This window comes from Cupressus sempervirens, chromosome 7 (assembly GCF_028749045.1).
Source record: "Cupressus sempervirens isolate cs-2001-9-10 chromosome 7, ASM2874904v1, whole genome shotgun sequence".
Classification (NCBI taxonomy): Eukaryota; Viridiplantae; Streptophyta; class Pinopsida; order Cupressales; family Cupressaceae; genus Cupressus; species Cupressus sempervirens.
The window spans coordinates 865,392,638-865,464,726 of record NC_143124.1 but is presented as its reverse complement, the minus strand read 5'-3'; the positions used below and the strand labels follow the sequence as shown (position 1 = coordinate 865,464,726).

The 72,089-nt window shown below is 33.9% G+C and overlaps 1 protein-coding gene across 1 annotated transcript; it reads right to left on the bottom strand.

Annotated features, from left to right (window-relative positions):
- Positions 1–37,069: 37,069 nt before the first annotated feature.
- LOC149550209 (delta-selinene-like synthase, chloroplastic) lies at positions 37,070–41,585 on the bottom strand. The gene is made up of 9 exons (XM_089795042.1): positions 41,406–41,585; positions 41,144–41,325; positions 40,108–40,223; positions 39,687–39,928; positions 39,487–39,578; positions 39,282–39,371; positions 38,508–38,865; positions 37,632–37,883; positions 37,070–37,531 (listed from the first exon to the last, which is right to left on the bottom strand). The coding sequence occupies exons 1-9, from the start codon at positions 41,508–41,510 to the stop codon at positions 37,235–37,237; spliced, it is 1,734 nt and encodes a 577-aa protein (XP_089651168.1). The 5' UTR covers positions 41,511–41,585; the 3' UTR covers positions 37,070–37,234.
- Between the last annotated feature and the right edge of the window lie 30,504 nt (positions 41,586–72,089).

The window sequence follows — 72,089 nt, the reverse complement described above, 5'->3', positions numbered from 1 at the left end:
GGGCTAGTTCCTGGACTACAGGTGGCAGAGCCAAATCAGAGCAGTCAATACGGCAGAGCCGACCACCTCGAGGGGGTGACACAGGAGGAGCAAGACCCTCATAGCATGGCTCCTGGATTTTTTATAGAGATCTGATATTTTGACAGATATGTGCAGATGATGCATTTGTACTATATGATTTTATATGTATTTGGACTGTACAGACATTGATTCTTTTGTGATATATATACATGTCATGAGTTGATGATTCTATGTGTATGAGTTTTTATGATGCATATGTATGGATTTTATGTGATGCTTATGAGACTGACGTTTATGATGTAGGATATGATGTAAATTTTCTATTTACTATATGATGCTTAACATGTGTGATGCAGATTGGCTAGCGATTATAAGACTTATGCATTATGATATGTATGTACCCCTAAATGTAATGCTCATGCTAAAATGAACTAGACTATCTAATGAGCACTAAGAAACTTAATTTGACGAATAAACTAATGCAATTTATACTGAAATATAACTTAAAAGGATGAAAAATGAACACTCCATCTAAAGATGCAACCTAATGAATATCTATCAAAATCATTGCCCATAAAGATCCAGGAGCATAGCATAGGAGTAGGACATAAATAGAACCTTGTCTCAAGCATGACTCAAATGAAACCCTATACTACATGGACCCTAACTAAGTGAAAACAAGGGATTCTGTTGTGTTTATGTGGAGAGCACACCATTATTTTTATTTTGCAAAAGAGTACATGCATTATATGCTATAGAAGAATAAATGTTAAAAGCTCCTTTGCATAATTGCCCCCATTGCGGTAGGCATTAATTCCCAAGATAGACACACAGTAAAACCCATAAAAGACATAAACAAAATACGACAAACCAAACAAAAGAGACTTCATGACCAAGTAGTCATTTATCTCACAGTTCCTGCCAAGAGCCTTAAGTCTAGAAAAGTGAAAGTCCCCAGATCACCTACAGGAAGGACTCAACCTACGGGAAAATGTTGAAACAAGTGTTTTGTGATAATATGATTATGTGATTCTGGCAGGGGTTTGTGAAATGAATGAACTTCTCGAATCATTAAGCCTCCAAAAGGTGATTTTATGTGTATCCAAGTGTGGTCACTATCGTAAAAGTGTGCAACAGAATGCGATTAAACAACCCTTTGACAGGAAGCATGCAAGAATAGAAATGAAAAATGAGGCCTCGCAGACAAGAGGTCTTTTGTTGGATTGAGCAACAAGCGAAAGACTAAGTACTACTCTGCACAAATGGAAAAGGGAATAATGGTAGGCCATGAAAGGAATGGTTTGAATAGACAATGGATTGGCTTTTTTTTTTTTTTTTTTTTTTTTTTTTTGGATTTTTTCAGGACTTTTAAAGACTGTACAAGATCTACAAATGCTCAAGCATAAAAGCGCTTGAGATGCTGAATATTTACAGGTTCACGGAGCGGATCTCCCTTAGGTGTAGCCATCTGATATGCCCCGGAACCATATTTGGCTGTAACAACGAATGGATCTAGCCAATTTGCCTCAAATTTTCCTTTCTTTTCATGGTTCTGGAGATTCCTCATATTATTTTGTAGCACTAGACCACCCACCTCAAATTCTCTCAGCTGGACCCTCCTATTATATTGTAGTTAGAGGTGATGTTGATACACGCGGAGGTGGTTGAGGGTGCGGAGGCGTCTCTCATCAAGGAGTACCAACTCTTGTAAGTGAGCAACTCGATATTCTTCATTAGATATGAGGTTTCATAGAGAGACTCTAAGGGATGGTAACTCAATCTCAATGGATAAAATGGCTTCAGAACCATAGACGAGGGAGAATGGAGTGGCTCCTGTGGGGGTGCGAATGGAGGTTCGATAGGCCCAAACTGCGGGAGCAATATGGAGATGCCAATTACGGCCAGCTGCATCAACAGTTTTCTTTAGGATTTTCAGGAGGGTTTTATTTGTAGCTTCAGCTTGGCCATTGCCTTGAGGGTAGTATCTAGTAGAGAAATGATGGGTTATTCCAGATTTTTGGCATAATGTGGCTACCTCTTGGTTTTTAAATGGGGTTCCATTATCAGTGATAATATCTTGAGGTATACCAAAGCGGCAAATAATATAGTTTAGGAGAAATTTAGAAATTTGCTTGCCGGTGATGTAAGTTAAGGGAATGGCTTCAACCCATTTCGTGAAATACTTAGTTGCGGCAATAATATACTTGTGGCCATTAGAGGAATTAGGATACACTTGACCAACAATATCAAATCCCCAGTGGGAAAAGGGCCATGGTGTGATGGTAGGTTGCAAGTCTTGGGCTGGAGCGTGTATCAAATCGCCATGCTGCTGACAAGGGATACATCTTTTCACAAAATGATATGCATCTGCTTCCATAGTGGGCCAATAATAACCTGTCCTAAGAAGCTTTTTTGCTAACGTAAAGCCACTAGAGTGGGCACCACAAATCCCTTGGTGAACCTCTTCTAATGTCATTTTGGCTTCATCTGAATTGAGACATCGGAGGAGGGTTCCATCAAAGTGTTTTCGAAAAAGGGTATCACCTATAATGGTATAGTGAGCGGCTCGACGAATAAAGGTCTTACTTTGGTTTGGAGTGAGGGTTATGGGAATAGTTTTATGACTTAGATAGGCAAAAATTTCAGCATACGATGGAGACTCAGGACCAGCAATCTCGCACACCACTTCAGAATCATTCTGCTCATAAGCAGGAGTAACAAGATTCTCAACGAGAAACTCACATTTTGGACTATATTCTGGCATGGCGATCATAGAAGCAATAGTGGCCATGGCATCTGCTACTTTATTGTTAGCCCTTGGAACTTGTTGAAAGACAATTTCTGTAAAGTGTTGCTTACGATTCTCAACTATTCGGCGGTAGGGAAACAATTTCTCATCTTTGGTATGATATTCATCAATCACTTGTTTGATAACCAGTTGTGAGTCTCCAAAGACAAGAAGATTCTTAATATTCCATTTAATGGCTTGACGCATTCCTGTCACTAATGCTTCATACTCAGCTATGTTATTTGTATAAGGGAATGAAATTTTGTAGGACTTAGGAATTAAATCCCCTTGTGGCATTACAAACAAAACTCCTACCCCCGATCCCTTTTGTGTGAAGGATCCATCAAAAAATAGTTTCCATGATATACGAGGGCCTATAGTCATAATGGTATCATCTAGAAAGTCTCCCATAATAGGGTGACTGCCTGGAAGAGGTGCTTCAGCTAACTGATCTACAATTACTTGTCCCTTAATAGCTTTACAATCCTTATACACAATGTCAAATTCACTTAAGATTAAGACCCACTTTTCTGCTCGACCAGTGAGAGCGGCTCTTGACAATAGGTATTTGAGTGGATCAATTTTGGCAATGAGAAATGTAGTATGATTAAGCATATAATAGCATAGTTTCTGTGTACAAAAGACTACGGCCAAACATGCTTTTTCAATAGGAGTGTAATTCAACTCATAACCAACTAGTGTTCGACTGAGGTAATATATGGCTTGTTCATTTCCATTATCATCTAATTGTGCCAAGAGTGCTCCTAAGGAAACTGAAGTAGCTGAAATGTACAAGATCAATGGTCGTCCTGCTACTAGAGGGACCAAGACTGGAGGATTAGTCAAATATGCCTTGATTTGTTCAAATGCTTTTTGGCACAAGCAATCCCATTGAAACTAATTTCCTTTGCGAAGTAAATGGTGAAGGGGATGAACTTTATCAGCTAGCTGTGACACAAATCTTCTGATTGATTGTAATCTTCCTTGAAAACTGCAAAGCTCTCTTAATGTGGAAGGAGGAGGCATATCCATGATGGCCTTTACTTTTGCAGGGTCTACTTCAATTCCTCTTCTAGATACAATGTAACCTAATAATTTACCAGATTTGACCCCAAATACACACTTTTTTGGATTAAGGCGCACTTTGTACTTTTCCAATCTTTCAAAAATAATCGTAAGGACATCAATGTGGGCTTCTTTAGTCTTGGATTTTCCTAAGATTTCATCAACATAGTCTTCCATTATGATGTGTAGAAGATCATGGAATATGGTAGTCTTCGCGCGTTGATATGTGGCGCCAGCATTTTTCAAATGAAAGGGCATGACTTGATAACAAAAGGTTCCCCAAGGCATGATAAATGCCATCTTATGTTGATCTTCTTCTGCAATATTGATTTGGTTATAACCGGAAAATCCATCCATCAAAGACAACATCTCATGTCCAGCTGTCAAATCCACTATGATGTCTATGTTGGGTAGTGGAAAATCATCCTTAGGACATGCGAGATTCAAGTCTCAAAAATCAGAACAAACACGAATGCCCCCAGACACTTTTCCTACAGGAACAATATTAGAGATCCACTCAGGATAGTCAATGGGTCGAATGAACTTTTCTTCTAGCATCTTTTGTAATTCTGCCTTGACTAGAAGTGCTACCTTAGGATGCATTTTACGAAACTTTTGTTTTACTGGCTTGATTTTGGGATCAAATGATGCACTACTAAATTTGTATCCAATCCAGGCATATCCTTATAGGTCCAAGCAAAGTTGATCTTTCCTTTTTTCAAGAATATTGTCATAGCTTTTTGTTCTTCAGGACTCAAGGTGGCAGCAATGAAGGTAATCTGTGGATTATTTTCTGTTCCCAAGTTTATTGCAATAGTGTCTTCATTCAAAATGGATGACATTTCTGGTGGCTAAGATCTGAATGGCAAATTCAACTCTCCCTCTTCTGGCACCTCTATGAGGTTTTCACCAGAAGATGCGTCCTTTATTTTATCTTTTTCATCATCCAAAAGCGCCCTAGAAGGGTTTTCACAAGAGGATGTTTCTTTGATTTTTTTATTTTTATTTTCCTTTTCATTTTTGCAACTAAGAGAGTTGATTTGGCTACCAAAGTAGGCTTTTTCATCATATTGGATCTCATGCTCATAATCTTGAAGATTCTTAAGGCCAAAGAGTGCCATCACTGCCTCATCAGACTTACAAATGTCCAAACTTTTTGGCGTATCTTGAATGTCCCAATCTATCATGTCAGGGTTAGTGAGAGGTAGGTCAACAGATGAAAGGTCATTTATGGTAATGGTATGGACATGATTGTTGAGGTCATCTTCAACGTATTGGAAAGGCATTTCAACGAATTCCTCCTCTTCAGTCTCAGATTCAGGTTCGGCCAAATAGTTGTCAGCAAAGGTAACCTTAGGTTTGAGGGAACCCAAACCGCATCTTTTAGGATAGCTATTAGCTTCTAGGGGTTGTCTAATTCTATTTTTATTTGGTCCAAGACCAGTACCATGATATCCCATGTTTTCAACAATGGGAAGTGCTTTGACATATTTGTCTTTAGGAAGCTCCACAGGTTCGTCTTTGCCATCATAATACAACCAATCCAAAATATTATATTCCATGTGTTCATCACTAAGGGAACCCCAATGTTCAAATGTCGTTTTGTTAACTTGCATGGTTTCCTTATTAGTAGAGGATGGCAATTGGGAAGGCTTTCCAAGGGAATGAGGGGAAAGTGGTAATTGTCCAATACACAAGGCATTTTCGAACTTATACTCTCCCATTCCCAAGTCAGTAAAGGTAGTCTTTTTCCCTGTAGTGCTAACTTTAACATCTTCAACTTTCTCTTTTCCTTTACGAGAATTTGAAATCTCATGGGCTGTTTCCGGTACTGGAAGGGAAGCAATTTCTTTAATGACAAGAGGCTTAGGTATGACTATAGAAAACTCACTTACGGGACAAAGATTTTCCAGAGTACCTTCCAGTCCTCTACAAAATTCAAAAGGTGTAGGATCTCTTGGAATTGTAACTTCTCTTCCTTGGTGCGAGAATTTCAAACATTGGTGATATGTGGAAGGCACTACTTTGAGAGTGTGTATCCATGGTCTACCAAGCAAGATGTTATATGGCAAATCTAAATCTAGGACATGACATTCAGTATTGATAATGGCTGGTCCAACTTTGAGAGGCAACATAATAATTCCTTTTGATTCCCTTTCTCTTTCATCATATGCCTTTATAGTAATTCTTTTGCTAGAATCAAGGAGATCCTCTGGAAGTCCCAGGAAACGAATCATCTTTAATGTACAAAGGTTTAGACTGGATCCATTGTCTATGAGGACTCTTTTTATTTTATGTCATTGTATAAGGACTTCAATATGGAGCGACATATTATGGTTGGGATTGGGAGCTTGGAAATCTTTATCTGTAAAGACCAAATATTGTTGAGCAGCAAGTTTTCCAATTATGGCAGTGAATTGAGCAGCATTAATATTATCAGGGACACGAGACTATAAAAGGGCCTTTTCCAAGATTTCCTTATGTACAGGCGAGGTGGTAAGAAGCTCAAGGATGGATATTTGTGCAGGAGTCTTACCAAGTTGGGATAATACATCATAGCATGAAGTGGGCCTTTGTAGAGTGGATGGCATAGCAGGGGCATGTGGAGCTGGTGAATTACTGTTATTAGGAGTAGCTGCTTGCAAAGTGAGTCTTCCACGTCGAATGGTTGCATCACAATCAGCTGCTTGCAAGACAAGGTTATTCACATGAGTGTCTACCCTTTCGATGTGACCACACAAGGAGTCAAAACCACATATATCGTTGGTCACTATTTTACCACACAAGGAGTCAAACCCTTATATGTGGTTAGTAGAATAATCATAAGGTACAACGTTTGATGTGGAGGCTTGATTCGTATTATTGTTACCATCGTTGTGATCAGGAAATGGCTTTTGAAATATTTTCAACTTAGCATTCTTAGAGGAAGGACCTCCTTCCACTTCAATTTCTCCATTATCAACGAGGTTTTGGATAAACACTTTAAGTTTGAAACACTTATTGGTATCATGTCCTTTGATGCGATGGTACTTGCAATATTCATTTTCTTGATACCACCTAGGTTTTGGTTGATTTTCATCTAAAGGATGTGTATTAGGAAACACCATCAGGTTATGATCTACCACCTTTTGAAAGATGGCTTCCAATTGTTCACGAAAGTTGGTGAATGTTCTATTTCAATCATAATCGCGATTGTAATTATTACGCGAAAAGAATCGAGTTTGCTGATTACCCAGGTTGTCTTGATTTGAGTTATTATTTTTACGGTTGCGGTAATTATTGTTGTTACCTCCTCGAAGGCTTTTGAAATCCATAACACCATCATACGTAACACCCCTATTCTTAGACCATGATCTAGGCTTATTATCATTATTCAATTCATTATGGGAAGATGAAGAACTATAATGTTTGATGGTGCCTTTTTCTAAAAGTCCACTTTCAATGTTTTTACCCTTTTTTATTAGAGTAGGAAAGTCCTCAGGACTCGCCATTTTCAAGTGAAAGGACATTTCAGGTATCAAATTTTTGATGAACATATCTACAAGATGAGAGTCCTCAATTTTGTATGGCATACGACTAGCAAGATGTCTCCAACTTTGCAAGAAATTGGCAAAAGTTTCTCCATTTCGTTGCTTAGTATTACACAAGTCACTTAATGAAACCTGATTATTCATGTTGTAAGAGTATTGTGCTATGAACTTATTTTCCAATTCATCGAAGGTAGTATGAGAATCCTTAGGCAGATTTATGAACCACTCAAATGCAGGTCCTTCGAGACTTCGTGGGAAGAGTCTCTTAAGGTAATCATCACTGTATGCCACCTCTTAACACAAAATATAGAACTCCCTTACATGTGCGACAGGGCACATTTTTCCCATATATTTGTCAAAATTTGGAATCTCAAAACCAACTGGGAATGGAGTAACAGGAATAGATTTATCAAAAGGACAAATCTCATCAAGAGACAAGTGTTTTACCCCTTTATTGTTTGCACTGCGCACCTCATTTCGTAATTCATGAATCATTTGAGTGAGATGTGTTACTTCAGAGTTCGTTTGGGCTTGCTACTGCTAGGGTGGTGGAGTTGCTCTACTTGATCCACCCTGTCGATATGCACTCATTGTGTTTGGCGCCAATGTTGTTACCATGGTCGTAGGCACATGCAATTGAGGTAAAGGTGTAGGCTGTGTAGAAATGACCATTGGTTGAGTTGGTGCTTGACTAATACTAAGACCTCCTACATTTGAAGCTATTGAGATGTTTTGTGGAGGATTAACATATGTGGCAAGATTTGATAGAGCATTGATGAATTGTTGAAAGATTTCAGGCGTTGGTTGTGATAAAGTGCTAGATGTGGGCATTGCACTAGTTGTCACCATAGGTCCTTTTCCTTTGCTTGATGTTTGCATTGCACTTGAACTAGGTGCTAAGGGAGCACCACCTTTCTTGACTTGAGTAAATAGGATGTTCTCATCAAAACTTGTAGCAACGTTAACACCATCCTTGATCAGATTTAAGAATATGTCAGTCTTGTTTTCCCTAATGGATTTCTCCATCATTTCTACATTGTAAGGATCTGCAAGGAAGGTCTTAACCTCACTAGAAATATCACCAAAATCAATAGGGTCTTCATCTTGGTATACTTCTTCATCATTATCACCTGGATTGCTATTATGAAAAGGTTGTTGTGGCTCTTGGATATTAGGCATGCCAAGATTCGGATTAGCGGGAAGCACATCCCCTAATGAAGTTGCAGCTGAGGGAGGAAGATTCTCCATTTTTGATTGCTTTGTTGATTCCCACAAATGTGTTTTGGGGTTGGATGTAAACCTTCCTGATCGTCTTTTTACCATACAAGAATGGCCAAATGATAAATGAAGACTTATGAGAGAAATAGAAAATAAAAATGAGAGCTCTTAACCTTAGATGCTCAGTGGGTCAACTACCCAAATTTAAACAAGAGACCTTAGTTTTAGCAAACAAAATGATATTGAAAGATAATAGTATCCTTTTCTTAACAAAGATAGTCAAATGTGATCTTGTAGGCAAGATAAGACACCAAATGGATCACTTACTATTTGGAGACTGACTTGTGGTCCCAAATAAGCAAGGTAAGGTATTGAGTGGACTGCTTACTATTTGGAGATTGACTTGTGATCCCAAATAAGTAAGACTTGAGTATCTTTCTCTTACCAAAGATAGTCAAATATGATCCTATAGGTAAGATAGGAGACTAAATGGATTGCTTGCTATTTGGAGACGGACTTGTGGTCCCAAATAAGAGAATGTGATTAGGATAAGGTGTTTGGTTATGGATGTAAGGTCTAATGTCACGATAAAAAGATGTTTTTAGGTTTTAGCTCTCTTAGAAGAAAGTTTGAAGATGGAAGATATGGAAATGAATAAGAAAGACGAATGTATGATGGCCACTTGTACGGTCCATTCAGCTTTCATTTACAGGAAATAAGAACCTTGGGTTTACACCTGGGAAAGCAGACCAATTCTGAAGTTTTTCGTTATAGGTGATCCTATTGTAGCGGTCTTGCCTAGCTTCCTCTTTTTGAATGTCCTTGATCGCGTAGCTGAATTGTTTGTCACCGTCGGTTAGTCTCTTTCTTTCTTTGTAGACAGGGGGTTTGGACAGTTTCACTTTCTTATGCTTGGTTTGGTTGACTTTTTTTGTCAAAATGAAAAGCGCAGACGCTAAAATAAAAAGCGGAGACACCAACTTCGGATCGCAGATGACAGATCACAGAGCGGAAACGACAAAGAAATAAGTGTAGATGAAAAAACACTAACGCAGACGACACAATAAGTAATACGTAGATGCAAAAAGAAAAGAACCTAATTTTTTTTTCGATGGCGGCGCAGACGCTTGTTCTCAGAGACGCTGATCTGCGAAGACACTGACATGCGTAGACGCGAAACGCAGATGACACTGAGACTATCAAAGATGACAAAATGCTAATCCGACCTACAAAAAGTTTTATTAGCTGACTTCAAAAGGGAGATCAGGGACGTGGGTCCCACCGGGCGTGCCAAAATGTGTGCTAAAAAAATGTACAATTTGCCGGAAGCCTAAGGAATCAAGCTAATTTAAAAGAAATTCACAAAAGCAACCAACAAACCAAAATTCCAACCACCTCTAATACTCAACAAGGGCAGCTATGTGTAGTCATTATTGGTGTATCTCTGATGGAGGGTATGTTTGGTATGCTCTCACAAACACAACAATAAGTGAATCCCTTTTGTCGAAGTGCAAATGTGTGTGTGAGTGCAAAGTGAATGTGCAATATGATCCTAGACTATATGAAAAGAAGAATACTTTCAAGATATGACTATGGAGGAAGTCACACTCAAAGGTATTCTATGATGCAATGAACATGAAATGATGAAATCTATCTATGAATGCAAGCTATAACTAAAATGAAAACTAAAACTAGAATGTAAACTAAATATGCATGCACAACAAAAACCAAGATGCAATACAAAATGTAAATCTTACCAACTATCAAATCACTAAGATGCAGCCTATGAACTCCATGTGGAAATGTACCTATAATGCAAGCTCTCAATGTGGTGATTCTAGACTCAAAGCGACGACGCATCAATGCAATCCAATAATCCTCTATATGCAATGCTTGAGACAAGGTTTCTATTTAAAGACTGTCAGGAAACATCTAGAGGGTGTCTAGAAGATAAGGATAAGCATAAGGATTAACGATTAAGCACCTTATCTCCTTATCTCATATCCTTAGTTGGGAGGATAAAATGATGAGGTGGCACATGTGTGTAGAAAGTTCTCAAGTTGTAGACACCATGTGCTTAAAAAGAAATGCAAACCCTTATGATGACAACTCATAAGAGTACATGTACTCTTAGTCTTATAGATTAGGATAAAAATTAAATTAAATTAAATTCAATTTAATTTAGGTCTAGAAAAAATTAATAGGATATGGAGGATTTAAATAAATAAAATTTATTTAAAAAAGGAATAAATGGAGAATCATGTGTTAAATTAAATTTAACACATTAAGGCTAGGAAGTATTTAAATTAAATTTAAATACTTAGGCAAAAATGAACCTATTTAATTAAAATAATTTTAATTAAATAAGTAGAAGAATGTGACTTTTATTAATTAAATTAATAAAGTCATTCAGGACAATTTTTAGTGTATACAGCTCTTTTGACTCCCATAATTGCAGGAGAATGATCTCCTACTATAAAATTAAAAATATCAAAATGTGCTGCTCGGAGCAAGCTTTCCAAGGACTATAATTTTAATACATATTTTATTCATTAAGACTTTCAAATATGAGTTTAACTCATTACTAGTTCATTACCAATTGAACATCAACCGACTTCGAAACCTCGAGAAAATTAGTAAATTAGGTCAATTTTTTTTTGAAAAATATGTAGGCACTAGCTTATTGAGATACCTTACTATTCAAAAAAAAAAAAAGGTTTATGATAAATTGACTTCAAATTATCTGTGTCAAACAGAAATTATGTCTGAATTATGATTCGTGTCACTTCAAAACTTCATAAACTATATAATATTCAACAAAAATAAATCAAACCAAATGCAAACACTAGATATTGATGTTACAAACCCAACACCAAAAGAATTACTTCATTATCATTTCTATAAAAAAAGTTATGTGTGTCAAACGGACTATCACTATTTAAAATATTGAATTTTATTATGTACCACTTTTTGGAGGAGATAAAAAAAATTGACATAAATATATATATATTTTTTAGATTAAAAAATATAGTTACAAAGTAGGAACAAAGTATTCAAAATCACTAGTTTATGTCATCTTGAAATTATTTATAGTTTTGGAGATATAGTCACTTGAACATGACGTTTGTTGCAAAAATATTGATTTCAGTGTCAAAATTGTTCAAAGAGTGGAACCCATTATTGTGGGATCACCCGATCATTTTTATTATTATTGTTAGTTTAAATTTATGTTTGGTTAGTTTTTGTTGTTAGTTTATGTATTTTACTTATTGTTAATTTCCTTTTTGTTGTGTTTGTGATTTTCAATGTTATTTTTCTTTAAGGGTTCTTGACCTCTTCTAGCTTGTCTATTTAGATAGTATTTTCAATGGATAGTGCCACTACTATGATCCTCAAAAACAAGAAAAAGAACCATTTTTGTAGGATAAAAGAAACAAGATATCCTAGTCATCCTAAGATATATAAATTTTTTTAGTAGGCATGTACTAGGATGGACAATTTTCTTATTTGACATTTGATAATTATTAAGATACTATTAAATTTTATTTTCTAAGTTAGGTCTAATTAGGATGTGAAAATATTTAAGATGGTAAGCATAAGTAATGGCATGGTACAATTATATAGTAATGCAATAAACGAGTGTGTTTCCATACCACATACCCAATAATACAAAATAAAGAATATATAATTAGATAATAGTTATATAGAGAACCTTGAGTTGTATTCTAGGACCAAAAATTTAAAATGGAATAAAATCAAGATGGAAATATAGTTGAATGCCTTGGTGAATAGGTTTGTTTTTGAAGTAGTTGATAGCAAGAAAAAAGACAAGGGGCTGACCCTGAAGTACAAAAGGGCTAAGAATCTACCAAAGGTTAACTCCCAGTTGTTTAACCTATACTAAGTTTAATCATCAAAAACCATAAAACTTTAAGATCTAAATTGTTATTAACCATAGTCCTTAAACTACTATTCATAAGAAACTGAATAATAAACAAGCAACATTTAAAGACATCACTGCTATTGGTCCACTTAATCAACATAGTCCATAAAACCTTGTGGAGTGTAAATTTCAAAGACATAATCATAAAATCAAAAATAAAACACAACACAACCTAGGCTAGATGCCCTCTTCCTTGTCCTGGTTACCATTCTTCTACTCCTCAGTAGCTTCCCCCACCACATCCTCCTCCTCCACTTTCACTGGTTTGTCTAGAATGGTTTTTAGCCAATACTCCACCAAGAACCCATAAATGGATTACATCATCTGTGTAGTATTTCCCATGTCCTATTCCTCTTTGTTAACTTGTAGAAAGTAGAGGGTTATAGCTGTAGAGTGCATCACCTTAGTAGAGAACTCCACCAAGGTTTTGAACCTACAGAAAATAGTGGTATGATTAACTGTTAGTTCCCTCATAGCCATCTCAACCCTCTTAAATTGAATCTTGGTGTGGCTATGTTTGTCTTTCTTCCTAGTAAGCTTGGGGTTAGCCTTCCTAGGAGAAGTGATGTCTTCCTCCCCCCACCACTACGAGTTGGGGTAGCTTCTAGGGTATCAAAGAAATGGGATGGGTTGATAGACATGGGGCTATGTTTAATGTCCTAGTGGAGTCTTTTCTTTTTAGTAGGTTTCTCCTCACTATCAGAGGAGTCGGAGTTGGATTCATACTTTGGGGGGTCTTAAATTTCTCTATCTAGAGATGCTTGATGGTTCTCCTAGAACAACACTTGCCCTTCTTAATATCTGAGTCTGACTCAATAATGCTAACTTTAAACTCATAGTTAATTTTGACCTCACTAGCATGACCTTTCTTAGCCGTCTTAAGAGTAAAGCTAGGGTTGTGGTTGAGGGAGGTCAGAGAGGTGATAGAAGCCAGGGGGTTAATTAGGAGAGGGAGATTCTAAGCCAGCTACTGGATGAAAAGTTTATTCATGAGGCCCTACAGGAAAAAGTAGAAGGGTTTCCCCTCCTCATGTTTTCGTCTACCCTTAAAGATGTTATCCTATAGAAAATGTAGGGATGAATAGGTTAATTAATGTTTAATCATCCTTGGAGTAATTTTCTTCTATCTATTTTGGTGTTAGAATTTATAGGTGAAAAGATTTAGTTCTGAGAGTGGGGGTGAATTAGAAGTAACTAACTTTACACTTTCAAAACCTTTTAGCTAAAATCATTCACATGCATCTAATAAACATGAAAGTAAAGACATGCATGAAAATAGATAATACAAGAATTTGGTAATCCATAAACCCTCCAAAATGAGAAAGTAAAACTGTGGTGGGGATGACACCCACAAAGTATCACTGCAACAATATGTAACTATTTAGGGTTACAAAGTTTGACCAATTCCAATGGTCTACCTTGTGAAAGGCCTATCCTGTTAAAGACTTTACACCCTATTACAAGTGACCTGATTAAAGGATTTACAAACACTCCCTTGGAATGTTACCCTATTAAAGGATTTAGCACCTTGTTTAAAGGCTTACAACATAGCTATGAGACCAAGATATCATCATAGGACTTTCATTCCTAATAGAATGACTAGAGAGTATTAGAAATTCTTGACCTGGCAACTTGTAATCTTCAATTGTTGATTCTAGATCCTCATTCTACTCTATCTATTATAATCCTTTCTTGATATGATATGTCTCTCCTTGAAATTCTAATGCTCTATTCTAACCAACTAAGTTCTACAATGTTGCTCTTCCTTCTTAGTCTTTTAAACACCCCTCTAAACTTTGGTATAATTCACCCATACACTTCTCACATATGCACATATATAATGGGGTTTTTTCCTCCTTTTAAAGGCTTCAAAGACTTAAGGTTAGGTATGAATCTATGATCAATATTCACTCTTAATTCTTGCTCAATTCTTTCACTTTTCCTATTGGTTGCATGCCTTTTGCATTTTTCTTATTGGCTCCAAGCCAATTACATAGATAATATGAAAGATTTGATCTTATCTTCAAGATCCTTTGAGATTCATCCTGAGTTGGCTCAAAAATAGTTTACATATGACTTTGTGAAGATACAAACTCATATGATGATTTTATATTACTCAGAACTTACTAGTTGCTGATGCTTGACACATATAGGAATTATGTCTCACTCGGCTCCCATAGTAATTATGTTTCACTCAACATCTATACTTTGCTCAACACCTATAGTGACTTAGCATCACTTATCACTCGGCACTTGAGCTTCGTTGGACACTTGAAGTTCACTCGACACCTAAAGTTCACTTGACACCTATTGAATCTCTAGCTCACCACACACTATAGCTCAACTTGTGTGTTATACTCAGCATCAACTTAAGAATTGGTTAAGTGTGTTGTTACTCAATTGTCAAAACCAATCTAAGACCAACAATCTCCCCATTTGACATGAGTGGCAAAAACACTTAACTAAGCATTATGGATCTTATCTCTATGAGTATAATACATAATTTTTTCGGCATTTTTACATTCAAAAACTTGTTCAAAATTTTGTAGAAGACTATATACCTAAAAAATTTGTAACTCCCCATGAGCTGATGAGCCATTTTTGTAACCAAAAACTCTTGTGTTGAATTTGTCTCATGTTGATGTGTTTGATACTCTTTTCCTCTATTTCTTTGTACCATGTTCCTGGTCTATTTGTACCCCCCCCCCCCCCCCCCTTTTTTTTTTGCTCCTCCTTTCACACATCTTCTTGTAGTTTTTGTATTCCTTTGGCTTTATTTCCTTATCTCTCCAAGGTTCAAAATTTTATTGTCTCCCCCTTTGGGTAAATCTCCCCCAAATCTACATAATGTATTATTCCCCCATTCTTATTATTTCTTATCTTTATCTCCCCCAAAATATTATATCTTCCCCTTTTTGACACTTATGTCAAAGGGTCCTAAGAACAAATGGAATATTTATCCAAAAATATTTCATTTACCTCCATTATCATCTTCAAAGAAGCATCCCAATTGTTTAAGACAATTTCTAATGGTTTGAGTTGGATGGTTGTCTCTACTACAAGATGTACCAGGCCTTCTAATGTAGAAAGATTAGGGACTTTCTTAAAAACATTTTCTGCATAGGCACTTCTTTATGAAGTACTTCCTGATGTGGGCTAATAGCAGATTGAATCTATATCAATTTGGCCTTAATATTGGCCTCTTCTATTATCAATACAACTAACTCCTTCTGAGTGTGAAGCGTCATTGCAAAATGCTTCTCACTTTGAGCTAGATCTTTATTTAGATGCGTGCTAGATATCTACAAATTTCTCTCCAAGCTCAATATTCTCTAGCTAGTTTCTTGTGTGAAATATGATGAGTCACACAATTTGGAGTACAATGAGAATATGTTGTCAAAAACTATTTTAATCTTTTTGATCTTCTTAGCCAGTTAAACTTGTGATAGTGCTATTTCACTAGATATTTTCTCATTAACTTTCATTTGAAATTTCTTTTCAGACCATTCTAATAATTTAACATTAATGTCAAGGTCTTCATTTTGTACCTAGTCCACTATGTTGGACAATTGCTCCATGATATGCTGTGTTTCATCAAGTACAGGTAACCTAAATGCATCAAGGAATATGTCTTTGATTTCTAGCAATGCTTTCTTTTGTCTATACTCATTTCTAAGTATCTATTGCTTTTTCTTCCTTTCAAGTGTCTTTTGCACTTCATTTATTTGTGTCAAGTTCATTGTTTTGTAGTCATAGTTGGGTATGACTATTTCCTCATCAAGTGTACGGTCTCCATAGTGAAGTACCCTTGCTATCTTGGTGGAGCTCGAGCCTAGTGCTAAAATTTGTAGTGGTACTGCATCAGTGCTTGGTTGTTTCGTAGGAGTCCCTGTATTAGGAAAGTTTACTAGTGTCTATATTGCCTCCTGCTCTCTTTCCTTGGGGATTTTCCCCTCTTCCTTATCTTCTTCTCTACTACCTTGATTAATGATAATGATTTGAGGAGGTGCACCTTGGCATTATTCTGTAGGAACATCCTGTCCCGTCTGCTTCTTTTCTGGCTCCTCGATAGTTTCTCTTGCTATTACTATATGATCAACCTTAGCAGTTGTGTCTTGTGTTTCTTTCTCTTTTGGTTGATCTTCTATAGTCGTGGGAGGTTGTGAATGTGGTTCTTTTGTGTTCACCTTCTCCCTAGTAATCTCTACTACAACTTTTTGCAATTCTTCCACACTCAACAAAATAGGATTTGTGCACAATTGTGATTGCAATGTGGTTTGGTGAAAGATCTTTTTGAGATCCTCTATAGTCAATGGATTGATGTTCTTACCTAAGGTTTTAGGAACATCCTTGACAATTATACTTTCTATAGGTGTTTTACGTGGAGGACTTGGTGGTGGAAATTGGGTGTCTTGGACACTCTATTCTCGCTACTGCTCCTCAGTTGTTGCCTTGCTATGTCTTCTCCATTGTTTCCTCTTCTTTTTCTTTCTCTCCTTCCTCCTCTTTTTCATTCTCCTCTTCTTCCTCATCATTTCTTCCCTCAAAGGGATCTTCCTACCCTTCCTTGATACTAGTCAATCCATAAATCAATTTCCACATTTGTGTGGACTTTTATACAACATCTTCAATTTGATTTTGTAGAATACGAAAGGCTCTATATTTTTGTGCAAATTTTCTCTCATGTTTCTTACTAGCCTTACTTATTTCACCTTTATTTAGGTCATGCATCAAATGAGCCAATGTTGACTCCCTTATTTCCTTCTCCATTTTAAGGTAGTAATGCCATTTATTTTCTACAATGGAGCTTAGCTCTTTAGGCATAGAACTGTCTAGTTCAAGTGGGGCAGTCTTGAACTTGGCCATCATATTGTAGATAGACTCTTCCACTATGTTTTTTTCTTCTCTTGACAATTTATTAAAATCAATGGTCTTTAAACTAGTTGAATCTACATTATCTCTAATGTTATCACAAATATTTTCTAAATTAGACTTGGTAGAATGTCTTACCAATCTAAATTGCTTATTGTCGAATTCAGTCTTTTCTTCATCTGACTCTGGAGGTGCAGCATACTTTCTTCTTTTCTTTTGTTTCTAGGCCCTAATTGCTCTATGTCTTTTTGCTTCCCCTATTCCTTTGTCATGTGTGTTATTGCCCTTGTATCTGCCCTTGTAGTTGGCTTGGCTAGGCTCAACTTTGTTGTTTTCTTCTTCCCCTTGGGTTGTGTAGAATTTGATTGTTTCTATGCCTTTCTCTTCTTTGGTTCAGCCTTGGATGCTTCCTCCTCGGCACCTTCCTCTTCTTCTGCATCCTCAACCATACCTTGGACCAAAGCAAGTGTTTCCTGCCCTTGTTCTTCTTCATCATTTTCTACTTCTTCATCTTCTTCTTCTCCTTCTGCAATGTCCTCACCAAATTTGGCCTTTAACTTCTTAACAAGTTTATCCTTCTTCTTTAGTGTGGAGGTAGTCTTCAACTCCATATCCACTTTTGACCTCACCACATCAAAAGTCCCAAAATGTGGTGCACTTTTTTCCACTTCCTTAGCTAGTAGTGTAGTTATAGCTGTTGATACCTCATCTATATTTATTTCATAGCAAGGAGGTCTTAACCATCTAACTGTTGGTGTAGCTGCTTGTATGTATGTATAATCAATATCTACAAGAAAACATACATCATTTACATGTTGTTCAACCAATGAAACTGGTATTCTTATCCTTTGCTTCATGGTCTTCTTGAAATCTTCAAAATAGCTTGTCATAAGAGTCTCAAAATTAGCTCCCATTTGTTCAATGTATTCATTAGCTTGAGCTATTATAGACCTATTTGTTTTCTAGTCAACTTTACCGAAAGAAGGAAACTCATTCTGTCCAAACTTGCATTTTTCTCCCTTAGTTATCCTTATTGCTACTAAATTCTCATTAATTTGTTGCAGTTGCATTTTTGCAAGATCATAACTATGATCCTTTTTCACTAGTTTGTAACCCACATCCACTGCAATACAAGGCACATTGTTAAGTCTTATGGATTGGTAGAACTTATGTACAATAACTCTAACAACAAAGTCAACAAGAGGGTCTTGAATAGTGTCTATTTTCATCCCTCTCTTGTTCCATTTGGCACCTGTATTCTTTTCAATTGCTTCCTTAGAATCACTCCTAAGGGCCTTTGGTTGATCTAGGCTTGTGTACCCTACACTCTATGTACAACCCTTTTTATTATTGTTATTGGACCATCTTCCAACCATAAACTTCCAACATGTATCCTACTAAGTACTATCATGATCCATTCAATTTTGAAAATTGTAGGAAATTCTAGGGCATGCGTCAAACCCTTCTTCTGAATGATTTGGTACTCCTCTTTCAAAACTCCATTTTCACACAACCTCTCATAAGCTTCCCTCATCTCCATATCATCTATGGCTCAAATTTTGCAATTTTAACATCTCCTAACATCCTAAACAATAACTACCTTAGTGGGTATGACAGATAGGGCTCCGGCTGGGTCATTTTATATGCCACTTCAGGGATTGGCTAGAAATCTAGTTGTTTCAGTTTGTTGGACGCTAGTTGAACCTCAAAAAACTCTATCTCCTAAGTTTTCCTAGAGCTAGAAGCCATTTTTGTGATCTATGGTTTTAACATAAAGAAAATATGAAACTACATAACTCAACACAAATGTAAATACCTCAAATTTGATGAAATTGTGTTGAATTACTATTGAAATATGCTTAAACACTGGATTCTCTACTTTGAAGTTATTTTTCACTCTTCTTCATCTTTTCTCTTCATTTGCAATGAAGAAAAATGATTCAAAATATGATAATATACCCTATTTCCATTGAATTCAATGCTTAGTGCATTTACAACGATCCACTCAACTTCTTAAGCATTTCTGCATTACTCAACTTTCATTGCCTTTTCATCACTTGGCATCCACAGAAGTATCCCTCACTCAGCCTCAACTAAAATTTATCTTAACTTGGCTTCCACTACCAACTTGGATGCAACTTTCCATTTGGCCTCTACTAACTTTGGCAATCAACTCAGCATGCACTAGGATTTTACTTGACATCTAAAGGAAACTTTTCTAACTCAATAACACTGATGAAATCTTAAAGTTTTAACTTTGCATCTCTATTCATGTTGATCTATTCTTTTTAGTACTCGCTTCTTTAGGAACTAATGTATGGTAAAGCTTTGTATATCAGTTCCTCATGCCTTCTCTTTGCTTAGTTTGATGAAGTGTGATCACTTGACCTTTTACGTGAACTGATCCTTTCATTTGATGTGTTGCTTCCATCTTTCTTCTTCCATGTCTTACTTGTTTCTCCTTTGACGTGTTCAACATCCACCTTTCTTTTCTTTGTTGAACTCTGAGTTGGGTGCCTTCGACCTTGTTGGGAAATTCATGCTGATATGACTTGTCTTCAAACAACTAAAGCACATAGTTTGACATAACCATCTACTAATGTGTTCATATTCTTGACAGTAATGATAGCTATACCTGGTGTTGTAGTCCTAATTGTAGTGATGTCCATGGTCATTTCCTCTTGTTGGCTGATTAGGTGTCCACATAGGATTTCATTTGCACTCAAAAGCTCTATGTCCATACTTCTTGCAATTGTAGTAGTGATCTTCAAACCTTGGTTTTCTGATAGTCCTAGTGCTGCAGTCATATGTTTGATGTCCTTGCTTGTTGCACTTATGATAGTAACTCACATTCTTAGGTTTGTCATGTTGATGAGCATTCTTACTCCTGCATACATTAGAGGTATGTCTCTTTTTACCACAAAAATGACAAGTAAGTTTAGTGTTCTTACCTTTGTTACTTCTTTTTTCTGCAGTCATGGATGACTCTCCTTGTTCAATGCTGGTGTATCCTACTCCTGAAGTATCATTGCTAGCCCTTGGTGATTTTAGTAGCTGCTCAAACTACTTGATGGCCTCATTGGTTTTGTTGAAGTTCTCTGCAATTTCCTTCTCTCTTTTGAGGTCATTTTGCATCTTCAGTATAGAGATCTCAATGTCCTTGATATTCAATTCATGGTGTGTATTCATCATCTAGCTTAGGGTGTCTAGCTTTATGTTTGAAATTCTTGCAAGTTCAATTGATTTTTCTTGCAATTTGTTGGAAAGGTTTTTCCTATCTTCTTCTAGAATAGCCTTATCTTCAATGGCTCTTTTCTCCTTTTCAATCACCTCGCAAAGCATCATGGATTGTGATTCTTGTTCAAGCTTGAGTGTTCTGATTTCTTCTGCTTGGGCTCTATTCTTCTAAATTAGGTCTACTATTGCTACATCAAACTCTTTGGAATCTCCATTTGCAAACAGTTTTGAGGTGTTAATCTCCTTGTATTGTGTATCATTCTCAACTATGGAAATCTCTCTTCTTCTCTTTAAATATTTTTTCAGTTCCTCCCTGGCTTCTTCCAAAGTGTGTAGATCAAGTTCTATGTCAATTGCCTAATTCTCTATGATCTTCCCATGTTTGTAAACTTCCATTTTTAGATCTTTTATCCAAGCTATAAGGCTCCTCCTTGTGAGAACTTGTATATGATACCAATTGTTGGAATTTATAGGTTGCAAGATTTAATTCTGAGGGGGGTGGGGTGTTAGATTGTGGTGACTGATCAGGAAAGTACTGTACATACTTCATAAATAGTGGGGTTCGGGGCATCGCCCCAGAAATTTTTTTTTTGGGTAGTAGCCAACATGGTAGCCGACATATTATGGCCGACATATGGCTGACATGTTATAACCCTAAAGCGGTTTAATACTTGTATAAAAAGGGCTTAGGGTTGGGTATTTTTCATAATGTTGTGATACGAAATTGGTTCTTGCGGCGGTATTAAGCTGTAGGGGATTACAGATTGTAATCAGGTTGTAATCACTAGATTGTAATAAGATCGGACTTGCTGTTTGGTGGACATAGCCCAGGGATTGGGTGAACCACGTTAAATCTTGGTGCCTTGTGTTCATTTTGGTGTGTTCTATTATTTTCTGTTATTGGTTATATTTGCATGTAATTTTTATTTATGTTCGTGGTTTATCCTAACAAGTGGTATCAGAGCAAGGTTGTCTTTCAGTTATCCTCTACAAGAAAGTCTCACGGTTGAGTGGGAGTCTCACAGTTGAGTGGGAGCGATGGCATATGAGGGTAAGTTGAGGGTTAAAAGGTTTAATGGGCAGAACTTCCAGTTATGGAAGATGCAAATGGAAGACTATTTATATCAGAAGGATTTATGGAAGCCGTTGGAAGGAAAAGCCAAGAATCAGGGAACTATGTCAGAGGCTGAATGGGATCTTTTGGATAGAAAGGCACTCGGAAGCATTTAGTTGTGCTTGTTACCATCGGTGGCATTTAATATTACAAAAGCAAAGACGACAGAAGATTTGATGAAAACCCTAGCGACACTGTATGAATAGCCCTCCGCTTCAAATAAGGTATTTCTCATGAAGTGTTTATTTAATATGAAAATGGCAGAAGGTGGATCTGTTGCAGATCATTTAAATGAGTTTAATACTATTTCCAGTCAATTATCTTCTGTGGGTATCAATTTTGATGAAGAAATTAGGGCTCTCTTGATTTTGTGTTCTTTGCCTGAAAGCTGGAATGGCTTGGTAATGGCGGTGAGTAATTCTATTCCTGGATCAAGTACCCTAAAATATGATGATGTGATCGGTGTTATTTTAAGTGAGGAAACTCATAGAAAATCCTGAGGTGGATCTACATCAGGAAGTGCTTTAAATGCACAAAGCAGGGGCAGAACGACTGAAAGAGGAAGTAACTCTGGAAATCGTGGGAAATCAAGAGGAAAGTCAAAGGGGAGGAGGTCTCAATCGAGAGGACCAAATGATTGCTGGTACTGTGGGAAACCAGGGCACAAAAAGAAAGGTTGCTAGACTCGAAAGAAAAATGAAGGAGATAAATCAGATGGAGACAAAGAGGCAAATGTGGTAAGTAATAAATCCGAAGAGGATGCTTTGCTTCTGTCTTTAGAGAGTGTTGATGATTCATGGGTTTTAGATTCTAGTGCTTCTTTTCATGCTACACCTCATAGAGGTTATTTCATTGATTATGTCCAAGGGGATTTTGGGCTTGTTTATTTGGGGGATAATGAACCCTGTCAGATTGTTGGAAAGGGAAAAATTAAGATTAAGTTGCAGAATGGGAATCATTGGCTACTACATGAGGTAAGACATGTTCCAAAACTAAGTAAAAATTTAATTTCAGCAAGGCAACTCAGTGATGAGGGTTGTTTAGTTACTTTTAATGATAAAAATTGGAAGGTTTCAAAAGGTTCCCTTGTAGTAGCAAAAGGTGTGAAAGTAGGCACCTTATATCTTTGTACAGGTCATATTGTTCCTTCTACTTTGATTGTTTTAGAGAAAAATGAATATTCAGGAACAATTACTGCAGTTGAGCAGGGAGAACAAATAGCTGTTGTAGATTCTGATACAGCGCTGTGGCACAATAGACTTAGGAACATGAGTGAGAAAGGTATGAAAGTACTTCGTTCAAGGAAAGTTTTACCAGGTCTAAAATGTGTGAATATGGATTTCTGTGAAAGTTGTGTGTATGGAAAACAAAAGAGAGTGAGTTTTGTAAAGACAGGGAAGGAAAACAAAAAGGAGAAATTAGAGCTTGTGCATACAGATGTATGGGGACCAACCCAAGTATCTTCCCTTGGTGGCTCTCATTATTATGTTACATTTATTGATGATGCAACTAGAAAAGTATGGGCTTATTTCCTTAGACAAAAATCTGATGTATTTCAAACTTTTAAGAAATGGAAATGCTTGGTTGAAAATGAGACTAGTAAGAAATTAAAATGTCCCAGATCTGATAATGGTGGTGAGTATTGCAGTCATGAATTTGAAGATTATTGCTCCACTAACGGTATTCATAGACAAAAAACTATTCCAATGACTCCACAAGAAAATGGAGTGGCTGAACACATGAACAAGACTATAATGGAACGCGCAAGGAGCATGAGGTTGCATGATGGGTTTCCCTTACACATGTGGGCGGAGGTTGTCAATACTATAGTATATTTGATTAATAGAGGTCCCTCTACTCCTTTGGGTTGTGGTATTCCAGAGGAAGCATGGACTGGTAAGAAGGTGAAATATTCTTTTCTCAAGACATTCAGTTGTGAAGCTTTTGCTCATATAGACTCTGAAAATAGAACCAAGCTAGAAGCTAAATCAAAGAAATGTGTCTTTGTTGGATATGGCATTAATGAATTTGGTTATAGGCTTTGGGATCTTGAAAATCTTAAAATTATTAGAAGTCAGGATGTCATATTCAATGAGAAAGTGTTGTACAAAGATCTGTTGCAGCAACATGAGAAGAAAGCAGATGATTATGTAGTGTTGGATGATACTCCAAAAGCTGATGTTCCAGCCATTCCTCATGATGTGCAACAACTGCAACAACAAATACCACACACACCAATGAATGTTAGACGGTCAACAAGGAAAATTAGACCTCCACAAAGGTTTTCTCCCTCTTTGTATTCTATTTTACTTACTGATGCTGGTGAACCTGAAAGTTATGATGAAGCTGTGTAGGTGGATACTAAGATTCAGTGGGAGTCTGCAATGAAAGGTGAAATGGACTCTTTGCTGAAAAATAAGACATGGGATTTGTGCAAGTTGCCTGCAGGTAAAAAGGCTTTACAAAATAAATGGGTTTATAGGTTGAAAGAAGAGGAAGGAGGTAAGAAAAGATTTAAGGCCAGGTTAGTTGTAAAAGGATTTGCACAGAAAAAGGGAATTGATTTTGATGAGATATTTTCTCTTGTTGTTAAAATGACTTCTATTCGTATTGTTTTAAGTCTTGTGGCTACTGAAGATTTGCATTTAGAGTAGATGGATGTTAAAACAACCTTTCTTCATGGTGATTTGGATGAAGAAATATATATGGCTCAGCCACAGGGTTTTGAGGTCAAAGGTAAGGAGAACTTAGTGTGCAAATTGAAGAAAAGTTTATATGGCTTGAAGCAAGCACCTCGGCAATGGTATCTGAAATTTGATAGCTTTATGCATGAGCATGGATATAATAGGTGTCATTCAGATTACTGTGTTTATTTTAAGAGGTTGGATTATGATAGCTACATTATTTTATGTTTATATGTTGATGATATGCTTGTAGCTGGGTCTAACATGGATCATATTAAGGGGCTGAAACGCCAATTAGCACATGCATTTTCTATGAAGGATTTGGGGGCAGCAAAATAAATCCTTGGTATGAAGATTTGTAGAGATAGGAAGAATAGAACATTGATGCTATCTCAAGCTGATTATGTTGAGAAGGTGTTGCAAAGTTTCTCTATGGAGAATGCTAAAGCTTTCAGCACACCTTTACCTGGTCATTTGAAATTGACTAAGGAGATGTGTCCCAAGACATAGGAAGAGGAGGATAAGATGTCCAAGGTACCCTATGCTTTAGCTGTAGGAATTTTGATGTATGTTATGGTATGCTCTAGGCCAGATATTGCACATGCAGTGGGAGTCGTTAGCAGGTATATGAGTCATCCAGGATTTGCGCATTGGAATGCTGTCAAGTGGATTCTCAGATATTTGAGAGGAACATCCAATAAGTGTTTACACTTCGGGGGCTCTACTACTGATTTCAGGGCTATGTTGACTCAAATTTGGCTGGGGATATTGATACCAGGCAGACTACTACAGGTTATGTCTTTACTATTGGTGGGGCAGCCGTGAGCTGGGTTTCTAGGTTACAGAAGATTAATGCTCTCTCCACTACAGAGGTAGAGTATGTTGCTGCTACAGAGGCAGCCAAATAGATGATATGGCTTCAGTTCTTCTTGGAAGAATTGGGACATCCTCAGAAGGATAATTATTTGTTCATAGATAGTCAGAGTGCCATTCATCTTGCTAAGAATTCAGCTCTGCATTCTAAGACCAAACACATATAGTTGCGGTACCATTTCATTTGATCAGTTTTGGAGGATGGACAGTTAAAGCTGGAGAAGATACATACCAATGACAATCCAGTAGATATGTTGACAAAGGTTGTAACAAGGGAGAAGCTGAACTCCTCTTCAGCTTCGGTTGGTCTTTTAGACTGAACATGAATAAAAGAACAGTATATTCCAGGATGGTTTGATCTAGTGGGAGCCTCATGTGGTAGTGGTATTGCTACAGGATTAGTCTCCAAGTGGGAGATTGTTGTTTAGTGTGGTGCCTGATAAGTCCCCGAGTGGGAGATTGTTAGATTGTGGTGACTGGTCAGGAAAGTACTATACATACTTCATAAATAGTGGGGTTTGGGGCATCGCCCCAGAAATTTTTTTTTGGGCAGTAGCCGATATGGTAGCCGACATATTATGGCCGACATATGGCCGACATGTTATAACCCTAAAGCGGTTTAATACTTGTATAAAAAGGGCTTAGGGTTGGGTATTTTTCATAATGTTGTGATACGAAATTCGTTCTTACGGCGATATTGAGATGTAAGGGATTACGGATTGTAATCAGGTTGTAGTCACTGGATTGTAATAAGATTGGACTTACTGTTTGGTGGACATAGCCCAGGGATTGGGTGAACCACGTTAAATCTTGGTACCTTGTGTTCATTTTGGTGTGTTCTATTATTTTCTATTATTGGTTATATTTGCATGCAGTTTTTATTTCTATCCATGGTTTATCCTAACATGGGGGGGTGGTGAATGAAAAGTAACTAACTTTACACTTTTCAAAACCTTTTAGCTGAGATCATTCACATCCATCTAATTCATCTAATAAACATGAAAGTAAAGACATGCATGAAAATAGATAACACAAGAATTTAGTAACCTAGAAACCCTCCAAAATGAGAAGGTAAAACTGGGGTGGGGATGACACCCACAAAGTATCACTGTAGCAATATGTAACTATTTAAGGTTAAAAAGTTTGACCACTTCCAATGGTCTGCCCTGTAAAAGGCATGTCCTATTAAAGACTTTATACCTTGTTAAAAGTGACCTGGTTAAAGGATATACAAACACTCCCTTGGAATGTTACCCTATTAAAGGATTTAGCACCTTGTTTAAAGGCTTACAACATGGCTATTAGACCAACCTATCATCATAGGATTTTCATTCCTAATATAATGACTAGAGAGTATTATAAAGTCTTGACCTAATGACTTGCAATCTTCAATTGCTAATTCTAGATCCTTGTTCTACTGTATTTGTTTTAATCCCTACTTGATCTAATATGTCTCTCCTTAAAATTTTGATGCTCTATTCCACCCAACTGAATTCTGTAATGTTGATCTTCCTTGTAAGTCTTTTAAACACCCTTTTGAACTTCACTATAATTCCCCCATACACTTCTCACATATGCGCATATGCAATGGGGTTTGATCCACCTTTTAAAGGCTTCAAAGACTTAGGGTTAGGTATGAATATATGATCAATATTCACTCTTCATTTCTTGCTCAATTATTTCACTTTTCCTATTGGTTGCATGCCTTCTATATTTTTCTTATTGGTTGCACACTGATTACATAGATAATACAAAAAATTTGATCTTATCTTCAAGATCCTTTGAGATTCATCCTAAGTCAGCTAAAAAATTATTTACATCTAAGTTTGTGAAGATACAAACTCATATGTTGATCCTGTGGTACTCAACACTTACTAGTTGCTGATGCTTGGCACATATAGGAAGTTTGTCTCAGTCGACTCCTATACTAATTCTATTTCACTCGGCATCTATACTTTTCTTGGCACCTATAGTGACTCAACATACTTATGACTTGGCACTTGAACTTCGCTTGGCACCTGAAGTTAACTTGACACCTGAAGTTCACTCGGCACCTGTTGAATCACTAGCTTGACACACATTGTAGCTCAACTTCTATGTTATACTAGACATCAACTTAAGAATTGGTAAGTGTGTTGACACTCAATTTTCAAAACCAATCTTAGACCAACATTTTGGAACTATTTATTTATTGTTTATACTACACCACACACCCATAATGTAATCTTTTGTACTTCTTGAGATACACTCAATTTATCTAATCAAAAGAATTTTAATAAATTTATCATTTATTACCTTTGATAATGTTAGTTTCTAAAAGTTATGGCCAAGGCTAGAACATTTTTTAATTTCAAGAGCTTTGGTAGGAAGAATGATAGTGGATTTTTGGTAGACATGTAAAGTGGTGAAGTGCCTAGTTTGGCATTTTTCGGAAATGATTGTCAAATCCCTTATAATATACTTTTCCCTAAATCTATAGGTGTTTTAGTATAAAAGAATTGTACTAAGTTAGTAGCTCTTGATAGTGGTTTCTTGTGTTCTTCTGATGGGAGTAGTGGTTCTTAGGACTCACTTTTTATTTATCCTATCAAGGATCCTTAAAAGTGGGGTCAAGAGTGTCTGCGAGATAGCTATCATCCCTAAGGGTTTCTTATTGTTTGAACTCTATAATAAAGAGGATTCTAATATGGTATTCTGCGAGGGGACTTTGATATTTAGTGATGTGGTTATATCATTTGATAAATCAATTCCTAAATGAAAATTTAATAGTAATTTTTTTGTGTCGATTCTTCTTAGGGTAACATTTCTCGACCTAGCCCTTGAGTTATAGAATGAGGAATCTTTTAAGGGTTTTGCAACCTTCTTTCATGATTGTTTTTCAATAGATCACAGTACAAAATCTAGATCTATATTAATCTATTCCAAAATCTATGTTAATATCTATAGATTTGAAAACATGCTCTTTGAAATATTCATTAACTCAAAATAAGGTAAATTGAAACATGATACTCAGTTTAGATATATCATATTTGTGTTATTGATTTGTAATATTATTGGTCATTGGGGATAAATATTAGAAGGTTAAGAAGGTGGTGGAGAAGGCCCATAGTGACTTGGTATCTGACTCTTCACTTTCATTTTGTCTGCAAAAATAGGCTTGGATTTAGAAGCATTAGAGGATCAAGTGAGTTGTTGGAAGTCATTCTATTTCTTGCTTTGGAAATCTAGTAGAATGCAAAAATACTTTTCATCCTTTCATCCTTAGTGGAGGAGTCTATTATTTTTCTAGTGGAGGTCACTCTCAAGGTTTTGGTTGCAGAACTGAATAGAGTTGTGTCCTCCTACTTTGCACATTTTGGAGACAACTTTGTTAGAGAAGATAAAGGAAATACGAATGATATTTGTATCTGTGGTAGTGGTTGACTCTAAAGACTGATTTTTGATTCACCCCTTTCTAAATATAAAAGTCATAGGAGAATAAATGGCCCAAACTTGCTTGATTTTGAGGAAGTGGAACTTATAGTCAAGGAAATCCTTGATCGTAAGGTTGTAGAGCCTTTTGTGATCAAATGTCTTGTAAAGATTTAGGTCTTGTTCCACTTTTCACTTTCAGCCTAAGGGGACAACAAAGAACCATTTTAGTCGTCCTCACTATCCTTTAGGGTACAAGTCTGGAGGTAGTTGTTAGGTTTAACTTGAAAAGAAGGGGCACACAATTGGATTATTATCTCCCCTATCTTTTGACGAAGTGTCTTCCATCCTTAAAACTATGTTTTCAATACTAGAGAGTGATTCATCTCAAGCGGGTAGTTTTCTTTCAAATCTAGGAAAATAATCACAATTGGATTTTGTGAACAAAAAAAAGAAGAAAAAACTCTCTAAGCCTTCTTTTGTTCATAAGGTTACCCATAACATTCTAACAACTGATGTTTTAGGTAAGAAGCACAAACAAGGTAATAATTTGAAAATGGAGCTGAGAGAGAGATAACTAGTAAACATGATATTGTAGATGGTGAAAAAAGACCATCCAAGAGATCTTATCTCCAAGTTTTTAATGAAGATAGCGTCCTCAAATATTAAGGGATTGAGTGGACTTAACAAAAAATTTGTATTGTGAAATGTGGTTTAGGATAATGAAATGGGTGTTATATTAATTTCAAAAACTAAGTTGTTGAAAGAAAAATTTGAAAGGTTCTTTTTAATATGAAATGGGAAAGTGGTTGGGTGTATTTATGATGGTCCCTTAGGAAGTTTTTTGGTGTTCTAGAATGACTATTTGTTTCAATGTAAGTTGATTTACTCCTAAAATATTATCATTTTTGTAAAGACAACTCATCTTAGAGACAATTTCTCTTGGATCTTGTTGAATATATATGCTCCCAACTCTAAAAATGGTAGAGTGGGTTTTTAGGAAGGGCAATATTCTAGTAAGAATTCATTTTCCCAAGAGCCTTGGCTTGTCATGGGTGACTTTGAGTCCCCTCAAAAAGAGAGTTTGTGATAAGGCTATAGGAATTGTCTCTCAATCCCATCTAGATGGTAGAATGGATATTATACATTTTATTAACTAGTAGGCTTTGGGGGATGTGGACCTCTAAGGGGAATATTAACTTGTTCTAATCATAGATGGGTAAGGACTTACTTCAAAAGATATTAGATAGAGTGTCAGTTATAAATGAATGGACAAGTTGGTTTAATTGTTCTCTATCAGCTATTAATAAAATTAGATCTAATAAATTTGTAATTTCTCTTGTGGCTGATCAACTGGTTCGGATTAAAAAAAACTCACATTTCAAGTTTCAAAGGACGTGCCTTCAACACCTACACAAAATATTTCAAGAATGGTTGCAGGTGATGGTTGAGGGATCTACACTATTTAAAATTGAAAATAAAATTTATTTTATTAAGGATAGAGTGAAAGTGTAGAATAAGGAGACTTTTGGTGATATTTTTATTCAAAAAAACATATTAAGGTTGGGATGGATGAAATTCAACAAGTAATCCAAAAGGAAGGGGATTCTAAACAATTGAGATACAAAGAGAAATATTAGCTTGTAAAATACCAAAGTATTGTTTTTATTAAGAAGGTAGGGATTAGCATGCCCTTGAATCTTAGAAAAAAATAGAAATCTTTACAAAAGAAAAACAAAAAAAAGGCCTAGCTAAGGAAACAAGCTTGTCCACAATTGTGCTCTGGGTTTTGAAAGAAACCTAAAACCTTGTAGGATATTTAGAAGGATCCCCAACCATAAAGGATTTCCCTAAGGATTCCAAACCTATGAGGCTTGCAAAAACAACCATGACTTCTAAACCAAAATAGAAAACTAACTAGCAAGTTCCATTTGAAATTGATAGCATGTCTCACTACCACTACAAAGAAATTGGAAATAAAAATACCTACAAATAAATAATAATCTATCATTTAATAACTGTCTAAAAAGATACCAAACCAAAAGGGAGAAAAGATATAACTAGCACTTGCACCCAATGAAGGTTCAAGGGGTACGCCGATAGGTGTTTGATTTAAAAGCTTAAATGAAACCTAACTTAATAAAAATAAATGTCTAAAATTTTTTATCTCCAAACATATTTCTATGGAGTAAGAAGTCTTGTACATAAAAATATGCAACTTGGATGAACTTATCCTTCTGAGGATCTACCATTTCTTCAATTTTTGATACAACAGTCATTATTTGGGGTCTTTGCTACATTGCACAAATAGTTGAGTATTACAATATCTAATCTAGAATCATAGAATCATGCATCCAACACAATTACACATAGAATTAAAATAATAACAATAATAAATTTGTAGTAGAGCTAGATAACATCAAAAGACTATTGATAAATGCAGAACCAACAGTCATAGTTGAAGACTAGGAATCATATAAAATATATTATAAGAAACTGATATATTTCTCTTCATATGGTTTTGAGATTCTTGAGAACATTATCTTTAAAACAATCTAACTGGGAGTAGTTCTTGCTGAAGTGCAACCTAAGCCAAAGCTGAAAAGACCGTTATGCAAGGCATGTCAAAGATTTTCTCAAGAAACCAAACAAAAAAAGTATTACAATCAAATTGTAGACCACATATTTCATTAAATCTCAAGCTCTCATGTTGAGTGATGACATTGAACATACATAAATTATGGGCCATGAAGCTACATTGAATTAATATTAATTTACATTCCTATTAATTCAATTGCAGTTTACATTCCTATTAATTCAATATCAATTTACATGCCTATGAAGTTACTTGGAAAAACAAGAAAATACTTTAAAATTTTCAATACATGTTGAAAGATCTCTGATAGGTAGTCTATCTGAGGACTATTGTCGATGTAGTAATGAAAATACATAACCAGAAGTGAAGTAAATAATCTAAGAAATCAATCAACCACTTTATATGGAATTAATTTCCCTATCCAAATAGAAATTTATGATTTTTCTAAAAAACACAAAAGAGTTATAAATATAGCATTTGACCAAGGTTTCACACTTTAAAATTACTGTGACAAACATATTAGCTTCTAAAAGGTAAAATAAATTATATGCTCATATATTCCACATTTGCCAAAGTATTTTGATATGAAGCTATCAATTTTTAATTATGAAGTAGGTGATGCCTTTTCCTTTTGCTCCTTAAAATTAGATTTAATAGAGTTGGACACTATAATATTATATAGAACAATACTTATGGTTGTTCATCCATTACAAAAATGAGAAAAGAATATAAGACATTATATTAAATTTATCTATTTCATTGTGCAATTCATGAGAACATTTCAATGACAATAAGATGAGTCAATACAACACATAATTTAATGACTAGTTGCTTCCAATTATCATTAATAAGATCATTTCCAAAAGATGTGTCAACTTCATCTGAGAGAAACATAAAACAAAGAAATACCCCAGTATAATGGAGATAGGGTTGTTCTTAATAATGGTGTGACATGAAAGTCATAACTATAAGAATAATGCAATATGAGACATAATATTATACTAGGCTACTTCCAATAGGTGTAACAATCTCATTGGACACCATAGGTAGGAAACTTGATATCTACTTTTAGTTACAATAAAATTGATACCTAAGCACATACACTTATTGCCATAAATGTAGGGATGTAGGAGCTGACTGGAGGAAATAACCTGCACATTAAAAAACATAATTATTTGAAAATCCATTAGAAAATAGTCTCTCATATCCTATTTCTATAGTTATTGAACTATGAATTCAATTCGTCCCAGCAACCCATAACTCTACCAGACACTTGGAAACAATGTAACGTCACAACAATAGGGTCTAATCAAACATGAGTCATGACCTAAAAAATAAAATCTTAAGAAGGTTGTCCAGCCTTACCCCATAAGATGTGAAACAATGTCAATAGCCTCCCCAAGGTTTATCACAGTAGATAGGAAAAAAAACACCCCCCTAAGATTTCAGTCCCCCATACTGGACCATAGCTAAAGCACACATTTGGCAATGCTGCAACATAACAATCATGGGGTCTATTCATGCAACATAACAATCATGGGGTCTATTCAAGCAAGACAACTATTTGAAAAGATGCCACAATGAGATCTCTCATGGAATGAGATCCATTCCAGATTTCTTTCAGACATTTCAGAAAAGAGCTTTTGAGTAATTATTTTATGTAAAAGCCTACATTACTGTGGGTTCGGTAGTCATACCTTTTTTTTATTTCATTAAATTCAAGGATGGGTTCTTATCACTCACCACTGGCACAACCCATCTCATCACTCTAGGTAGGTAGAAAACTTATAAGAAAACCTGCCACCATTTAACCCTATCTTTTATTTATGAATTATACAATATGAAGATAGCAGCTGTCAAACCATAAATTTAAAAAAACTTGTAGTGTAAACAACTTTTTGAAAGAAAAAAAATAGTGTTTATTTGGTATGGCTATTGAAATTTATGTTTTCATAACCTTTTCCTAGTATGACCTACAACTACATTGAATTATAATACCTCTTTGAATGGGTGAAGTAATCTTCACATTTCTTAGATGCAAAGATATTTGACTAGTGGGGAATAGTGAAGACCTTGTGATAAGAATATGATAGGGCCTTACTTTTTTCCAAGACAATGCTATGCATGTCACGTCGGCACCCAGTTATATATATTTATTTAACAAATTCTTGACAAAGCCTTTGACATGATAAACTCTTAGGCATGTTATGTTTAGCTTTTTGAAGGCAATGAAAGTCAAAGAAATCTTGACCATATCATGTGGATTTATTGTCTATATCTCTTTGAAAGGTCAGCTAAAAGACATTTTCAAATCACTCGATTTTCCTTCAAAGAAATGAAAAATCCTCAAGTTCATTTTAGATTGGTTGTTGGTATGTTTAATGTCTATTTTCTCCAATCTACAAAGCAGGAAAAAGTACCAAATATACCACAAAAGAATAGGGAAACTCAACAAAATGATATGTCCTAATACTAACTAGTAGAAGAAGGGGATTAAATTACTAACCTCAAAACCCAAGCCGTGACAAAAATGATAGCAAGCGACAAGTTTTCCATGGTAGTAGCAAATAAATCATTTAACTACACTTCATGAAATGCTCAAATTCTTCCATGGCAACCCAAAAAAAAATTACATAAAATGAAAAAAAAAACCATTTTCATTCAGATAAGTAATTCTCAACTTGAATAAAGTCACCTAGCAAGAGATATCTGAATTGCCTAAGACACCAGGCTTAAGCTCACCTTGGACTATCTTTTCTTGTATAAGAAAACCCAAAAATGCTTTAGAAACTAGAAATAGAGGATGCATAGAAATGAATCACAAATATTTGTAGCTATTATACTTCTCTATAATATTCCAGATTCCAACACAAATTCTTTCGTGCAATATTCCAACACAAATTCTTCTTTGACACTAATTGTGAGAGGTTCATTCTCTAATTTATTTGGAAAAAGAGGGGTAAAAATTTATTAAGATAGAAAGAAATACAACAAGGAGAGCTCAAAGAAATCAAATTCTTGCACCATCTCAAAGAAAAGTTGTCCCCTATCCATAATATTCCAACCCAGATCATGACTAGAAGCCCATTTGGCTAAATAATCAGCAGCTCTATTCCATTCATAATAGACTCTTAAAAGGGTCAATATTTGTAACCAAATACGTTTTATTAGTGGATCATTTTGTGGGTATCATCCACACTAGGGTTTTCCCATGGTCGGGTTCCCTGGTTAACAAAATATGGTGTTATGAGTTCTCTTATTGCATGGTTATGTCTACTATTCAACATAATTAGTTTTCTTTCATAAGAAATTTATAAGGTAATTAATAATATTCATTTTTGGGCTAAAGTTTGTAGAATACTAATTCACCTACTCTCTCATTATTCCCTATTTCTAACAATTTATCTCCTATCTTGTTTGCTACTATGATTGGGATTCTTGGTAGGTTTTTAAATGCATGTGTTAAGAATGGTAAAGTAGCAGGTCCTAAATTGTCTTTGGATAATCTTATTTTTTCATATGAAAAATTGGTTAATGATATTGTGGCGATGGGTGAGTCCATCCTTATGGAAGCTAAGTCTTTTAAATATTGTCTCAAGCTCTATACTAAAGCCTAATCCTATTTAGATAATAGAACCAAAATCATAACGTTAATCCTAATTCTAACCTTGAGACTAACCCTAACCCTAATCCCAAGCCGTAGACTTAAACATAAAGTTATAATCATTAAAAAATACTACTAACCCTAACACAAACCCTAAGACTAATCCTACCATTGATATAATTATATAAAAAAATTCAATATAAGGGTATGTGTAGGATCATGGTCAACAAAACTATGCTCTTAAGTGGCAATAAAAAATCAGAAAATCAGGGTTATGTCAACTTGACGCGCAATTTCTACTTGCTATTAGCTTTATATCAAAAACCTGAGAGAAGAATCTCTAGAAAATTGAATCTAGTTTCTAAACTACTAGTACTTATCTCAAAAAAAAATTTGATTGGTCAAAATTTTGAATTTCAATGCAATATTACAAAAATTTCAGAACAAAAATAAGAAGTAAACGCATGTTTGACCACCTTAATCGAAATAAAATGATTATATTTTTTAATAATATTCTAGATATAAGTAGTAGACTCATGCTTGGATGTGACACATATTTTTGGAATAAAAAAATCTCTCATGTCTGACCATCTTAACTAATTCAAAACACTGCAAAATTGATTTTTCATTTTTTCCCCTTATAGTGGAAGAAACATAGAATGTGATGCATCTTTTGGATTTAAAAAATGTTTTACCATTTGAAAGTTATAGTTGTTTTTCAAGTAGTGTGTTAGTCAACACTTTATATGTAACTCCATTAGAAAATAAGTAATAATTACTGACTAAACTCATAATTTGACAAACCTTACATGTATGAAAAGATAAGAACATCTTAAGAAACCCTTTTCATTTCATCAAATGTTGGCAAAAAAAAGTTGTCAGCTACATGTTTGAAGTAAAAATCACATAAAAACAGGCCAAAAACAAATTTTTAGGATTTTTTAAAGTTGACCATACAGGGTTGGTATCCAAAGATATAGTAGACTTTATAAAGATATTAATTATTTTCATTTAGTATTGGGGTGGGTGGGAAAAAAGTTGGAATAGATTTTGAAATGGTTTGAGGCATTTCATAACTACATATTTTTTAGATTGCCACTTTTTGGCACACCATGATTTTGCACATACCCATAAGATCTTTCACATTATGTTGTGACTACTAGTAGAATAAATATATCTTTTTAATATTTAAAAGATGTCAACATAGATCCTTCTCTAGGCAGTATTTTTCATCAAAGTTAAAGGTGCAATAGGTACCTACTTAAAGAAGATTACTTGATATATTTTAAATTTGTTACTATTTTAATATTTAAGCTAGTTATATTAACTTTGACAAATGTATTAAATTTATGACTACTATAACAATATGTAAGAGAAAACAAATGCATGAAATAGACTAAATTTATTTAATTTGTTTGTATTTTTTTGAGTTTTTAATTCTATATAAAGATTTTGTCACGTTGTTAATAGACTATATGTAATTTGACGATTTTATGCAATTAAAGCCACAAGTCTATGTATAGATCTGTTTGGAAAAAAAAATTGAACTCTGGAGATCAAGATTGAGTTGAAGAAAAACTAATTTTTTTATAGTAATTACATTTACAATTACAATTATACATGCATAAAATATCTTGTAATAAAAAATAATTATTTATATATAATAATTATAAAATAATGAATCAACAATTGAAAATTTTAATTGTAAATTTAATTTAATTACTAAATAAATATGATTTTTATATATGTATAGACATCTTTCTTTGCATTTTCCATTTAAGCCAAGTTGACTCAGTCATATCAAGTATAATAATCATTCTTAGATGAGAAACTAGTGAAGCCAATAAAATAAGATAATTACAATACTACTTTAGGGGTAAATTTTACCACAGTTTGTATTGTTCTTTATTCTTTATAATAAAATTCTATTAGCATTTGGTATATTGTACTTTTTAATTTAATTATTTCTTTCTTTAAAATAAATTGAAAGATGCTGGGTAATTTCATGAAGAAAAATAATCTACAATATTAACAATTGAAATTGAACATATATTTAAATAAATTAATTTATATCAATTGTTATTTGAATAGAGAATCAATATATAGAAGAGTATAGTAACAATTAAAAACAACATATATATTCGCGTAATAATAATACGATGCTATTACAATATAAATGAGGTGCATCCTTTAGAAATATAAAGTTAGAAGGAAACCTTTCAATCATTTTTAGATAATAGAAATTTAATTATTAGATGGTATAAGAAACTCCATCTTTTTATAATTGTATTGGATCAATAAGAATTTTGATTATGCGTTCCTTGTTCCCTTTGTCATGATATGAAAAACCATCTCCATATACGTAGAAACATTGCAATCCTCTATTCAAGTTCAGGCTTGTCTTTTCCCAATCAAACAATGTATTATCTTCTTTCAAATATTCCCATGTAAACTCTTTAAGTAACTGGTCAATCATATAATTGACATGGTTTATTGCCTCTTCTTCTGAAAATTCTGGATGATCCATCATATAACAAGAAATTGCTGAGGCTATTTGTCCAGATAGCTTATCATCCTTCATCATGATAAAAGGATATGTTAGTATGTTAATATAATAACTATGATATCTTTTGCATTTGGATCTAAATATCAATTGAAAAGAGAAAGATAAAAACCTGGTAATCATGAGCATCATCAATCAAGCGTGTCAATAACCATATGAACTCATAGAATCTACATTGGTTATTAAATGTCTTTTCAATAGCCTTGCCTCCTAGATCATTAGCTGCTAAGAGAAGAGGATGCAACAACAGTGGTCCAATTGCTGCAGTTGTGGCTGCAACCTTTATGTACTCGTTGTAAGTAGGAATATCTCCACTCATGTTCCAACGTGCTTGTTGTAGACTAGCTTCTACGTAATCCACCCACTAAACCACAACATATTTGAACTATTAATTTGATTTAATAACCATCTTTTTAATTAAATCTTTAAAAATAATCAAAATCGATCTATCTAATTTTTGAAAACTACTATGTTGATTTCATATCATTAATCTAGCTTCACTTAATTGTCCTATAAAAGAGAATAATATCTATATATAATAATAAATATTATATATTAATTATATTATTTTTTAGTGGAAATATATATATATATATAAAGTCTCTTTAAAAGGAAAATAGATTTATTATATCATTCACTTCAGTCAACACATTGAGTCTTCACCTTGGTGCATATAGAACACATTAAATTGTCTTAGTATTAATAATTGTTTAATTTAATAAACGTGTTATGATATTGTGCCTTTCTAGTAAAAGGTATTTGCATTTCTAAGTAGAGAATTTAGAAAACTTTTCATTCATGACATATCTTAATTTTTGCAAGCAATTGGAATGTATGTAAGAAAGGGTTACAATGTAATCACTTAAAATTAATTTGAAATAAAGTTAAGCGATATAAAAATAATAATTGTGAGAAAAGTATTTCAAAAATTGAAATTGAAATAAATGTAATTTTTTAAGAAAACAATATTTTGGGAAAGTAGACATACCGCTTTTGTAATAAATGGCATTGTGTCATATCCTTGCTTTTGAGTAGCCTCCCTTTCCATCTCATGTACTGTTTCAAAAATGAACTCTACAATCCTCTTAAAACTAGTTGGAATATCTTGTATAATAGAAACATCCCAACCTTGGGTGATGGCCTTAATAACAAGTTCAGCTTGCTCAAATGTCAAGTGATCATCAAGAAGATCATCCATTAGAGAAAGAAGTGTTGTTGATTTAGTAAAAGCAATTCTACTTCTATAAAACTGCATTTCATCTATAGCACTGACTCCTAACAAATAATATTCAATTGGACGTTGTCGAATTGAGATCAACTGAGTAATTCCAGACTCTATCCACCAACTGCCATAAAAATAAATCAAATTAATATTTTCATAAACTCATTTAAACTTATAAAGATTAAAAACCAATAGAAAACTGTTTTTAAAATACAAATTTTTTACATACTTCTTTCAAGCATGTTCATCCACTACAAAATGTATGTAATATGGCCACCTTTAGCCCAACCTTTTAATTATAATAAAATATAGTATGAAGGAAAAAAATAGAGAGCTATGAGAATTTACTTTTTCTTTTATATATGTAAAGTTTATTCAAAATACAATAAGAAATTAATTACTCATTTCATATATTTAAATTATCATATGGATAGTTTTAAAAATCTAATGAGATTATTTTTAAGTTTCTTTTATTTTGACATTATTTAATATCTCAATTTTTTTTTTTGAAAGCTTAATTTATTTCATAATGATAATTACCTTGAGACTAGCTTCATTTCCATCTTGTAAATGGACTGTAATATGTTGAAATCTAATTTTGCCAATTCAAAAATTTTTACATCCTTTACCCTGAAAGAAAAAAAAAAAAACAAGAGAATCCATCAATTAACTTAAATAAATTCACATCAATTTATTGTTCATAAATTTAAAAGATAAATCTTTAATAATATTTAACAACTTTTACCTGAGATTATCTAATTCATATATTTCGATGAAATTTCTTGCCTCCCATCTAGAAAAGGTGCGAGTCCAATTGTACAAGAGTGCATATTCCACCTATAAAATAGATATAATAATATTTAGTCAATACAAAAACTTTGTCCCCTAAACTCTTATTTAACAACTTTTTCTGATTGTTTTAAAAAAATTATCGAAATGTATTACCTCTTTCAGAAAGCCTTCCTTGCATCTGTGATCACAATCTTGTAATAATTGCTTAAGGTATATAGAGCTAAATATTTTAGCCTCTTCCATAATTTTTTCTCCTGGAAAGGCCACACTTGAAGCTCTTAAGAGATTAAGCATACTTCTCATTACATATTCATCCCTCATAATGTTCAGATTATCACACTTTCCTTCAGAGAAGAACTGCCCATGAGTTTTGCTCTTGAAGTTCTCCAACACATCTTCCCACATAACAACACAAACAAATGATTAAATGTCTATAAGTCAACAAGAAATATACTACATAAATGGATAATGAAACAAAAGACATTTTAAAAGTATGTTCTTTAATAGTTGTGACTTGCATATATAACTAAAGGATGGAAAAACATCTCAAAGAAAAGAGATATTCAGCAGGTACCTGCAGAAACATGATAACGATGAAGCCTGAGAAGTCTGATTCCTAAAGCTGTAGCATTCAAATCCTTTGTAACACTTCCGGATCCTAATCTTATGCCCATATTTCCATCCCAACATCTGTAATCATTGTAAACTAAACATTTTTTAAACCTTTTCTAATCATTTAAAATCCATTTCAAAACTGTGTTAAAATAGGAGAAGAGATCTATTAATAGACGTGAAGTTAGTTATAATTATCATTCTTAAAGAGCTCTTTAAAAAAATGAACTATTCAAATAAATAGTCAATCATACAAGTATACATAGTTGATATTTTTTGTTTTCTTTGATTTTTTTTGTTGATAATTGACCAATTTGTGTATTACTATTGGGACGTTTTATAAAGGGACTGGCTAATCTCCACAAAAAATGCAATAAAGACTGAAAAGAAAAAAAAAAAAAGGCCAAACTTTTTTGTTTTTCAGATTCTAAAAAACACAGTGGATTTTTTTCAAAGTTTTTATTCTTTTCGATCACAAAATATGCAGATCGTGAAGATCAAATGCTGAAATTTTAAAAAATATTCAGGATATTTTCGATTTTTTGAAATTTGGTCAACCTGCATTTTGTTGAGAGGATAGCTGTCCTTTTATAAAAGTTATTTGGACATTTTATAAAGGATATTTGGACATTTAACTACAAGTACTAATTATTTTTGAGCTAGGACTATTGTTGCATGAATATAGTAGGTTTCAGGAGAACTTTTTGGAATGACACTTTTATACTACTTTGTGTTCTATGGTCTCTCTAAAGAAAGATTTGTAAATACCCAAAAGCTAAAATCTTAGCTTTAACCTCTTCAGTTGCCTAATGAAAGTACACCAAAAAAATTGTTCAAATTTAACTTATAATTTAATTCTAGGTGCTACTAGATCTTTTCCCTTATTTATGGGCTGTATAGAAATTTTAGCATTGATAATAGAATCACATGTTAGAATTTCCGTAACAGTTTATATCTTTTATTAGCAAATTAAATGTCAAAAGAGAAATTTAACCGACCCATAAACATAATCAAGGGCCTCTTTTATCTCAGCCTGAAAATATCGATCTATTCCGAGGCATTGCAATGCATCAACCATTTCAAGCCGCTCGATGAAATCGCCATCTCCAGTTTGCATTTCTTTTAATAAGATTTTAACCTCGTTAACCAGTGTTTCAGCACGTTCCCGGTATTCAGGTTCCTGAAAACTATACAATCAGCACGGAAGAAAAATGCCAGAAGATTATAGAAAGATATATAAATATCTATGAAGTTATTTACCGCGTATGGTGTTTGGAGAGACTGCACAAAATCATTATTCCACTGGTTGACAGATCTTTCTGGTATATCAGAAACAGCAGCTTCACCTCCCTTCAAACTGGCCATTGGCGAAGCACTATAGACTCTAATTAACAATAAAACACAAGCTTAACACTTTTTCCTCGCACTTAGGAAAGGATTCTTTTGGCCGAGGGCTTACAATGGTATTTATAGGGAAAAACTGGCAAGACCACGTGAAGCTTTTTGTACGAATTACGATGCTTTCAGTCTTCCTTGGCAAGACCACGTGAAATTGTGTTGGCCACACGTCAGTCGTACACTGCAAGATTCCTTACATTGCGTAACATTGCCTACGTCAGTCATACAATGTAAGACTCCTTACATTGCTCTTAGATGGGCACTTGGCTCTTCCGGGGTACGCACACTTAATTGCTGGTATTTGTTACGAAGTGTCAAAGCAAACACGTTATTTGCCCTTTTTTAAAAACACGTTATTTGCCCTTTTTTAAAGTTTTGAAATATTGAAGTCAAGTCACAATCCCAATTTTTAGTACGAGACGTTTTATTGGTCAGCAGCGGTCCCATACCTGTGCTGCGTTTAATATTTTTACAACATCGGCAAAAAGCTATTTCAAGAGATAATAATTCAAGCTGATATAATAAGCAGGGATTCACTGAGTTATTTCAAGAGAAGGTTACATCAAGTCATGTGGACAATAATTCAAGCTGATATAATACGCAGGGATTCACTGAGTTATTAGTTCATACTATTTCAAGAAGGTTAAAATAAAGTAGTTTGAGTTGATTTGTGGTTGTGATGCAAATTTAATGATATACATCATGGCTATTTCAGAGAAGGTTACATCAAGTCATGTGGACAATAATTCAAGCTGATATAATAAGCAAGTTATTATGAATTTGGATTCACTTATTAGTTCATACTATTTCAAGAAGGTTAAAATAAAGTAGTTTGAGTTGATTTGTGGTTGTGATGCAAATTTAATGATATACATCATGGCTATTTCAGAGAAGGTTACATCAAGTCATGTGGACAATAATTCAAGCTGATATAATAAGCAAGTTATTATGAAATTGGATTCACTAAGTTATTAGTTCATACTATTTCAAGAAGGTTAAAATAAAGTAGTTTGAGTTGATTTGTGGTTGTGATGCAAATTTAATGATATACATTATGACTATTTCAGAGAAGGTTACATCAAGTCTTGTGGACAATAATTCAAGCTGATATAAAAAGCAAGTTATTATGAAATTGGATTCACTAAGTTATTAGTTCATACTATTTCATTAAGGTTAAAATAAAGTAGTTTGAGTTTATTTTTGGTTGTGATGCAAACTTAATGATATACATCATGCAATGCATTATGTAGGATAGTGTGTAGGTCAATTATGGTACTACTTATAATTGAGAATCTTTAATTGGTTTGTTTGTATGGGATTTGATATTAGAAACCATATATTACTTGATAAAGTTCACTCAAGATCTAAGATCAACAAAGAAATAGTAGCAACGAGAAAGTCACATTTCAAACTCTATATGGAACTTTTCCTTTTCTTATTGGACTGTTCAACTTTTGAGAGACATGAAACATTTGATCTTATAGATGACAATAAAAAAAATTATTTCATCACCCACTTGCAAATCTAGAGGCACATGTATCAATAGAAATTGTTTGCCTTGATAAGTAGCCTCTATTGTATATTTATCACCATGGTCATGTCAATTGTGAGACTCTATCGGACATATATCTAATACAACCCTAAAGCTTTACATACATTTTTTTGGTAAATGGTTAGATACATTGGCAATGCAAAATTAATGATTATATCACATTTTTTTGGTATTACTTAGTAGACTTGATAAAAATTGATAGCAAATAATGTGACTTATTATTGTCATCTAACTATACTTGTGAACATGTTGGCTATCTAAGGAAAATAACATGATCCATGGGAGAAGTGAAAACATCTATTCGAAATCAATTTCCTCCCTTATGATTTGAAATTTTAACCAGTTTATTATCTAAGATAAATTTATTTATGAGTTCTTATAACATGGGTCTTATGAGGCCATCCTTAAACATTACACACTATGACAAAAATTATGGTTGGAAAAAAAATCAACTTTTGCTATTTAGCACACTTCGCCTGGGAATCAAGCCTTAGTATGTGATGTTTAAGCCATATGGTCTTAAGAGGGTAATAGTTGACCATTTTTCTTAATTAAAGTATAGAAATAACCCCTATGTTTTGTAACCCTTCAATGTGAGACAAAATCCCTAGGACTTTCTTTAACCTTCCAAAAGTCATCATTGATAAGAGTGACAAGTTTGTATTATTGGTGGGGGTAAAGAGGTTAGGGATACCAACTCCAATCCCATATCATATTTAGGATGCATGAATTGGAGTAAGGAGAGTTTTTCGTTGTCAGAATATTTAGAATAACTACGAGGGTGAGGCGAGTGACTCAATTATTCTCAGGTCTAGATGTACCAATTCAACTTTTAGCAACTTATTAAAACTCATAAATCCACTTGGCCAATATAGAAACTCATTAGTAACTTATCTTATTCATTAAATGCTTTGTTCTTTGTCTACTATATCTTGAATAAAAAAAATAAACAACAGTAAATAGCATGCATCACCAAAAAATTCACAAATATATGACACTGGGATTTAATGTGGAAACCCAATTTGGGAAAAATCACCAAGTGTCATGGTACCACATTTTCACTCTTCTAAAGTCATCTCAGATAAGAGCCAACCGTATTAAAGGTTATAAAACACATTTTTATGTATGATCTTGTTAAAAAATTTAATCACCTTATTAGGAATGACCTTGTTAAAGGACTTTAGGTCATTCCATTAGAATATCACCTTGATTAAAGGATTTATAATATGACTATTAGGTCAGCCTTGATTAAAGGATTTTAGTGTCACAATGGTTAGAAAGTAATAGTTAAGCTTTAAAGATTAAAATAAAACTAACTTTGCAAATTTGGATCTCCATTCGCCTCATTCTTGGTTCGTTGACTAAACTTCATCATATTCTTCATCTATAATTTTCTTGGTAACCCTACTTATCACTTTTCTCTTGCAACTCTATTTTTCAAAAAATTTCCAAACAACAACCATAAAACATCTCTTGTTCCTTCTTAACATGTAGCTTAGATCTTTTTTCAATTAAACATCACTATAGATCTTAGGGTTTCATCAAATTCATTGAATCTATTTATCATTTTGTCCTTCTACTCCTTTCTTGAAAGTTCTGGAAGCTTCTCCTTGAATCCTCACCATAAATCGCTTAACAAACTCAATTCATGCATTAAATATGCTAGCTCATAAATTAGTATCATTCACGCTTTTCGACCAATCCAAAAATTCAACTATGTTAGGCTCAAGTCTCTAATCTTTCACAAACTATTAATTTTATGATACTTAGTCATCACTGTGTAGCTAAGTCACTATTGTTTTTTCTTGCTCAACTTACACTAGCTCGCTTGATCTTCACTACACTTAGTGATTACTTTGATTTTTCCTTTTATCCTTCTTTGTCATTATTGTCACTTGACAAATATTATTTTCTTGGCTATCTATTAAGTTTCTTAATCTTCTTCTTCATTGACCATAGTTTACTATGTCATACTTATATTTTTCTCATCTCTTCTATACTTCATAGGATGATCAAACAACATATTAGGTTGTCAAAGACAAAATGATTAAATGTCCATTTTAGTTCTATCATACTTAACCCTATTTTTTCAACAACTTGACTTGCTCACCTTGTTATCTCTTCTTTTCAAATCCTCTTCATCAATTAATTGATATGGCACTCTACTTTGTTAGTAAATGTCTTACCAATAAGGTTTGACATCAATGACAACATAACAATTATTCCAATTGTAGTTTCCAACAATCTCCCTCTTTTGCATTGATGGAAACACCTTTTGTTACCATGTAAATGCAAAAAGCTTGCTCATGATTTTCACTCTATTAGCTCCCTCTATAATTTTTATTAGATCTTCATTAATTTCCTCAGTTTCATTCTAATTCTCATGGACATGCAACCTCCAACATGCTTCCTCTTTGATTCTATTACACTTCTCCCCTTTAAGATACCAATTATAAATTCTTTATTCTAACACCAATTTTATTAGCACTTGTAATGACTCCCTCTTTGACATCTCTTATTGCAATTGGGTAGTAACACATCATCTTACTCTTTATTTGTAACTTATATGCAAACTAATCTTCATCTCCCTCTTTGATAACTATACCAAAGGCATCATTCACTATATACACATCATGCTCTTGTCACAATTCTGACCGGTCCTTCAAATATCACTCCTATCATATTTACTTCAAGCCTCATCTATTCATACTTATTTCCATCTTTTCACATCTTTAGGAGGGTAAACGCCCAAACTTGTGTCACCCTTTTGTAAAGGAAAAGGCTAACAAAAGTATAGTTGTTCACCTTCAATGACATAAAAGTGGTATTATTATTTAGAATTTGAAAATAAAGTAAACTAATGAAATGTGTAGAAATGGATGAAATTTAGGATTATAACTTTTAATAATTATTTGGAATAAAAAATGATATATTTTCATAATTTTTATACATAATTTTTTAGTTTCTGAAAAATGTTGAAAATTAGGGGTTTAGTTCCCACCACAAAACTATATCGAAATAAACTTATTTCTCTTTGAACTCAGACAATGTTATAGATAACATATATATCTAGAAAAATCAAAAATAAAAATTGACTTAAGACCTATATTTTCTCTTTTATAATGATTCAAATTTCAACTCACATGAAATCAATAGTTTTCAAATCCCACCACATTTTTCAAAACAAATTTATTCTAACTAGCAGAAAAATTATACATTCTAAAAGAGGACTCTCTCCTCTCAGATGCCATGTAATTTTTAAAAAAAATTGATATGATTTAATATAATTTTTTTCTCAAAATTAACATATTTTTTAGTGGTAAAATACATGCTTGTATAATTTTTAAATTACAATATAGTATATCTAATGAAAACACTATAAATTCTATATTAGAATATTTAGGACTTTGAGCTCTATAAAATGGTGTTTGTATGTTACTAAAAAAATATCACAAAAAATACTAAGAGTTATTGAAACATTAGCTTTCTGAAATAATTTTAGTTCTTTAGTATTTGGATACAAACTTGAAACATGCATTTAATTGACATTTTCAATTGGAAATGTGTGAAACCATATATAACTTGGCTAGAATGAATTTATCTACATCATATGTTTGAGAAAAAATGATTTTTGGATAGAAATACTCAAATTCAATTATTCTAATACATTAGCCTAAAAGGTGATTAAAGTGTGACCTCCTACATCAATGTGTAAGATATCGTGATCATAAAAAATTATGTAATGTAGCATCTCTACTTAGTTTTCTTTATATAAGAGAATGACCCCTAACTTACCTCTTAGATGTTAAAATCCATCCTTAGGTATTACCTTAGTGAATATATCAGTTATCTACTCCTTTGTGTTGACATATTCCAATCTTCTTCTCTGTCTTATATTAACTTCCTCAAGTAGTGATACTTCATACCACATTACACAATCAAGGCTTATCACTTCTCATTCCACATCCAATGAAAAGTTACTATTCTCGTACCCCACCCAATAGAAAGTTATGGTCCCAGTCAAGATGGATGTAATGAAGTAAAACATCCATGGTGAAAACTCATGAGAGTGAGGTTGCCCAAAGATACATCATAGGAAACTGATGCAAAATTTTCTGGGCTTGATGAAATCAACTTGGGGAAAACTGATGAGCATCTTCAAAATTTCCTTCCTTGGGGTCTTGAACCCACTAGCTTGAACTCCTTTGTTGTACCATTTTCTTCCTAGAGCTTGGGTTTTGGATAATTTTAGACAGTAGACAAACCATTGTATTGCTTCCCTATAAATGGAAATGAAAGTGTCTCCTAAAGTAAGGACAACCATCTATTAGTCCTAATCATACCTTCTATCATACAAAACCATCAGTTCCAAAAACTACATGACATAAATGAATTATTTAACTTGTAGTAGACTATAAGTGAAGATCTACATGGTCAATTGGTCCCCTTTTCTAATTCTCTCTATTAGATCATCTTGTAACATGTAGAACTCTATACATGTCGTGATTTTCATGTCAATTATGTACGTAAAGGATGTGTCAACTTTGGAAATAAGGAGCACTCTATCCTCTTGATATTTTTGATGCAAGGAGGGATGAGATAACCAGGGCCAAAGACACACCCAACTGTCTAAACCACCTACAAGAGTAAACATATTAGAAAACAACACAAAAACAAAAAATAGATAAGATAGAGGCCTTCTATGTTATGGCCAACATTACAATTTAGATTCATTGACAATGATAAAATTCACATTCCCAACTTGCTTCTAATCTTTTTACTCTACTTGATCTCCCTTCCTCCCCTAAAACTCTACTAAAGACCCATTTAAATACATGCACGGCCACAAGTCAGCTTATTGTAAATACCAACTAATTAAATCCTTACACTAAATTCCAAAACAAGACACAAGTCAGCTCTCAGCAAATACCTATCTTAAAATTAAATGCAAAGGTCAGCTCCAACAAGAAACTGCACATAGACAAGTTAAAAAATGAAAAACCAAACAAAATGGTTAAACTTAGTGAATTCAACAATTGAAAAAACTTGAAAATCAAAGAGAACTTGGCAATAAAAGGAACTCAAAAGCCAAACAAACTCGACAACCAAATGAACTCGGTAGCAACTATTAACCTGATAAAAATAGAGAACTTACCAATGCATGGCATTGTAATTCGACAACAACTAAGAAAATAAGAAGAATAGAAATGTAACTAAGGATGCTCCTACATCAAACAACTAGGTTTGAAAGAAATGGTTCTTGTAAGCCATTGAGATGTCACAAATTGAGTTGAATCCAACTTAGACTGGGAAATCCATGAAGCATCTTCAACTAGTCTATTCTTCCACTTTACCAAATACTCATATTAATCCTTCCATCTTGTGCTCTTACCAACTCCCTAATTTAGTATCTATTCAACCTCTTCAATTTTCTTCTTAGGATAATTATCTAATACAAAAACTTCATCATCCAATTCATGATATCCATATATATCAGTTGTATTGAATACAAGAGATATATCCCTGTCATTTGATAACTCAACATCATAATTATTACCATTGTCAAAATTCTTCAAGACCTTACAAGGTCCAGCCTTCTTCATCTTCAACTTACTACATGTCCACTAGAAAATTCTCCTTTCTTTAAATGAACCATCACCTCATCACCAACTTCAAAAACATGATGTCTTCTAGACTTATTTGCATTCTCCTTATACTTTAGATTACTTTGTTTCGACCTTAACTTTACTTCCTCATGCAAAGACTTCATAAAATCAACAAACTCTTCTCCTGCAACACTTCTCTTCTCTTCAACAAAAACATCTCTTAAATATTTTATCCCTTTAGGCTACATTCTAGTAACAATCACAAAAGGTGTTTTCTTTGTACTCCTATTTATGAAATTTTTATATGCAAACTTAGCCTATGCTAATACCATCTCCCAATTACTTGGCTTATCTCTAAGTAAACATCTTAGCAAATTATCCAAGCTAAACTCTTCACCACAACTGTTTATCTATTTGTTTGTGGATGGAATGTAGAACTAAGCATCAAATTGGTACCCATCTTCTTCTACAATGTTTTCCAAAAGTAGTCAACAAACTTACTATCTTTATTAAAAATAATACTTTTTCATAATCCATGCAATCTAACAATCTCTTTGAAGAAAACTTGAGTGACATGCTTTCATCTGATGTCTTCTTACAAGGTATGAAATGAACCATCATAGAAAATCTATCGACAACAACAAATATAGAATCATATCCCTTCACTGTCGTAGGCCAATCCAAGAAAAAAATCCAAACTAATGCCACTCCAAGATTTCTCGATAATAGAAATAGGTGTATAAAAATTAGTATTTTGACTTACTCCTTTTGCAACTTGAAAAAATCCACAACCCTTTACAAACTTCTAAACATCCTTGTACATCTGAGGCCAATAATACTTATCCTTCAATAGACTCAATATCTTTTCAATTCCAAAATATCCAGCTAATCCATCACTATTAGTTTCCTTAACCAAATTTAGCCTTAGCCTTATGACATTGTGTATTTTGAAGATTTGGATTTTATTTCATTGTATACTTAGGTTATATTTTAGATTGGTCTCATAATGATACAATTAACAGTATTTGGTTTGGATATGTATGATGACTTGTTGGGTCTACAAGTTGTGTAGTGTTGTAAGCAGTCTATAATTATAGGTTGCATTTATGGCTTGGTTATGGATTGCCCTTGCCCATGCTAATCTTTCATTATTCATGCATATTTAGAATGGTGGGTTATATTTTGGCTTTCTATGCCCTAAATCACATGATTTGTTGATTGTTTTTCATGTAGAAGGGATCATATGTTCCTAGGTATAGTAATGGTGGAAAATTGTGGTTGACTATTTTATATCGACAGGTTGGACAATTTGAGAGTTAGTTGTTTAGTTCATGGATCTAATCATGGTGCCATGGATTTTAGCATGAAATTATTGGATATATAGGTACATCGTTGATATTCATTGATTTGGATTCCTAATTTGGTTATGGTGGTATATCTTCTTGGTTGAGGATCATGGTTATTTGGTTTCTTTTGAGGAGCTCATGATGTGCACTTTGAGTCCTTTGGTGGATTGATTACTTTGTTAATTATCATGGTTAGAGGATGATTTTTTTCATCATCATGTCATGGAAATGTTGCATACACAGTTTTATGGGAGCTTGTGATAGTGATAAGGTGGTAGTGTAGGATTAGTTCCTAGTTTGGTTTGTATCTTCTCAAGTTTGGAGATCTTGGTTTCACTTGGTATTGACACTTTGGTTGTGATTGTAGACCTAGGGGATCTTCATGTAGGAGATGGATGTTATGATTCCATAGGTGACTCAATACTACAATTGAGTGGGCTTTTTTGCCATTGATATATTTATTAATTGTTTTCAAATGTTGGAAGTTTATCTTAAGAGCCTATTGTTGTAGAAGCGTCTTTGGCATTTCCATGATGTAGTTGTTATATTTATGGTGTATGGAGATGGTTCTTCATGGTGTGTGGAGATGGTAGCATCTTGAGGACTCACAGGGTTAATTGTAAAGGTGTGGTTTATGCTTTCATTTGACATATTATCCTTGGTGTTAGTATGGTTTCATTATTATGTCATGGTATACTCTTGATACACATTTAGAGTTTTGACATGTTATGGTATGTTCATATGCATCATGTTATCTCTTTGGTTGAGATTGTTTAGATCATTGTTTTATTCTTATGTTCCTGAGGCCATGGTTGGAACATTGACATTGATATTGGTTTATTTTCTTTTTATTGAGTACATTGACCATTTTTTGGATACTTCATGATATTTCTATGTTGCATTTGGGGTTGGCATGGGTTGATTAGTTATAGGTACTCATGGATAATTACAAACAGTGGCGATGCATATTTCTCATGGATTAGAGATATATTTGTTGGGATAATTTATGGTTTTAGAAGGAAGTCCAAGGGGCAATCACCTAATATGGACTTTAGAGGAGATTTTTCTTAGATGAGTCTTGATTGGATACTTGGATATCTTGATTAGTATTCTTATTACCCACTCTTGGTCTACTTAGCAATTTTCTACTTGAGAGGTATAGCCCATTATTTCTCTCAAGCGCATTGTGTTTACGCTTGCCTTTTATGATATGGATCTTGAGCTATTTTACTTGATTTATTTTTGGAGGGATCATTTGGGCAATGGTTTAGCATTGATTATCTCCTTTTACATATGTTGTTATGTTGGTTGAGGTTGGGAGATGATTTTACATTGGGCATAGTCCTTGGATTAGGAATGGTTATTCCTTGGTTTATGAATGGTTTATAAGTTTGATCTTCTTGTGAGAGGCTTAAATCCATGATTAGATATATGGTATGTTTTAAGTGTTATTATGGCTTCTTGGTTGGGGTTTTATGCAGGAGATATTACTTGGCACAGTTTACATCTAAAGGTGTGCCTAGAAGGACATGATACATATTATGATAAATGTATGGTTTCACCTTGGGCTTGGTTATCTTCTTGGATATTTTGGATTTGAGATAGGTTGCAAATTGTGATCACTAGTTTGTCTTCATGTATTTCATGTAAGAGATGTCATGGTTATTTCTTTATCTATTTCCTTTGTTGGTTTTTGATAACTTGAGAGAGTGTTCAAGACTTTTGATGAGAGTTCCTATAGGTTATTTGTTTATGTGTTGTGGATATCCTTGATACTACATGGAATCACTTCTTTGAGATATTGTGAGTGGATTGGTTACATATTTGATATTATCTTTTGCAGTGGGACCTTCTTGGTATATATGTGGCAAGTGTTTCTCTTGAGGCTTTTGATTGTAGGTTATACATTGGATATGTTCATTATGTGAGATTCACTTGGTATACTTTTGGAGGGAAGGATAGTTGGATGGGTTGGCACTTTGATGTCAGTTTTATTCCAACTATGGATATTTGAAAATTACAGATACATGTGATTACCTTTGGATCAAGTTTTTGTGCTTGGCATTTTAGTTGTTACATTATTTTTTGATCATCTAATGTGACAGGTTGGGTGACATTCTCTTTCGATGGCTTCTATGTATCTCTAGTGGTAGTGGAACAATAGGAGGTGGGATCATTCATGTTTGAGATCTTGGATACTTTGAATTTTTTGCAGGTTCTAGGTTGGAGTGCATGGTGTACTTTGATCCATGATGGTGGATGTATTAGGAGGAATTTTTACTTATTCATTTATGTGCCTACAGATTGACCCTATGTAATGTAAATAAGTGGGAGATTTTTGAGATTATTTTTATTGCACACATTGCATAATATTGTTATATTGTATTATTTTATTTTATTATGTAATTTTACACCTTGGAGCACCTAAAGGGACATGTCTTATATAAAGATTCCCATGGGATATACTTGAATATTTGTATTGTAACATTGTGATAACATTTGATATAATTGTTTAACATTGGGGAAAGAATTAAATTTCCAATATTAAATGTGGGGTCTGTTGGTTTGAATTTTCACATGATGGAAGTCCTCTGTCTAGGAATAGAAATTTTTAGATTGTACCCATTAATAGATAATAGGGTTTCTAGATAAGTTGTCTATTTGCAAGCCTTTGAAAGTTTTATGAAAACCCTATGTTTCTTTCCATTCATAAACGGTTAGGCGCAAAATGTTTGAATTTTTAAATTGGGCGAATATTCTACTCCCTTTATATCTTTTGCACCACAAGCTACTTTTCCTCCCAGATTCACCAACCGTCCGATCTAAGTAGATCAACCATTGTCATTTCCTCGCTATGAAAACATGGGCACTTTTTATGTATAGCGAGGTAGCGAGTGCCCCAAATTTGTAAGACAAGACCGCAAAATGAAGACATGGCAGTTGGAGAATTGTTTTTTGGCTGAATTCTTAGTCACGTGCACTTTGCAAGTACTGTCAGAGCCGAAAAAGGGACCTAGTTAGAAATAGTCAAAAGTCGGTGGCAAAATGAGGTACTTTTCTGATACTTCACTACCTCACTATCAAAAAATTTTAACATCTAGCCATTAGCGAAGTATTGAGGCACCATAAAATACAAGATACGGTGGCCTCAAAATTTATCGATAACCATGATTTGTTCTGGCAGCATGACAGTAATAAATGCTGTTGTCAGAAGCAGTTGGGAGGAGAAATAATGATTTGAGGGGTCCTTCTAGTTTATGGCACCGAGATTTATTGAATTTGTCAGAGGTCTCTACGTCGCTATCAAAAAATTCGTCCACCTCGCTGTTAGCGAAGTAGCGAGGCACTATAAAATCAACAGCTCGTGAGACCTGAAGTAACGTGAATGATGACTACGACTGAAGTAAAGTCTTGTTGGGAGTCAACAGTGCAGAATCTCCTACGTCAATGATACTCTGGACCCATGCCCCATTGATCAAGTCTACAAGAAATCCTGATCGACAAATCAAAGGGAAATCAACAGCCCTCGCTATCTCGCTTTGGAAAGTTGTGAGTCATTTAAGCTATGTGACATAGTGAGTATGGGGCCAACCACCTTTCAGGAAACTTCGTATGGTTTATGATTTTGATCTTCTTATGGGAGGCTTAAATCCATGATTAGATATATGGTATGTTTTAGGTGTTATTATGGCTTCATGGTTGGGGTTTTATGCAAGACATCTTACTTGGCACAGTTTACATCTAAAGGTGTGCCTAGAAGGACATGATACATATTATGATAAATGTATGGTTTCACCTTGGGCTTGGTTATCTTCTTGGATGTTTGGTTTTACTTACATTGGATTTGGGATAGGTTGCAAATTGTGATCACTAGTTTGTGTTCATGTATTTCATGTAAGAGATGTCATGGTTATTTCTTTATCTATTTCCTTTGTTGGTTTTTGATAACTTGAGAGAGTGTTCAAGACTTTTTATGAGTTATCCTATAGGTTATTTGTTTATGTGTTGTGGATATCCTTGATACTACATGGAATCACTTCTTTGAGATGTTGTGAGTGGATTGGTTACATATTTGATATTATCTTTTGTAGTGGGACCTTCTTGGTATATATGTAGCAGGTGTTTCTCTTGAGGCTTTTGATTGTAGGTTATACATTGGATATGTTCATTATGTGAGATTCACTTGGTATACTTTTGGAGGGAAGGATAGTTGGATGGGTTGGCACTTTGATGTCGGTTTTATTCCAACTATGGATATTTGAAAATTACAGATACATGTGATTATCTTTGGATCAAGCTTTTGTGGTTGGCATTTTAGTTGTTACATGATTTTTTAATCATCTAATGTGACAGGTTGGGTGACTTTCTCTTTCGGTGGCTTCTATGTATCTCTAGTGGTAGTGGCACAATAGGAGGTGGGATCATTCATGTTTGAAATCTTGGATACTTTGAGTTTTTTGCAGGTTCTAGGTTGGAGTACATGGTGTACTTTGATCCATGATGGTGGATGTATTAGGAGGAATTTTTATTTATTCATTTATGTGGCTACAGATTGACCCTATGTAATGTAAACAAGTGGGAGATTGTTGAGATTATTTTTATTGCACACATTGCATAATATTGTTATATTATATTATTTTATTTTATTATGTAATGTTACACCTTGGAGCACCTAGGGGGACATGTCTTATATAAAGATTCCCATGGGATATACTTGATGATTTGTATTGTAACTTTGTGATAACATTTGATATAATTGTTTAACATTGGGGAAAGAATTCAATTTCCAATATTAAATGTGGGTTCTATTGGTTTGAATTTTCACATGATGGAAGTCCTCTGTCCAGGAATAGAAATTTTCAGATTGTGCCCATTAATAGATAATAGGGTTTCTAGATAAGTTGTTTGTTTGCAAGCCTTTGAAACTTTTATGAAAACCCTATGTTTCCTTCCATTTGTAAATGGTCAGGCGCGAAATGTTTGAATTTTTAAATCGAGTGAATATTTTGTTCCCTTTATATCTTTCGTGCCCCGAGCTACTTTTCCTTCCGAATTCCCCAACTGTCTGGTCTAAGTAGAACAACCATTGTCATTTCCTCGCTATGAAAACATGGGCACTTTTTATGTATATCGAGGTAGCGAGTGCCACATAGTTGTAAGATAGGACCACAAAATGAAGACACGGCAGTGGGAGAATTGTTTTCTGGCTGAATTCTCAGTCACGTGCACCTTGCAAGTACTGTTAGAGCCGAAAAAGGGACCCAGTTAGAAACAATCAGAAGTCGGTGCCAGAATGAGGTACTTTTTTTATACTTCGCTACCTCGCTATCATAAAATTTTAACATCTCACTATTAGTGAAGTAGTGAGGCATTGTAAAATACAAGATACAGTGGCCTCAAAATTTATCGATAACCGTGATTTGTCCAGGCGGCATGACAGTAATAAATGTTGTTGATAGAAGCAGTTGAGAGGAGCAATAATGATTTGAGGGGTCCTTCTATTTTATGGTACCGAGATTTATTGAAGTTGTCGGAGGTCTCTACCTCGCTATCGATAAATTCTGCCATCTCGCCGTTAGCGAAGTAGCAAGGTGTTGTAAAATCAATAGCCGATGAGACCTCAAGTAACATGAATGATGACTAGGAATGAAGTAAAGTCTTTTTGGGAGCCAGCAGTGCAGAATCTTCTATGTCAACGATACTCTTGACCTATGCCCCATTGATCAAGTGTACAAGAAATCCTGATCGACATATCAAAGCAAAATCAATAGTCCTTGCTATCTCGCTTTGGAAAGTTGTGAGTCATTTAAGATACGCAACATAGTGAGTATGGGGCCCACCACCTTTCAGGAAACTTTGTGCAGTTTCTCCACCTTTGATTCAATTTCAGATCAATGGCCGTTGTTGTCTTGCCATAAAGAGTTGCTCGAACAATACATATAGAAAGGTAGTGGATGAGGGCCCACCACTATTTTTCTAAGCAGTAGAGTAACATATGATCTACAAGATCAAGATCAAATCGATGGTTGTCACTACTTTGCTATAGCAAGGTGCTAATTCTTAATATATAGCGAAGTAATGACTTGTTGACACGTGTCTTCAATTGCCAATGGGTCCAGAAAGAAGCACCATCAAGGAAAGAGTTGTGTACATGGGAAATTTTCATTGGATTAGAGGGCCAACTTGTCGAGTGCAACACCTAGTTGTCCTTCTCTATACCCCATGATTGTATGATTTTAAAGATTGATAGCAAAGTTTTAAATACTGAAGGTGGTGGCACTCTGCACATTAATAAGATGTGAAATGTTTCGCATGTGAAGTTAATAACAGAGTATAACAGGAAAGATTTTCCTAGTTTCACCTTGCACGAATAAAGATTTTGAAATCTTTTCTGAACAAATATAATTACTGCAAGGATTCAAATAAATCTAGCATGAGTGTGAAGCGATTGGTTCAAAGATAAATTTCAGAGTTACGAAGAGCAAAAAACTACAAGTAAGTTCTCATGCCATAGTTTTTGATTTTTTTTAGTCAAGATTGTATGGTTTAATCAAAGGATGGTTCTAAAGAGTTCATTAGATCTTGGGTTGTAGATAGCAGAGGGATTACTAGTTAAAAATACTTGGGCCTGGGATTGTAATATCCCACATACTAGTTCAAACTGGTTTGCAGAAAATAAGTGTTTTGTCCCATATAGAAGTATATGGATTTCTGATAGAGGAAAACTAGTAATCCTGAGTGTTTTCTTAAAGTTTCATCTCTTTGAAACTATGGTAAGATGTCATAGTCCAGTAACCAAGGTTTTGAGAATGATAATGAATGAACCTGGTAAGATAACAACCCTCTCAATGGTAACATCATCCTTTAAACAAATTTTCAAGATATCATAGCCTGATGCTAGGGTAACAGAAATGTGTGGGATCTTGTGCATAGTTTTTGAGGAAGGTGAAGAAGATTTCATACTCACGGGTATGGTCATTCTCACTTTTTGTTAGCATGCGGCTTTTTTGTGTCAGTGGATGGAAAATTTTGGTCAAAAGGTGGTTAAGAAAGCAAACGTGGTTGGGAATCAGAAGTTACCCATTTTGTTATATTTGATAGCCACATTGTCTCCCTGCTCAAGGGTTGCACACTAAGTAATTTTTCCATTATTTCTAAAGCCTGGCATGATCAGTGAAGAGTGGGAAGTAAAGATGAATTTTACAAAGTATTTATCTTGACAAAACCCACGAGTTGAGGATAGAATGCAATCATCAGAATATATTTTGTTAGGGACAAGCTTAATAGTTACATATACGACAGAATCACCATTGGAGAAAAATCAACGAAAGTAGGTGATAGACAGAAGCCCGCAAGAGAATGTGTGATTGGCATAACTTCCTGTTAGTCATTTTCTTTTTGATAGATGTATGTATTTTCCTCTTGTAAGGACATCTGTCAGTCACATTTTCCCTTTTCTTGTTGCAACTCACACCTATATAAGTGAGTTTTCAAGGCAATGTGAAGGTCTGAATTCTATTTTTCTAAGGGATATACTTAGTCTATTTTTGGTCCATTCTTTTGAAAGAATTGCTGGTGTATTTTCTCTGTCAGATCTTGAGATGAATATAGAATGAGTTGTGTTTCTTCTGAAGGTCATTCTGAGTCTATTGTAAATTGTATACAATTTTGAAGGAAAATGAATACAAATTATGAATTGTCCCCATATCAGTTCTTTCTGAACTTTGTCTCCTTTTGATTACTTGGTTATCTTGATGTTGTATAGGTAAAGGCTTGTGCAATTGAATGTAATCTAGTTAGGTTGTATATCTATTTATCACTGTTGTTAATTCAATGGATTACGTAAAAGCTCTAATGAATATGATAAGATTACTGTAGTAGGGGAAAGTATTTTGAATGATGAGTTCTGATAAGAATTGCTGATGAAATTTTTTTGTAAGGCAACAAATTAGATCTAAGAATTTGCTGTAGACTCTGAACCCCAATGGATTAGGAACTGATCAAAATTTGATCCAGCTGTAAGAGAAATGTGTCACAAATGGTTTTAAAAAAAAATGCAAAATTAAATCAATTTTACTTTATTTCATGTAGATCTTAAAAGTTTGCCAATACTCGTCTACATGGAATATTTTAGCTTAAGTTAGCCACTATTGCTGAGAACACTTGTAGATCTATAGAAGAATTTTTGGTCATATCTGTTATATGGGATGTGTTTATCAAGTTATCAAGAATTGGATATGTATTTGAGGATTTGAGATGAGAATCAAAATGAAACTAAAAAAATCCTCATATAGTTTTCACAGTCTTGAATCATCCTTGGGTATACCCACCCTAGCTTTGCAGAGCCAGAAGTGTAGAAAACCACCCTTGGTTTTGTTGAAGCTGGGCCCAAATGGTTTTGCACATACAATTGCTAATAAGAATTGGCTAATCTTTACATTGTGTGAGTATTATCATCTTGGTATTAAGCATTTTGTTGCTTGGTAGTTTTGAAACACCAACAGGGTCAATGGGTTAGGTAGCACATAATTTTAGCACATAGGTTATTTAATACTACTTGGTAGTTTTTTGGGACTTTATACTATACAAGAAAACACAAGGGTAGTTGGAGAGACAAGACAAAATGCGTATAGGAAAAGTCCAGCAAGACAAGGCTTGATAGGTTAGCAAAGGGAGAATTTGTGAAGGTTGGAAGCATGGCATGGGATGTGTGGATTCATTCTGGTTCATCTGGATTTTTTGGTCATGTCTATGGCTTTGAAGGTTTCCATGAGTGTATTACAATGGTGTTTTGTTGAATAATGCATAGTGATGAATGCTTTTGGAGGTTGGGACTTTAACTCAATGAGGGTTTCCTAGGGTATATCACATGTCACATTTTTGTAGTCATGTTGTCTATTCTCCTGCAAATGGATTTTAATTACATACTTGTTTCAGATTTATTATGGGTTATGTAGAGCGGTTGTATTTTTATTGCAAGTTTCCTTACATTAATGCTTTCTTTCTTTTGTAGAAGTATTTCGGTTTTAGGTCCCCTATAGAAACCCTATTTTAGCCTTAATAAAAAATATTCAAAGATTTGACATTAATTAGATTATCTATCCATTTCTTGTGAACAAATTTATACATTTCTTGGACATGACAGGAGATTGGCAAACTAATCTTTTCTTTCAACAAAATATAAAATCTAAATAATATTTTATGTTAATGAAAATTTTAACTTTTGATTTTAGATTTTATTTAAATTATTATTTTTTATTAAGGTTAAAGTAAGTTTTGAGAGGATTGGAAACCCCATACAAACATATAGATTTTATTGTAGATCTATGATACAATAGTAATCTAGATGTACTCCAAAATGAGGTGATCTAGAAACCAAAAAGCAAACACACAGTGGAAAATGAACAAGACGAATGAGATTTAGACCTAGAGAGACAAGAGAGACAATATTTCATATATACGAATCAAGAAGTTTGCATCGAACATGTCCAGTTGTATGACCTTTTGGGTTATTGCAATTACAAAGAAGAATACATCTTTCAAAGAAGAACAGATCTCAAGACTCAAATGAGAACTTCTATCTTCAAGCTACCCCATGTTAAGACTCTACCCAAGGTCTCCTCAAATACTTGCATGACTACAAGTTATCCTATTATAAATTACCAGATAAATAAACACTTACATCAAATGCATAACCAAGCCACAAGTCGGCTCTTAACAAATATGAAATACCTATCAAAAAATTAAATATGTGCAAGGTTAGCTCAAACTAGAACCAAACATACAAAGCTTGGTGAAAGAAGGACCAAGAAAAATATTGGTACTCGACACATATAGGATCACTCAGCGCCAATAGGAATACTCGGCACATGTAGGAACACTTATCACATGAAGAAATACTCTATGGGATGTGTGGATTCATTCTAGTTCATATGGATTTTTTGGTCATGTCTATGGCTTTGAAGTTTTCCATGAGTGTATTACAATGGTGTTTTGTTGAATAATGCATAGTGATGAATGTTTTTGGAGGTTGGGACTTTAACTCAATGAGGGTTTCCTAGGGTATATCACGTGTCACATTTTTGTAGTCATGTTGTCTATTCTCTTGCAAATGGATTTTAATTAAATACTTGTTTCAGATTTATTATGGGTTATGTAGAGTGGTTATATTTTTATTGCAAGTTTCCTTACATTAATGCTTTCTTTATTTTGTAGAAGTATTTGGGTTTCAGGTCCCCTATAGAAAAAATATTTTAGCCTTAATAAAAAATATTCAAAGATTTGACATTGATTAGATTATCTATCCATTTCTGATGAACAAATTTATACATTTCTAGGACATGGGAGGAGATTGGAAAACTAATCTTTTCTTTCAACAAAATATAAAATCTAAATAATATTTTATGTTAATGAAAATATTAACTTTTGATTTTAGATTTTATTTAAATTATTATTTTTTATTAAAGTTGAAGTAAGTTTTGTGTGGACTTGAAACCCCATACAAACATATAGATTTTATTGTATATCTATGATACAATAGTAATCTAGATGTAATCCAAAATGAGGTGAGCTAGAAACCAAAAAGAAAACACACAGTGAAAAATGAACAAGATGAATGAGATTTAGACCTAGAGAGAAAATATTTCATATATACAAATCAAGAAGTTTGCATTGAACATGCCCAGTTGTATGACCTTCTGGGTTATTGCCATTACAAAGAAGAATACATCTTTCAAAGAAGAATAGATCTCAAGACTCAAATGAGAACTTCTATCTTCAAGATACCCCATGCTAAGACTCCACTTTCTCAAATTTATGATTAAGACTCTACCCAAGATCTCCTCAAATACTTGCATGACCACATGTTAACCTATTATAAATTATCAAATAAATAAACACTTACATCAAATGCATAACCAGGCCACAAGTCGGCTCTCAACAAATATTGAATACCCATCATGAAACTAAATATGTGCAAGGTTAGCTCAAACTAGAACCAAACATAGAAAGCTTGGTCAAAGAAGGACCAAGACAAATATTGGTACTCGACACATATCGGATCACTCAGCACCAATAGAAATACTCGACACATGAAGAAACACTCATCACATGAAAAAACACTCAGCCATACTTAGTACATGAAGAACCACTTAGTCAGTACTAGATAACTTGACACACATTGCAACTCAACTAACATTGTAACTCAACAAACACTGCCTTCGACCAACTTGGCACTTAAAAGCTCACACTATCAACATTGGGAGAAAAAATGGGATAACATGCAAACTAGTATGTTAACATGATGGTGGAAAACTTCAACTCAGAAATGAGTAAAAATTTACTGGCACTCAGTAATTATTGTAACTCAGTAACAACCAATAGAATCAATGGGATAATAGGATGCTCAGGATGCTCCTACATTATACTACCAAGGTAAATAGAAAAGACCTTAGATGCTCCTACATCAGACTCCCTAGGTAAATAGAAAAATGTGTCCCACTTTTTGCATCCAAAAGAAAACTCCACACTTAGCTTCATCTTAACAAAAGGTTTCCAAACCACCACGGATAAAAGACCAAATCTAAAAATCACAATGCTCCATCTGCAACTTGTCATCATAATCATCCATAGCATCATCCTCATACATGAAAACCAGATCAGCAACAATATCCAAATCACAAACTCGATAAGCAATAACATATGAACTTAGATCCATTATAGCAAAATCATATAAATCCATAATATAGAAATCCTCCACCAAATCAATACTAAATGAATCCATATTAGGAACATGCAACAATAACCCTATGCCATCCATGCTCATAACAATATATATATATATATATATATATATATATATATATATATATATATATATATATATATATATATATATATATATATATATATATATATATATATAGACACACACACACACATGCTCATTCTTCTAGCAACATGTAGTTTAGCAACATCATCAAAGTCCACATCAGCAGAAAAATTCATATCCTTAAGCATATCAGCAATATAAAAGTTTAGATCCATATCAGCAACAACAACATCATGTAAATCTAGATCCATATCAACAACAACAATAATATCATGTAATCCTACATCAATAACATCTCTAAAACACTCAACCAAAGAAAGTAAATCCATCTTCTTACCACAAGCAACATCTAGATCAATAACATCAATAATAGAATGAACATATAATTCTAGATAAGCTATGACAACAATAGATAAGTCCTCAATCACATTCATTTCAACATTAACATCATTTCGAATAATAAAAAATTCAAATTCCTTACAAATATAAGAAAAATTGTCCTCCTTAGCAATCTCATTGTGCTCAACAAGATTCCCTATGATTTCCATGTCAAATCTATCCATTTGCTCATGAAAACCAAAAGATACTTCATAAATTTCAGTAAAATCATCATGCACTTCCATGTTCTGTCTTCTTCTCTTCATAATCTTTTTAACCAGACAAACAACTTTCTTGCTAATCATTAGATGCTAACTAAAATTAGACTCTTCCAAATCAGCAATCCTTTCATGTAAATCATCCCAAAAAAAGCATACTCATTGCTCTCAACATCATCAAGATGTCTTCCATGATATTGTGCTAACTCAATGGCTTCTACTCTGGCTACAAGTTTTCTCAACATTTCAAATAATTTTGGATCCACATCTCTCCTTCTTGTTGGATACAACTGATTAATTGTGTGATTTCTTTGATGTTACAAAAATTTCATATTAGTTGACACTTAGCACATGCCGAGATCACTTGGTCAGTGAAGATAGTTTTCCTAGTCGGCCAAGCATTCTTGAGTTTACTTTGTATAGAAGGCAGTTTCTACTAAGATCACTTGGGCATCGAAGGAACTTAAGTAGAAAAGAGTGTTAACCAAGCTCACTTGATTAACAAAGGAAAAGTTGAATAGAGTCAATGTTAACTGAGTTCACTCAGTTGCTAAAGGAATTTCGTAAGTTCACAATGTTAACCGAGCTTCTGTTGGTTAACATAGGAAATTACTTTAGGAATAGTTTATACCAAGCTAGGTTGGCTATCAAAGGATTTTCTTATTTTGGCATGTAAAGCTTAATTATTTTATTTATTAATTCTAGTTGACTGAGGTGATGAATATTGGTTTTCTAATTATTTTTTTAGCTGACTTGACAATCTAAAAGTTATAAGTAAAAGGTCAAGTTGTGATTTAAAAGAATGTGAGATGCAAGTTGAATGAGTTGAAAGAGATAGGAAAAAGAAGTGAACTTGAAGGATAAGCAGATATCCTTATGAAGTAGAAAAGTGTTATTTGATCAGGAAGGATAAAGTATGAACTAGAGTAGAGATCTATAATCAACCATTTAGTTTCATCAAAATCAGGTCATTTCATTGTTACTTTCTAACCATTGTAATAGTGAACTAAAATCTCTTAACAAAGTTGGTTTAACAACCATTTGTAAATCCTCTAATAAGGTGACAATTCCATTGAATTGTTTCAAGACCTTTTGTAAGGCCACTCCTAATAGGGTGATTAAATCCTTTAACAGGGTCACACCTAATAGTGTGTTTGTAACATTTAATAGGGTTGGTTCCTAACAAGGCTTACTTCAGAAGTGTGAAAAATAGTAACTAGTTACATTTGTGGTTTTTCCCAAATTGGGTTTCCACATTAAATCCTAGTGTCTCATGTGTTCATGTTATTTCCTTCATGCTTGCAAGTAATTACTAGTTACATTTTAAGATCTACTAAAGTAATTTACACTCTGCATTTACCGAGTTACAGTAATTTTTTTGTGTTTATCGAGTATTAACAGTAATGAATTTTATCAGTCTAAATTTTATAGGTGACATCTAAGGGATTTGGGATTTATTTTATTGGTAACTGATTCACCCCCCCTCTAAATTAATCCTCTTATATTTCCATCAATTGGTATAAGAGATTTTGGTGCTTGCAAAGAAGGTTTCAAGGACCTAAGCTAAAGATTAGGATGTCTTACAAAAGAGAGATTCTAAAGAAAAACAAAGACAACTTTGCAGCATGGCAAGGACTTATGAGGCTTCATCTAGCTACCATTAGTGATTTAGGATGTAAATACCTTGATGAAGAATATTAAACTCCCACTGTAACATTATCAGTTGATGACATTGTTGAAAAGAAGAACCATAACATCATGATGATTGGCATTGCATCTACTCTCAGTTATGCTTAATTTGATGAGGTCAAAGACTATAAAATTACTTTTGATATGTCTAACAAGTTGAAAGAAATCTAAGATGACAATGTAAAAAGGGCAAAAGAAGATAGACTTAAGAGGACAATTTGATTAAATGAGGATGAGAGAAGATAAAAATGTTTCAAAATATGTGGTAAGAATCAAGGCCAATGTTAGTGCAATTAGAGCATTTGGAGGAGAAATCAAAGAAGAAATTATTGTAAGTAAAGTTCTTAGAACTTTTCTTCCCATCTATGCAATTAGAGTATCTATTATTCAAGAAAAGAGATGTGATCCAAATAACAAGATAGGTTTGGATGCGCTAGTAGGAAGATTGACAGCTTTTGAACTAGACAACTTTGACAACTATGTTCTTGCTTCCAAGAATATTGAGTCTTCATTTGAATCTAAACTCTCACTCAAAGAAAAAGGAAAGAAAATAAAAGATAATTAATCAGAAACTGAGGAAGAAACTGAAGAAATTTCAAATAGTGATCTGATTGGAACAAGACTGCTAGATAACTAAGGGAATCGGATTGGATCAGGTAGGCAAACAAAATGCAACCTATTTTATCTTGATCTTGGTGATTGTTCATGTTTTATTGCTTAAGTAAAAGAAAGTTGGCTATGGCATAGAACACTAAGTCATGTAAAATTTGATAATATGGTCAATATTAGTAAAGTCAAAAGAGTAAGAGGTCATCCTAGCCTGAAGATACCTAATGTTGGATTATGCAAGAATTGCCAAATTGGTAAAATGAGAAAGACTAGTTTTAAGAGCAAAAACTATCAATCAGAAGATTTCTTAGAAATTGTGCATACTAATATGTGTGGACCCATTGGAATAGAAACTTATAGTGGAGAAATTTTTTTCATTCTTTCTGTTGATGATTATTCTAGAATGATGACTGTTATGTATCTCAAAGAAAAATTAGAAGCTTTTGAGAAATTCAAATGGTATCTAGATAGAGTAGAAAAAGAAACTAGAAAAAGACTAAAATTATTAAGATCATATAGAGGTGGTGAATTCAACAATTTTTGCATTGAAAGAAAAATCAAATGACAAGTATCAGCACTTGGTACTCCTAAGCAGAATGGAATAGCTAAAAGAAGAAATAGATCCATTATGGATTGTGCGAGGACACTAATGATTGAAAAGAATGTTGCTATCAAATACTGGAAGGAAGCTATTAGCATTGTAGTTCATACTTTGAACTGAGTTCACTTGAAGAAGGACTCAAATGTTCCCTATGAACTATGGTATGGCTACAAACCAAATGTAAGTTACTTGAACATATTTTGCAACAAATGTTATATCTTGAAAGAATCTAGAAATGGAAAATTTGATGTAAAAGGTGATGAGGGTATATTTCTAGGATATTCCTGCAGAAGTAAAGCCTACAAATATCTAAATTTGTCTGCTCACAAAATCATAGAAAGTACACATGTAAGAATTGATGAGTTTGTAGAAAAGGCTGAAGAAGAAAGAAAAAAGAAACTAGAAGATTACTGAAGATTCATTTACTATGAACTTGATACATTTCCAAATATATTTGACAAAAATGAGACTGCATCTCTCGAGCCGTCTAAATCTCCACTAGTTACCGAGTTGTAGGAAGTTAAAACCAAGTCATAAGGACTAGAGTCACATTTAGAGGCTACTGAGTTAGTGCATACCAAGTGAGAAGAACCTGAGCCATAGATAGAATGACCCAAGCTAGAAGTTGAAATTCAAAATGAAGACAGTGCAATTCATACAAAGGTAAAAGAACATGTATTGACTAAATATGTTAGAAGGCATCATGCACCTGATCAGATCATTGGTGAAAAATTAGATAGGACAATGACAAGAAGAAAACTAAAAGGTACATGTTTGCTTGCTGAATTTGAACCTAGAATTGTTAAAGATCCATTGGAAAATGAAAGTTTGATTGAGGCTATGAATGAAGAAATAGAATATATAGAAAAGAGTAAAACCTAGACTCTTGTACATAGGCCCACAAAAAAAAACTGATTGGTACAAAATGGGTATTCAGAAAAAAGATGAATGAAGATGGAAAAGTGTCAAGAAATAAAGCAAGATTGGTATGTAAAGGCTATTCTCATGAAGAAGGTATTGATTACGAAGAAACTTTTTCCTTTGTTGCAAGACTAGAAGGTGTTAGGCTTTACTTGCTTATGAATCTCATAGAGGATTCGAGTTATATCAGATGGATGTTAAATCAACATTTTTGAAAGGAATTCTTGATGAGGAAGTCTACATTGAAAAAGCAGAAGGTTTTTTTGATCCAAACAAAAAGGACATGATTTGAAAATTACACAAAGCCCTATATGGTCTCAAATAAGCTCTCAGAGCCTGGTATGAAAGACTACATAACTATTTGATACAAATTTGTTTTCAAAGAAAAAATGATAACAACAGCCTATACATCAAGGAAAGACTAGGTAAGAAGATTGTATTGGTGGAAATATTTGTGGATGATACTCTTTTCAAGAGAAATGATGACTCATGCAAAGCACTTTTAGAACAAATGAATAAAGAATTTGAAATGTCCATGTTTGGTGATATAAAATTATTTGTTAGATTGCAAATACAACATAACAAATATGAAATCTATATCACTCAATCTAAGTACATCAAAGATATACTCAAGAATTTTGGGATGGAATATTCTAAACTAGTTGGAATCCCCATGTGTACTAGACTTAAGCTTACAAAAGATGACGAATCAAAAGAAGTAGATCATACATTATACAGATCAATGATTGGGAAATTACAGTATGTGGTACATACAAGGCCTAATATTGCCTTAGTAGTTGGGATAGTGACAAGATTCTTAGCTAAAGCTAGAGAAAATGACATGATGGCAATAAAAATAATCTTGAGATATTTGAAAGGCACTGAAGACAATGGCTTATGGTAAAAACTTGTAGGAGACCTTGAGTTAAAAGTATTTATTGATGCTGATTGGACAAGAAATGTTTATGATAGAAAGAGCACCAGTGGTGGAGCATTCTTTCTTGGCAAAATGCTAGTATCTTGGACAAGAAATAAGAAAAACTACACATCTTAATCCATAATAGAAGTAGATTATGTAGCAGCAGCAGTGAATTGCTCTAACATTGTTTGGTTGAAATAGTTGTCGGAAGGAATAAAGGTTGAAATCAAAGAGCCAATAGTGATATATTTTTATAACACCAATGTAATCAACATATCAAAGAATCTAGTGATGCATTCCAAAACAAAGCACATTTCTATAAAATATCACTCTGTAAGAGAATTAGTACAAGACAAAGAAATCATAAAGGAATATGTGCATGCAAAAGAACAAATTGCAAATATATTCACAAAGCCATTACCTAAGGATGCATTTGTGTATCTAAGAATTAAACTAGGGGTCATTCCCCTATTTGAAGCTCACTAAATAAAGTTTAGTGATGCATCAATAGGAACTCAGTTGATGCAGTATTATCAAGGACATATTGCAGATAAATCTGTACTCAAGGTACATTGATACTAATCAGGATTGTCTTTGGCATGTGTTGTCAAAGAGGGAGAAGTTTATTATCATATCTTTGTAAAATTTTGCTAAGGGACAAGTTAAGAAAGTTCCTTCATAGAGGGAGAATTCTATAGGAGAATTTTTCTTTATAAAATCAAAGAAGCAAAAACTTTTTGATAGAGGGAGTCTTGTTCTCAAAATTTCTTTTTGCTATGACATGTTGTGTTGCCATCAATGTCAAAGAGGGAGATTATTGGATAAAATTGATTAATTATGTGTTGTCTTTGATGTTACACAAATGTGATATCAATTAACAGTCAGTGCATGCTAAGCTCACTTGGTCAGTGAAGATAGTTTTCCTAGTCTACCAAGCATTCGTGAGTTTATTCTATGCATAAGGTAGTTTCTACCAAGCTCACTCAAGCATCGAAGGAAGTTAAGTAGAAAAGAGTGTTAATCAAGCTCACTCAGTTAACAAAGGAAAAGTTGAACAGAGTTAGTGTAAACTTATTTCACACGTTTGCCAAAGGAATTTTGTAAGTTCGCAGTGTTAACCGAGCTTTTCTTGGTTAACATAGGAAATCACTTTAGGATCCGTTTCTACCAAGCTCGGTTGGCTACCAAAGGATTTTCTTATTTTGGTAAATAAAGCTTAATTGTTTTATCTATTAATTGTAGCTAGTTGAGGTGATGAATATTGGTTATTCTAATTTTTATTTTAGCCAACTTGAAAATTTGAAAGGTATAAGGTCAAGTTGTGATTTTAAAGAATGTGAGATGCAAGTTGAATGAGTTCAAAGAGATAAGAAGAGGAAGAAAAATTGAAGGATAAGTAGATATCCTTGTGGAGAAGAAAAGTGTTGTTCGATCAGGAAGGATCAAGTATGAGCCAGAGCAGAGATCTATAATCAGTAATTCAGATGCATTAAAATTAGGTCATTTCATTGTTAGTTTCTAACCATTGTAGCAGTGAACTAAAATCTCTTAACAGAGTTGGTTTCATAGCCATTTGTAAATCCTCTAATAAGGTGACAATTCCATTAAATTTTTCCAAGACCTTTTGCAAGGCCACTCCTAACAGGGTGATTAAATCCTTTAACGGGGTGACACCTAATAGTGTGTTTTGTAACCTTTAATAGGGTTGGTTCCTAACAAGGCTCACTTTAGAAGAGTGAAAAATAGTAACTAGTTAAATTGGTGGTTTCTCCCAGACTAGGTTTCCATGTTAAATCCTGGTGTCTCATGTGTTCATGTTATTTCTTTCATGCTTGCAACTAATTACTAGTTACATTTTAAGATCTACTAAAGTAATTCACACTCTGCATTTACCAAGTTACAATATTTTCTATGGTTTTATTGAGTATCAGCAGTAATCAATTTTATCAATCTAAATTTTATAGTTGACATCTAAGGGACTTGGGATTTAATTTAGTGGTAACTAATTCACCTGCCCTCACAGTTACTCCTATATTTCCAACACTTCTATGAACCATCATTTCATAAACAATGATCGAATTATCAGTCCTCTATAAGTGCATGCAAAATCCATAGATCTATAACCCTACACCAAATTCACCAACAAGCTAGGACTTACGAAATCAAAATATTCTCAAATAAAATTTACCCAATCAAGGTCTTGGTACAAATTGCCTCACACTTTGGTGATCTCGTTGTACACTTAGGAACAACTGAGATTTGATACCACCCGATGCAACACAAATCTAGATGTACCCTAAAATGAAGTGATCCTGAAACCAAAAAACAAACACACAATGGAAAATGATCAAGAGGAACTAGATTCAGATCTAGAGAGATAATATTTCATATAGATGAATCAATAATTTTACATCTAACATGTTGGACTATATGACCTTTCGGGTTATGACCAGTACAAAGAAGAATACATCTTTCAAAGAAGAATAGATCTCTAGACTCAAATAAAAACTTCTATCTTCAAGATACCCCACACTAGGACTCCACTCTCCCAAACTTATGATTAAGACTCTACTCGAGATCCCCTCAAATACTTGCATGGCCACAAGTTGGCCTTTTAAAAATTATAAATAAATAAACCCTTACATTAAATGTATAGCCAAGCCATAAGCTATCTCTCAACAAATATTAAATACTAATCATGGAATTAAATGCATATAGGGTTAGCTTAAACTAGAACAAGACATAGAAAACTCGGTCAGAGAAGGACCAAGAGAAATACTGGCACTTGGCACACATTGCAACTCAGCAAATATTGCAACTTGGGAAGCACTACATCCAACCAACTTGGCACTTGGAAGATCACTCGGTCAACACTGGAAAAATAAAAGGGATAACACACTAACAACTATGTTAACATGATGGAAGGAAACTTCAACTTGATAATGAGAAAAAAATTACTAGCACTCAATAATTGTTGTAACTCAATAGCAACTAATAGAATCAATGAGATAATGTGACGGCTAGGATGCACCTTCATCAATCTAGAACCACATCAATGTGAATCTCTACCATCGATATTATATAACAAAGTATAACAATGTAAGAGAGACAAAACAACTATAGCCCAAAAATAATTTAGCATAGCAGGAACAAGATTCTCTAGAAAATGTAGCATAGAGGGTTGGAAAACCACTTAATCTACCACTATAGAGTAGAGATTATTGGGGTTTTGAGGCTCACCAAACCCATACACAGAGAATAAATGGTTGTGTGAGCCATCAAACCAAGCCAATGGATTACCTCGTAGTATATACCATTACAAGACTTGAACTCCACCCTAGGATGGGAATATCCCATAATATGTCTACTACATTAAGTGAAAACATACACTCGCCACATTAAAGGTCTCTTGCAGCCTAAAAGCATCATTATGTTCAAGAAAAAATATAGAAAGTACCAAACAATCTAAAGGAAAATATGGGACTTAACAAGGGTCCCAATACTAACTAAAATAGATGGGATATGGATATCCCCATCCTTCCCAATTGAAAAAATAATAGCAAGAGCTAAAAAGCCAAAAGAAAGACAAATCCTAACCATAGTCCTAACCCAATAGAAAAATAGAGTTTAGACTTGGTGATCAGAGGATGATTCAATAACACCTACCTACATAATCTCAAAACTCTAATAAATTGCTCCCCAAATCTAAAAGAGAAAGACCCACATCAATTTGGAAAACAAGGAGGAACACAACTAACCAACTTCTTGTCCTAATCCAACTAGACACCATGAGTCCTAGTAATAGAGAAGATAACCAAGACCCACTCCACAAAAAAATAGACCAACAAGCCACTTGAGTTAGGTGAGCCTTCACCTCAAAAGAAAGTTCCACCTCTATAGGAAGCCATTAAAATAGGACAAGGAGCCAAGAGGCTATCAAGTCTACTAAGCCAACAAGTGAGATCTCCCATCAATAGAGATCAAAACCAGCATAAGGGTAATATCATTGGTAGAAATATGACTTAGAACAAAATCACTAGAAAGAGATATCACAACTAAAGGTATGGAAACAAGAAAAAGGTCAGAGCAGAGACGCTCGACACCAAATCCAATGTTTGATAAAGCCCCAACAAGAATAAGGGAAAACAATCCAATTAAAATGAAGAATGGCTCCAATCAAATACTTAAAACTGTCCAAAAGTCCTTGATTCCTCCAAAGATATAAGAAATAGACAAACGTGCCTCCAATAACCTTTATAGCTGAAAATGCAATAAAATAATAGGCATCTACATAAACACCTCAATAGGAGCCACCATTAAAAAGACCCTTGAATGAGATACCATGGGTGTCATAAAAATTGGAGGTAGAAATAGATAGAAAAGGGGGGGGGGGGGGGGGGGAATTCCCACACTCCTACACACAAGCCTCCCATATTGACCATAGCCACAAAATAGTAGTACTAGAAAACTCTCATTATTTTGATGTTCACAGTCTTTCCCCTTGTCATCATTACCAAATCTAGGAACCCTAACCCCTTGCATAATCCACAAGGAAATTATGTGTATTTTAGTAAGGGGTGATTATGTTTCATTTAAATAATTGATAATATTTGAAAATCTTAAAATACAAAAGAAAAAATAATTAAACATTTAAAAGATTATATCTTATTTTAAAAATAGTGATAATTTTCATAAGAAAATTGTTTATTAGAATTTAGGAGAATATAGATGTGGATATGGTGTTTACTATTTTTATTTTTATAAAATAAAAAATAAAAAAATTGTTGAATTGATATAATTGGTTTTTATAATTAAAATTTTTATGACCATTTTGGACAAAAGGTGTAAACACCTCCTTTATGACTTTGCTAGAGTTT

Excerpts from the sequence above, each read along its gene's own strand:
- LOC149550209 (XM_089795042.1), bottom strand. The coding sequence starts at position 41,510 with ATGGCCAGTTTGAAGGGAGGTGAAGCTGCTGTTTCTGATATACCAGAA. Across the intron at positions 39,372-39,486 it reads TATGAATTAGATAATCTCAG|GGTAAAGGATGTAAAAATTT; the intron begins GTAAAAGTTGTT and ends TTTTTCTTTCAG. Across the intron at positions 37,532-37,631 it reads ATGATGCTCATGATTACCAG|GATGATAAGCTATCTGGACA; the intron begins GTTTTTATCTTT and ends ATCATGATGAAG.